Genomic DNA, 53,567 nt, shown 5'->3' on the forward strand with positions numbered 1-53,567 from the left:
TTTACATTTTTAGAATATTTTATTTAATTATTTTGATTTTGTTTATTTAATTACTAGATTGGGCCTTATGTTTATGGGCTTTAGGGTTTTCTTTGTTTTAACCTAATAAGAGGTTATAAATACCTCCTTAGCTATTGTAGTCGTAGTATAGAATATTTTATTTACATTAAATAAAATATTCTAAAAATGTAAACTAAAATATCTTCTAAATAACTCTTGAACTCTTCATATCACGAACATTTGAAGCACGTATCATTCCGTCTGCCCCTCTGTTGAATGTCGCACATGCAACCAGAAAGGGCATATTAGCTACCATTGTTCACATTTGTTCTACCGTTATTGCAAGCTCTCGGGACATTTGATTACTACCTGTCCTACTCGTCCACCACGTCCTGCGCCTGCTTCTGTTGTTGCTGCTACTACTAAACCTACCACCTCTGCACTTTTCAACCCGTCTCCTGTCTCTCTATCTGATATTGCATCTCTTCTACAGCGTCTTCTCTCTGTTTCTGGTAATACCACTGCTGCTTTATCAACTCCTCCAGGTAATTCTAAATGGTACTTTGACTCGGGATGCTTTAATCACATGTCTCCGTTGCGTAATACTTTCTCGTTCATATCTACAACTACAAATGGACCTTCTGTCAATACTGCAAATGGCTCCCTCTTGCACGCAACACACAAGGATTCTATATCCTAGTCATCTCTTACTCTTCCTGATACTTACTACATTCCCAAATTAAACTTCAATCTTATTTCTGTTGGTCAACTTGTTGATTTGGGTTTTGACGTCACCTTTTCTGTTTCTGGTTGTCGTGTACAAGATCCTTGGACGGGACAAATCATCGGGACTGGACGTAAGGTCGGAAGGTTGTTTGAACTCGAAAGTCTTCATATTCCTCCTGTACCAAATCTCTGTGGTGCTTCTTCTCCCTCTACCCTTCACTTATGGCATCAACGTCTTGCCCACACCTCCTTAGAAAAACTGCGTCCTCTTGTGTCTCAAGGTGTTTTAGGGCAGGTTCCAAATGAGTCTTTTGATTGCATTTCTTGCCAAACTGCCAAACAACCTGCTTTATCTTTTCACAATAATTCATCTCTTGCTTGCTCTCCTTTTGATATCATTCACTCTGATGTTTGGGGCCCGGCTCCCACTGCCTCTATGGGCGGAGCTCGATACTTTGTCGTTTTCATTGATGATTATTCCCGTTTTACTTGGGTTTATTTGATGACTAATCGCCATGAGTTACCTCAGATCTATATCAATTTTGCTACTATGATTCAAACTCAGTTTTCCAAGGTCATTAAAGTTTTTCGACGTGATAATGCTATGGAATACCGTGATTCCAAACTCTTAGCTTTTCTTGCAGAACAGGGTACTCTGTCTGAGTTTTCTTGTCCTGGTACGTCTCAACAAAATGGTAGAGCTGAACGCAAACACCGTCACATTCTTGACTCCGTCCATGCAATGCTCCTTTCTTCTTCGTGTCCTGAGCGTACTTGGGGTGAAGCTGTTCTTACTGCTGTTCATGTTATCAATAGACTTCCTTCTTCTGTTCTTGGTAATGTTACTCCCTTTGAGCGTCTTTATCATACCCCCCATATTATAGTTCTCTTCGAGTTTTCGGTTGTGTATGTTTTGTTCTTCTTCAACCTCATGAACATAGTAAACTTGAACCCCGGGCTCGTATGTGTTATTTTCTTGGTTATGGCACTGAACACAAGGGTTATCGTTGTTGGGATCCTCTCTCTAAACGTATTCGTATATCTCGTCATATTGTCTTTTGGGAGCACCACATGTTTTCTCGGTTCTCATCCTTTGAGTCGATCCCTACTACTCAGTCACCTTTGTTTACTAACCCCAATGTTGATCTTTTTCCTAGTGATGATTCTACAGGTTCTATCTCGAGTGACCCTCCACAGCCTCCTGTTCCTCCGCCTTCTCCATCTCCCGATGATTCCAGACCGGACGATGATCCTGCTCCTACCCTTATGCCTCCTCCTCCCGCTCGTTCTTCTAGGGTAAGGAATCCACCTCCTCATCTTCTTGATTACCATTGCTTTTCTACTATTCTTCATCAACATGAACCTAAGACATTCAGAGAAGCCTCCTCAAACCCAAATTGGCAACAAGCAATGCAAGAAGAATTACAGGCACTTGAAAAAGCACACACTTGGGATCTGGTTGATCCTCCTTCTGATCAGGAAGTTGTGGGCAGTAGATGGGTCTACAAGATCAAGACTCGCTCTGATGGCTCTATTGACCGTTATAAGGCCCGCTTGGTTGCTCAAGGTTGTACGCAAGAGTATGGTATTGATTATGAAGAGACTTTTGCCCCTGTCGCTCGTCTTACGTCTGTTAGAGCTCTCCTTGTCATTGCCGCGGTTAAAAAGTGGTCTCTCAGTCAGATGGATGTGAAAAATGCATTTCTTAATGGGGATTTGAAAAAGACAGTCTATATGAAACCACCTCCGAGATATCCTTGTCCTTCTAATAAGGTTTGTCTCCTTCGCAAGGCATTTTATGGACTTAAGCAAGCTCCTCATGAATGGTTTGACAAGTTCAGCACTACCATATGCAGTCTTGGTTTTACTTCTAGCCCTCATGAGAATGCGTTCTTCATTCGTAAAAGCGAACGTGGAGTTGTTCCTCTACTTTTGTATGTTGATGACATGATAATTACTGGGGATGATGTTGATGGTATCTCTGATCTCAAGGCCTCACTTCACCGTACCTTTGAGATGAAGGATCTTGGTTCTCTCAGCTATTTTCTTGGTCTCGAGGTCATCTCCACCGATGATGGCATCTATCTCTCTCAGGCTAAGTATGCTTCAGATCTTCTTGCTCGCGCTGGGATTACAGATAGTCGCACTGAGTCTACTCCTCTTGAGCCTAATGTTCGATTTACCCCTATGGATGGCACTGTTTTGGATAATCCGACTCTCTATCAACAGTTAGTTGGCGGTCTCGTCTACTTGACTGTCACCCGACCAGACATCGCCTATCCGGTTCATGTACTTAGCCAGTTCTTGTCAGCTCCTCGTACTACTCACTATGCGGCAGTTCTACGTATTCTTCGCTACATCAAAGGCACTCTCTTTCATGGCCTTTATTTTTCTGCCCATTCCTCTTTGTCTCTTCAGGCTTACTCCGATGCTGATTGGGCTGGTGATCCCACTGATTGTCGTTCTACTACTGGTTACTGTTTGTTTCTTGGCGACGCTCTCATTTCTTGGCGTGCCAAGAAGCAAACGTTCACTGCTCGCTCAAGCACAGAAGCTGAGTACCGTGCCCTCGCTGACACCACTGCTGAAGTTGTCTCGGTTCGTTGGCTTCTCGAAGATTTGGGTGCTCCTCAGTCGTCCCCTACTGATGTTTTTTGTGATAACCGCCGTGCTATTCAGATCGCCCATAATGATGTATTTCATGAACGCACCAAACACATTGAGCTTGATTGTCACTTTGTTCGGCAACGTATCCTTATTGATGCTATTCGTCTCATTGCTGTTGGAACACTAGATCAGACTGCTGATATCTTCACGAAAGCTCATCACCCAACTCGTTTCCGGACTTTGTTATCCAAACTCAAGTTGGTATCCTTAGCTCCCACTTGAGTTTGAGGGGGGATGTTAGAGAATCATTAGCATCAATTTTAGATCAATTAGTATCGTCTATATTTATATAGTATATCTGTATATTAATTATAGGATTCTATGCCTTTATTACTCTGATTCATTTAGCACCTATAAATACCTTTTGTATATTGTACCTTTTATCACAACTCAATAATACACTTTTCATATTATTCTCTCAGTCTCTTGTTTCTAATATTTAATATTAAATAGGATAAAGTATATTTTTTTATTCTTTAAATTTATGAAAACATTTTAAAATATTTTTAACTTTTATTTTATTTTAATTTTATTTAAAAAAATTATTTGCATCAAATATTAGCTAAATTTTTAAGAAATTTAATATCAATCCATAATAATGTATGATAATTAAGAGACAATGAGAGAACTTATATGTTTAGTGTGTTGGTGTTGAAGGTTGTCCTTGTAAAGTTATTGTTAAATTAATCTTAAATTTTTTAAAAATAAATTTTCAGTGATATATTTAATACAATTTAAAAACTTTTGAGATAAAATTAAAACAAAACAAAATTTAAAATTATTTTTAGAACTTCTAACAATTTTTAAAAACAAAAAAAATATACTTTATCTTGTTAAATATTAGATATCAAATTCATTAAAAAAAATTACCATATTTTAATTTTAACCCTAATGAAGCATATCATATGACTTCAACTTTAAGCCACTGATGATCAAAGGGACAGTTTTATTAAAGAGAACAAACATTGAATTGCTTAACTAAAATATAATTAAGGACTCTATCTAAGGTGTACTAGGCAGCAAAGTGCAACTAACGTTCTTATTAAACTTTATAGTTCTCCTTTTAGAGGTGAAGCAATGAAGAAGTTGTAAAAAAAAATAAAAAATAAATATTGTCATTTTTATTTTAATAATATTTTTTTTTTATAAATTTAGACAAATATATAATAAAAATATGCGTAGAATGATATTATAGAAAATAAATTAGTAATATTATTAAAAATTAAATAACAATCCTTTAAAAATTTATAAATAATAAATTGGTCATACAATTGTGGAACAAAAAGAAAAGAACGTGCTTCATAACAAGAACCACGTGTACGGAGACCTGTCAACGTCGCTTACGATTCAAAAAAGGAACCAGTCAACGTTCAATTTTTTAGTGTAAAAAAATATTAAACAAAAAATCAACGGTGAAAACTCAAGTAAAATCAACTTCACCTAAGTTTTCACTAAAATGAACCGGTATACTAATATTTAGGATAAATTTTTTTATTTTTGTTTTTTTCTACTAAAATAGAAAAATTTAAACCCACAACTTTTAAATAAATATAGAAAAATTAAGTTATTATCTATTTAAGTTATACCTCGTTGACTTTTTTACTTTCGTCTTTAACCTGACCGAACAAATTAAATAAATCAAGAGACTAAGATAAATTAAATTAAAACAAATCTCAGAAAAGATAATATAATTTGTCTTGATTTATGCTACATAGTTAGTTTTATTATGGTCTAACTCTCAAATTTAAAATTTTATTTCTTTTAGAACATATTAATTCAAAAAACAACCGTAATTTAATCATATTCATATAATATTTATATATATCCTATGTAAATTTATCCGAATTTTTGGTAGATTCATTCTCCAAATAATACTACAAATTAAAAGTTTAATACGTATCCAAAGTATGCTATATAATATTTATACCTCTTGGATATGTTAATAATTTTAATCACATTTTATAACGAGTATACAAATTTTAAACCCTAATGTTTAATTCTAAATCAAATTATTGGGAAATCTTTATGATATTCAAAGAGAAAAAAAAAAGCCATGAAACAATCATTAAACAAAAAACTAATAAAAACATCGCTAACTAGCAAAATTCAAAAGTGCTGTAGTGATTAATTGTCACAAATTACCTCCTTTGCATAGGTAATTAACCATATCTCTCTTAAAAAATTATTGCTTATATAGATAATAATTTTTCATATAGTTAATTTGAAATGAAAAATTTACTTAGATGTATATAATATAAAAATCGATCATAGTTTTTTTTTCCTGAACATATATAATAAATAATAAAAATATATCTGTATACATTAAAATTTATTAATAAATTAATTATTATATATTCAAATTATTATATATAACATATAATTTATTTATTTTTAATATATATTTTATACTGATAATTAATTTGACGTACAGTTAACAAATAAAAATATATATTGTGATTAAGTGGAGGAAAATGGAAGGAATTAAAGGGTGTGTCCATGCACTTTGATTGGAAATGACAATTTAGTTTGTCACGTAAAGGGACTTTTTTTGCGTCAAAAGAATAAATTCTTTTCTAAGACACTCATCATTTAGGGGGAATTGAAACACCAATAATAAAAGAATAAGAATAATTAATTAAGAATAAAAGTGTTCTTTTGGCCATATAAATTAATATATTTTTTGTAAGTGGAAGTTGTAGACTTGTAGTTTAGTGAAATAAAGTGCTTCAAAATCACTCCAAATTCATTCACCCACCGAATCGCTTAACGAATTTTAAAAAATATATATCTTAATTAATAATATAATTTAAATATTATTAAATTGTATATATTTAAATAAATTTTATATTAAATGGCCTATAAAATAATTACTTTAGAAAAATAGCTTTTTAGATACGTATAGTAATTTCATACATCACATTTTCTAGTGTTATTATCTTTACTAATGAATTGGGTATCAATAAACTAAAATTTTTAAATATAAAAATAACACAACTTCTTATATAATACCTTCAAAAAATAAATAATAAATAATAATCAATTATTATATGTATGTGGAAGTTTGAAAATAACATGTTCAAAGTAATGAAAATTAGTTAAATTACTTGTTCATTCTTAATTCTTCTTTCCTTCAAACATACGAAGAATGGGAACTACTATATATATTATTTTTTTCCAACCAATCCTACTTAGGAAAATCCCTTTGGCATAGAATAGTTTATTATTTTTGGGTTTATTTGGGTGGCACCTTATAGACCTTCATGATGATACATACCAAGATAGAATAATTGCGTTTTAGTTAAACCCTATTGTAATTAATGAATAACTAAACATGTCGGCAAACTAAAATGGGGAATCAAGTTATCCAACACACAACAATTAGGGTTCCAAAAATTGGGTAATCATTACTTTTTTTTAACATAGTCATAGTTTGATTGGAGATATAGTTCCTAATACCCAAAGAATAATGGTCTTTGTTCAAGTTTAATTTTAGTTATTTACCCTAATGATAAAGACTTGGATTTGGGATTCATGCCATTTTGGTAAATGCCTCTAATCATAGAATTTGAAGTGGAAATAAGCACATGATTGCCAACAAACACCAACCCTACTCTCTCTTACCATAAAAATATAACTATTGGTCCAAAATGTGGGAGTTAGGTGATTTTACAATAAATAAAGTTCATTGTAGGTTGATATTGGACTTGATTGCTTCCCTTCCTATTAGGAATATTAAAAACATTACTTCCAACCTTTTTATTTATTTTAGAGTAAATTATCAAAAATAGTATTCGAAAATTTGCATTGCTGATAAAACGAATTTTAAAAGATACTAACGATAAATAAGTTTCTGAAATATTTAAAAATATAACAAAAAGAATTATATATTAAATATATATTTTAAAAATAAATTTAGAGATCAAATTTTGATATAAATTTTTTAAATTATTATTAAAAAATAATTTATTTTCATTCTTAAAATTTGGTAAATTTTTATCAAGTGATTCCTTTTAAATTTTTTTATTGTGAATAACTATATTTTTTTGAAGAAAAAAAATCTAAAAATCAAATTTTGTTCTGTTTTTTCTTTTACATTTTCTAAATATTTATTCAAATATTACTACAAAAATTTAAATTTAATGTATAAGTTATTTGTTAAATATAAATTTTTTTGTTACTTACAAAAAACATAATATTTATTAATTTTTTTATCATATTTTCAAATCATTCATGGGATGTTTTGTTGATAATATCTTTCAGTAATTTTTTTGGTCAATGACTAAATTTTTCGAATACCAAATTAGTATTTAATCCTTTATTTTAATGTAATAAGTTTAAATTTGATGTAATGATATAATAAAATTCTATACTATATATTATGTAATAAAAAAATATTTTTAGTTTAAATAGTTTCCATTAAAAATAGTTAATTTTATTATAATTAACACGATAATATATGAATTTGATTTGTATTTTCCCCTAAACTTTGCTATATGTCATAATCACAACATGCGTTTTTGCCTCTCACATTGTGGTCCAAATTTTTTTTACCATGGTCTTTGCTTATGATCTCCTCAACTTCATTTGGCCATAATCAAAAGCAAAAAGAAAATGCTTGAGGAGAAGAAAATGCTTAGTTATTTTAAATAAAAGTAGTAATAATGACATTTTAAGAAATGGACAAGGGAACACTCAATGCAAGATAATGCATGTTATTTTAATTTTGTGTTGGTATCCTATATATATATTGAATTCAATTTAATAATAAGCATAAGGAAAATAAAAATGTTGTATGGTAGCAGATGTTATTTCTAATAAAGGTTATAACCTCCACAAGGTACCTACACATCTTCAAATAAGTTATATTGCTTGACCTTTTCCATATTAAATTATTAAGATTTGATTAGATTGATTCATCATATATGTCATGTAGTCCTGCTTAGCGGTAAATATTAATGCTCTCTAAAAAAAATAAAAAATAAAAAGTACACAACATTTATTAAAAATTAACTTGTTATTAAAAATAAAAATAAAACACTGTAAATTTTAAATAATAAATCTAAATTATTTATATAAAATATAATAAATAAAAAAAATTAAAATTTGTTTAATTTAACAAGAGTATAAGAATTAGCTTCTTATGTAGATGAGTTCTGCTTAGCTTATTTTTCTATGTATTATTATCCTATATTACCTCCACAGGTACATTCACATCTTTAAATAATTTATATCGCTTGACCTTAAATTATTAAAATTTGACTAAATAGGTTCATGTATGTCATGTCCTGCTTGGTTTATTATCCTTTATATATATATAATCAACTAATTAATTTTAATAGTTTATTTTAAAATGTATATATACAAATTCTTCTTAGATAGATGTAACATTTACATTTGCTATTAATAAATAACGAGGAAGCTAATAAGTGCGATCCAGTTAGCAAACATATATAACTTCCTAGGTTTAGAATTAGAAGAAATTTTATTATAATATTTCATCTTTCAGTTACATGGTTATTATTTCAACCGAAAAGGAAAAGTCCATCACTACATACATTGTGGTCATCATTATCAATTCATTATTATTTATAACAAATTTTGATTAGTTTTAAATTAAACTCTGTGAAAAGGCATAGAGCCGGCTCAATCAAGTGATTGTCATTGTAGTGAATCCTAAGTTAGAAAAAGGAAAAATCTCATATCACAATTCATAATTTAAGATTAGCGAAACTTCTATTTAATTTCTATCTTTTATTATTTTCATTTTATCGTGAATTTAAAGGGTATAGATAGAAAGTTCTATTTGTACAATTAACCAATTTGTGCAATAAAAAATGTGGGATTATTTATATTTGATATAACCAACTTGAACTTGAGTTGGTCGAGTGATTACATCACTTATTCGCTTAAATAACTGTCGGATATTTAAATAATTTTGTTTTATATATATAACAATTCATTGACCACTAATAAATCTGTAAATAAAATTTAAATTTATGGCCAATTAATTTTTAGCATGTCAAAGTCAAACTATAAGATACCTAAAAAAAAAAAATTTATATTTCATATTTTCAATAATGTCCTTGGTCAGTACTTTCCTTAAAAATAAAATAATATTATGGGACAAACCGTTAACACATACATATGCCATATTTCCAATTATATGATATCTGCTCAAATTAATAAAATTATATGAAAATTCCTAAACATGCACCATACAAAATAATTTAAAAGCTAATGATTGACCATGTCTAAAATAGTGAAAGAGAAAACAAAAGAATAAAACTTAATAGGCATCACTATTATGGTATCTTCACCTAAATCAAATACTATAGGCTCTTATTTTATTCATTAATAATAAGCCAAACTGAAATGACTACGATATGTAACCCACAAAATATGAATAAAAATACATATATTGCTGTATTATTAGAAATATATATACATGTTTAATAATTTACATTTATTAATGCAATATGCATAATGTTGTTGCATTATTAATTAAATTCGTTTGAAATATATATGGTTCTATATTATCCTTATTTTTCTAATATTAATCATTATAACAAAAACTTTAACATATTTACCTACCGTTCATACTTATTATTTTTTATTCTCATCATATAAAGTTATAAACACATGTTAAACAAACTATATATGTGGATTATGTGCTTATTATCATCAAACAAAAAATAAAATATTCGTTGAGGATATAAAGTTTTTCAATTAAGATTTCTTTCCAATAATTGTGTCTAATATATAAATATAAGAGTCCATACTTGTTAAATGAATAATGGATTGGAACGTAAATCTCATAAATTGAATCCTAAAGGTAATGGTGGTAAAATGAACAAAATCAACATCTTTTTCTTTCTTATATATATTTTGTTGTTTATGATATCTCTCAATTCGATAGGTAAAAAATTAATTCGTCATAAATCTGAACTCCACTTAAAAGTTTGTTATGTTATTAGTAAATGAATTGTTGCATTTACAAGGTTGAATTCGAGTTCCGACAAATTCAAATTGATTTTTATAAGATAAGAAGAAAAAAAAAAAGTTGGGCCTAGTGGATCAAATTGATAGAAAACACCTGGTTGGGCCGATGATGTAAGATGAATCGGTCACATCATGAGTCACTTGTAAACCGTGGCGGCATGCCCTTCAAAATCTTCATATTTTCATTCTCACTTTGTCATGACTTGTAAAGGACCATTTGACACTATTGCCATTCCAACTTCCCATTTTTGCATTTTGCCCAAGTCAAACCAAGCAACCCCTTAAAGGCTTAAACCAAGAAAAAAAATTCACAACTTTTAATGACACCACTAAATACGTTCAAGCCATCTTAATGTGCCCCGTACTTTATTCCATTTGTTATGGAAAAGAATTCTCTTAATTTTTAAATTATTTTATTAAATGTAATTTTATTATTTATTTTTTTATATTTTTTATTTCATTTAAAATATACGATGATAAATTACATTTGACTAGTATTTAATTAGTATAAATGTTAGATTATCTTTAATATTAATTTATGTATATAAATTTTAATAAATATAAATATAAATATAAATTATTATTCACCAAATACTAACTAAAAATAATAATATTACTCTTTCAATCAAAAACCAAAATTATTAAAAGGATCCCTTTGACCTCAATATTCTTGCTAATTTCAAAACAACCCCTGAAATTTCAACCCACCACTCTCACCATGCCACCCAACCAAGGACAATCCCGTCATTTCACCTCAAACCTCCCTATTTAAGTTCCAAAACTCACCAACGCGGATCCACACTTCACTATTCTACACCACCCTTCTCCGATCCAAATCACCACCACCACCGCCGGTGACCGAGTACCGAGCGAGTTTCGAACTCGGAACTCAGTCCCCCTTTCCTTCACCTCCTCACACACACCACCATTTCCATTTCTTTCAGAAATTCCAGAACTTTGTTCTTGTTCTTGTTCTTGTTCTTCTTCAAAGCTCCATCGACAACAACAATGGGTGGTACCTCAGAACTAATCTTCAGAGGCCACGAATCGCAACCAATCAACGACGACTACTCCCCAAAACCAAACAAGCGATGGCTCTCATTCACTCTAAACCCCATCAACTACCTCCTCCGCGAGCAGCGCCTCCTCTTCACCCTCCTCGGAGTCTTCATCGCCACCGCCTTCTTCACTCTCCTCCCTTCCCACAACACCAACCTTAACCAATACGACACCGTTCCGATCCCATACTTCACGCAACACGACTCAGTCTTCCCAACGAACCACCAGAGCAACCGCCACGTGGCAGCAGTTCATTCCTTCGGGAAAGTGCCGCTTGGAATAAAGAGGAAAGGCCTGAGAATTGTTGTCACCGGAGGAGCTGGGTTCGTTGGGTCCCACTTAGTGGATCGGTTGATAGCGAGAGGGGACAGTGTTATCGTTGTTGATAATTTCTTCACGGGGAGGAAGGAGAACGTGATGCACCATTTTGGGAACCCTAGATTTGAGCTTATACGACACGACGTCGTTGAACCCTTGTTGCTTGAAGTTGACCAGATCTACCATCTTGCTTGCCCTGCTTCCCCTGTTCACTACAAGTTCAACCCCGTCAAGACTATCATATCCTTTTTCTCTTCTTCTAATTTTCTCTTTTCCTTTCAAAATATTTCACTTTATTCTCACTAATTCATTCATTCACAATAAATAAATTGATACATAATTTGATTTGATCTATTTAGTGGTTTTTATTTTAATTTTTAAGTCAACGTAGCTAATTTTCTGAAAGAAACAATTTTATTTTCTTTCTTTCTTTTTTTAAATTCTAAATTATGAAATTTCTACTATTTGAGCTAGTTTAGCTGGAAATTGATATAATTGTATGGAATTTTGATGTGAATATTTTATTATTCAAAATCTGAAGGTTGGCAAGATTAGGGAATAATTAATTGTTAATTGATGATTGGTTTATGATTGTTTGGAGTCCTTGACGGTGATTGTGTGTCCACAAGACGAATGTGGTGGGAACGTTGAACATGTTAGGGCTTGCAAAGAGAGTTGGAGCCAGATTCTTGCTTACAAGCACCAGTGAGGTTTATGGAGATCCTCTTCAGCACCCTCAGAAGGAGACTTACTGGGGCAACGTTAATCCCATTGGTAATTTTCTTAATTTAATTTAATTTCTTATTTCCATACATGTTTTATTGTTTAAATTTCGCTAAAAAATCTGATTTGTACAAATTAATTAGCATTTATTACATATACTATATACCATATTTGGCGACGACAATACATGAGATTTCTGTCTGCATCGCAATAGCTTTTTTCAAATTTTTGTCTCCAAGAGTCTATATATTTTATATTTATTAAAAAAATTGAAATATAATATATGATAATTTTTATTTTGTTTATTAAAATGGAAAAGACTTATTTTGAATTGGGTGAGATTTCGGACAAGGAGTGATGGCTGGGTCAGGGTGGTCTTTTTACCTTCTTTATTGAGAACGAGGTCTTTTTTGGTGAGGGGTTGTTGAGTTGATGGACACGTGGAGAATTGTGAGAGGACCACGTAATAGACGGGGCCGTGGGGGGAATTTTCAGGGGGAGAACGGGAGAAGAGAAGGGCGTAGTAGCCTCTATCATGGGAACGGGGATCCCGTGATTTTCGGGTCCACAAAATTTCAATGGCTCAGATTTTCTGTTGTTCTCTTCTGATGGACGGTCACATGAGAACCTCAAGGGAAAAACAAAACCCCCCGCCGTAAAAAGAGTGAAAAAATTACAGAGCAAGAGAGTAATGGCTTCTTCAAGATTAGTGGCGTCAATGGTTAGGTAGAATTTGGTTGGATCTGTGATTTGATTTCAGTGTCTGCTGGGGGTTAGGGGGGTAGCACTTGCACAAAATTGACATGGGACATTGTCATTGATAACCTAACTTGTTTTTAAAATACAGGATATTTAATTTTAGTAGTATGGTTGAACTAGTTTATGTCTAAAGCTAAGATATAACTTATTTAATTAATCATGGAAAAAATAAGGATTAGCTGGTTTTAAGCTGGAAACAGTATATAATTAAAAGTTATGTTACTGATCTAGTAAAATATTGGTTCAAAGAATAATTTATTCAATTGCGCTAAGCAGATACTATTTAGACATTAGTATTTTCCAAAACTAGTATTATTATTTATTTATGCAATTTAATTAAATGTGTGGGATGTGGGCGTGACAGGTGTGCGAAGCTGCTACGATGAGGGAAAGCGTACGGCGGAGACGTTGACTATGGACTACCACAGAGGAGCCGGTGTGGAGGTCCTAACAACAACACTATCCAATCCTCGTTCTCATTCAACTTTTTATTTCCATTGCATTCAATTCACTTGGACTTATTCTATTTATAACATTTATTATTTTAATATTTTCCAGGTTAGAATTGCTAGGATCTTTAACACCTACGGTCCCCGAATGTGCTTAGATGATGGACGTGTAGTTAGTAACTTCGTTGCTCAGGTGGGTCCTCCTTTTTATTTCCATTGATTTTTCAAACCAAACTAATTCTTCAAGTATTGTTTAATAAAACTAGACACACGGAATTATATATAATAAAGTGCAAACGTTATGAAAATGATGTGTAAACCAAACCGTGTTTATTAGTTAAGGATTTGATCATTTGAGAGTAATGGGTTGTTGCTGTTGGCCCTATCTGTTTACCTAATTTTAAATTGTCTTTGTGTGTCTAATGCAGGCACTAAGGAAGGAGCCAATGACTGTTTATGGAGATGGCAAGCAAACAAGGAGCTTCCAATATGTATCTGATTTGGTAAGTCAAAATAATTCACATCACTTTTTTTTTTTTATCTACATCCTATGGTTGCTTCCACTTTGCTTCTAATGAAATCAAGTAACTATAACATTTTAGAAATAAATTATGATTAACGTACTTTTGTAGCCAGCATTGAGTTGGTCTTAGTCTTATGTAAACTCATTCCCTCACTGATTTTCGAATTTAGTTTGTTGGGGGGTCTTAATAATTAGAATTAAAAGAAAACTTTCATCTTTGAGTCAGATATATAAATTCATTTAGTTTTTATGATAGAGACATAAACTATTTTTGTTTGGAAGACAAATTCAGACGAAATATATGTTACTTGTATTGGAAGGTTTGTATTGAGAATAGATATTTGCATATTTATATATAGAAAAAATGATACTTGTTTTGGGTGGTTGGCTTGAGAATACATAAATATCTATATATTATATATCCCTATGGTACTTGTTTATGAGAAGGTTGGATCTGGGGATTCCATGTTACTTCTTTCTTCTAGTGAACGGTTTTAAATGAGGTTTGACCCCATGTGATTCCTGCAAAATTATCAGAAATAACTCCTTACTTTCTGCAAAAGGGTCTTTTCTGATTTCTCCCTCATAAGAGTAAGAGTAAATGAATAATAAAGGATGCTGCTTTGCATGTGTGTGCTGGTGTTTTTTAATGACCCAAATGCGATGCTCGTACTCGTGTCACTCAAGAAGCATTGCCATGTGACTCCTAACGAGCGTTGAGGCCCCCCCAACTGGACCAGCCTCTTCTTGTAATGGCAGTTTCCACATTACTATTTTCATAAAATAAATTTCTCTGATTTATTTATAATAAAAATAATCATCCTCGTGAATTGTAAATTAAAGTACCAACATCGTGTGTTAAGGTGAATGCATGAAGTGTATGACTAACATGTATATTATAGTATTCTCTTATCCAAATCATTTTTTTATTTAAAATTTTGTTCAACAATATGGATTGTTTGATTAGTTTAATTTAAAGATGTTTTAGTATGTTTTCCCCTCTACTAATTGCTCAACCAATGCACTAACTATTTAATTAGTTTCAAAATTAAATTAATATATATTTGATACAAATACATTGATCTGAAAAATGTATTTAAAAAAATGATAGTAAGGGAGGTACTAAATAATTCATTGGTGATTATTATATTTGGATACTGTCCTAGATCAGTGAGTGAGATTGCTAATGTACCATCCGAATCTAAGATAAGATGCTGCTGTTTTGATGTATTAATGTGATGTTGGTGGTAACAGGTGGAGGGTCTAATGCGTCTTATGGAAGGAGAACATGTGGGACCTTTCAACCTTGGGAACCCCGGTGAATTCACCATGCTTGAACTTGCCAAGGTAAAAAATTTTTGGCTCTTCTTTTCTTGTGCAATTATAAGTCATGTTAAGAGTAGATATTTCTAAACTAGCTATAAGAAATTGGAGATTGTGAAAATTCTTTTGCTTGTGATATTATCTTTTGGTGAATAACTTTAGTACTTTGATTTTTCTTTTCTTCAGTCGGTGGAATCATTAGGTTCAGTCTCATTCACATAAATGATGAAGCCCCCATTAATTGAATGCATGAATATGTGACATAATTAACCTCTATTGTGGTGATTGTGATATATCTAGGTGGTCCAAGAAACAATAGACCCAGATGCAAGCATAGAATACAGGCCCAACACAGAGGATGATCCCCACAAGAGAAAGCCTGACATTTCCAGAGCTAAGGAGCTTCTTGGCTGGGAGCCCAAGGTCGACCTCCGGAAGGGACTCCCTCTCATGGTTTCCGACTTCCGGCAGCGCATTTTCGGCGACCACAAGGAAGGTTCAACTGTGGCCTAATTTTATTACTGCTTTGGGTTGGTTTGGAACCATCTCATAGGTTACCCCATGGTTTTTGAAAAGGGAAAAGAAAAAAAAGATATAGTAACTAAAGGATTAAAGACACTTAGTGTGTTTTGATCCGCCATATCCCTTCTTCAATGTCCATTAGTCATAGCAGCAAAGTGAGCTCAACTTGAGTGTCCCCTCTTGTCAATTTATTATAATGTCAATCTTTTATAGTTTATATGTTGGGGGGTTACCCCCCTCTTTCAAGATTAGTAGCCAGATATGATTACATTTCTTAAGTTTCAGCTGTCTTATATTCTTTTACTATATAAATTTTTAAGCTTTTTTTTTATGGGATGTAATTGCAATGTTCTGAGGTTTTGAATCTACAATAAGTTGACCTAAACGTAGTTTCGGCATATTGGTAGTTAAATCCCTGAGAGGAAAGTAATCCAAATACTGGGAATCAAATGTACTATGACAAATCAAGATAAATTTGGACCATTATAGTATTACATTTAGTAATTTCAATTAAAATTATCTTGGTACTTTTAAATCGTTACCGTGTTAGAAGTATACTTGCTTAGCTAGTTTCTTGCACTATTATTAATTGCTACGAGCATGTGTCAACAAAGTTAATATCAAGCTTTTCTAATTTTATCATTTTACTAATATTTTTTTAGAAGTGTTTTTTACCCCAAACTTACCAATTGTTTTCTTTTGGGGTCAGACAAACTAACTGATTTTCTTTGGACAGGAAACTAACTGGTTTTGAGCCACAAATGTTTTGCTTTGGTTTTGGAATCAATTTGGACCCATTGTGTTTTTGGTGCAATATTTGGACTCACGTTTTGTTTATGCTCTGAAGGGAAAATAAAAACAATTTCCAAACCAACTTGGGTTGGTCGTCAGCTCACTCGTCCGCTTAAGCAAGTGTCGGGGGTTCGAATCCCGCCTTGTGTATGCAGCAATCCATTGGCCAGCGACAGACCCTTAAATGGAGCTCCGATCCGCGACGGATTAGTCTTTGGCCTGTCGGGTTGAGGGATACCGTGGACCAAAAAAAAAAAAAAACAATTTCCAAATATTTGTAGGTAAATGGACATATGATACAAACTTTTTCCAAAAATAGACACCCAAAAAAAAAACTCTTTCCAAAAATTAAAAGAAAATCTTTTTCTTGGAAGTAATATTTTTCAAAACAATGTTACCTGAATTGCATTACAGATACTCCATTTTTTTTTATTATTATACTTAACTTATTCACTCTTAACCATCAAGTTATCCACGGTAAGAATCAAATCAATTAAAATTTTACATCTCATCTAATAATAAAAATGAATATGTCCATTTAACATACAATAAATTGTAATTACAAACAAAATACTTTTTCTCTTACATTGATGAGTGACGTAAATAGCGACGTCCTTTGACCTCGGCAACAAAGTTATTTTTGTCATTGGTTTGTTCTAAAAAAGCCTCAAACCCTGCCTTGTTAGCATGGTTGTCAAGCCAGCTTATGATGTCTTTGAACACAATGTCGATGTTTTCATCAGGCTCCCCTGATGTTAAGCCATGCCACATTCCAGGGTACAATTTCATGGTCTTGTCTATGCTACTTGCTTTTTCATACAATGTCTTGCTTACTTCTGGATCTGTTACTGTATCTGCATCTCCATGCAATACTAAGAATGGCAATGTTACCTGTTCAAAATTCGGGTAGCTTTTGTTTCAATTATTTCTTTTCTACATCAAACAATTGAACATGGATAATACACATATAGTTGCCAAACATTTTATAAGCTTACACTTCATTTAGTATTCGATTGGATGTAGATGCAATTTCAATATAATTCATATATAATTATTGGTATGTCTTCTATCAGCTTAAATTTTTTAAAAAAGTGATTCCATAATATAATATCTGAATTTCTATAATCTAAATGTATAAAGTTCGAACCTTGTTATCCAAAAAAAAATAGAGCATAAAACAAATAAAAAAATCTATGTAAATATCATGCAAAATCCACAAAAAAGTTCTTACGTAAGGAAACGTGTTAAATATATAATTATTTATACATCTTGTTCGCAAACAATTAGGTTAAATTACACAGTTGGTCCTTACACTTTTAGTGAAATTGCAAATTGGTCCATACACTTCAAAAATTTGTAATTGGGTCCCTAAAAAGAATCAAAATTTGTAATTTAGTCCCCGCTAGTAAAAAAATGTTGATTTAATAGAATATTCTCAGAATATACTGAGAATATTCTGTTAAAATAGAGAATATACTGAGAATATTCTGTTAAATCAAACACTTTTTGAACGATGGGGACTAAATTGCAAATTTTAATTCTCTTTAGGGACCCAATTACAAACTTTTAAAATGTAGGGACCAATTTGCAATTTCACTGAAAATGTAGGGACCAACTGTGTAATTTAACCCGAACAATTATCTCGCATAGTTTAAAAAAAGCTGGAAACTCAGGTGCAGTCGACTTCATATGAAGTTGATATTTGAGAGTCGTTAGATGAAAAATCATTTAACGGCTCTCAGATATCAACTTCACGTGAAGTCGACTTCACCTGAGTTTTTGCCTTAAAAAAATAATTAGAAAATGTCAGAGTTGGACAACGTACTTTAAAAATGGGAAATGCTAGTTGTACAATATTAATCAGCCTTTAATCAGCCTTTAATCAGATTTAAATAATATTTAATTATTTTTTTAGTGTAACATGTTCCTATTTTGTAGATACATATCTATAATTAGATTTTAATTTAAATTTAAATTTTAAAACCTACCCACTTCATTGGTGGTTACGGTGACTTTGCTTTACTTTTGTAACTTCACGTAACAGATACAGTTTTTTAAATTCCTTATTCTACGGGATATTCACACGCATTAGTGAATCCCAAACCAAAAAGGACGCTGCCAGCTGAATTCTCCATCTCGTCTTCATTGGTGAAGACCATCACCACCTTCCAGCTGAAGCACTCTCTCATTTTGCATTGGTGAAAGGTATCATTATTTTCCACACATGTGTTTATGTAATTTGTTAAGAAATATCATGTTCAATATTTTTAATTATATTTTAATTTAAACATAAGAACACTCTGCTGATTTAATTGGAACAAGGTTGATCTTATTTAATTTTATTAATAAAGTTGTTGCAAATAAAGTATATAATCAACAATTAATTTAAAAATTATGAATGGTCGAATATAATTATATACATAAACTAAAATATTTTCAATTGTAGTTTCTTTTTCAATTGTAACATATCTAAAATATTAAGTTATACAAAAAATATTTTTAAAACACATCCAAAATCATAAATCTAAAATTTAAATTTAAACATTAAAAAATAATTGTAACACATCTAAAATTATGAAGTTATACAGAAAATATAAAATCATAAATCTAAAATCTAAATTTAAACATTAAAAAATAATTGTAACACATCTAAAATTATGAAGTTATACAGAAAATATTTTTGAAACACATCCAAAATCATAAATCTAAAATCTAAATTTAAACATTAAAAAATAATTGTAACACATCTAAAATTATGATGTTATACAGAAAATATTTTTAAAACACATCCAAAATCATAAATTTAAAATTTAAATTTAAACATTAAAAAGACAGCGTTGTAAATGAGTGCCGAAAAGGAGGAAGGCAGCGTTGAGGATGAGCGCGGAAGAGGATGAACGACAGCGGATGATGACTTCTCGATGTGCACCTCTGAGTTTTCCATGTGCGCAATTTTCGACATGGCGCAAACGTGACTTCTCTGCTTCTTTGAGTGTTTTGTACGAGTTTAATTAATAATTTGATAGTTTAAGGTTTATTTTATATTTTTAAAATCAAAATTTTGAATTTTGAATAATTTGATTTTTAGATATGTATTTAAATTATAATATATTAATAATTAAATATATTAAATCTGAAACAAAAATTTAAATTTTAAATTTTAAATTTCAGTTTTTTTAGATTGTATTTTGAATGTGTATTTAATTTTAAAAAGACAACAAATCTATTCATAATTTTTAGTTGTGTTTGTTTTAATTTTTTTTAATTATTGTAATAAAAGGCTGAATGTTGTACGATTTTTAAAGGATACCTAGTTGAACCGTTTAAAAATAAGCTTGTTCTAAAAAAGCGTAGTGTAATAATAGTAACTTCAGTAAGTAACCAAATTAGTATGCATTTTTTATGCACTCAAAATTAGTAAAAAAAGTTGTTGAGAAATATGAGATCAAGTTATCCAGCTAGAGAATCAAAAAAAGGTTTCACTACATGATGATGCCAAATTAGTATCCATAATAATAACATTAAATGTGCTAATTAATCACCTGCTCTAACGAGGCTTCAACATATAAGCTTGTTCTCAGCATCTCTAATCCCGTTTTCAACCTGGGCTTGTCTTGGTATATCAACGTGTTTTTCCTTATCTGCAATCATATCATCATAAAATTATAAAAAAAAAAAATTTTTTTGACACAATAATTAACTATTGAAATTTTCCATTAAAATATTAAATTTATGAAGAAATCTCACAAGTTCTCTTTTTGTAGTGTCTTTGAATGCTGAATTGATGACATCCTTTGAGGGAACTATTTTGCACTTTGGTATAATATTTTCCACACTAGTCAACAAGCTTACCACCATTGGATTTGGCTTTACTTTCTCTGAAATCTGCCACATAAATATATTTAAATATTTGCATAATAATACTTTAATTTCTTCATCAATCATATTAAGTATATGCAAAAAATTAATTATTATATAAAATTATAAATTTAGTGTTCATAAAAAATTTTGATTATGCAATTGACCACAAATTAAATTAGGTTTAATTATTCTGTTAGTCTCTATAATTTTACCAAATTTGTAATTAGGTCCTTATACTTTTATTTTCAGTTAAGTTTTTACACTGTTTTTAATTTTATAATTAGGTCATTTCTAGTATAAACAATATTAGAGTTATTAACTGAGTATTTCTTCGCAAATTGAAAATATTCATAATTAAAAATCTAATTAGATCTTTGACCGCATGTATTTTAAAAAAAATATTTCATTAATTTTAACGTTTTCAACATAAAAAAGACCTAATTATAAAATTAAAAATAATGTAGGAACTTAATTATAAAAAAAATAATAATATAGAGACTTAATTGTAAATTTGGTGAAATATATGTACTTTACTAAAAAATATGTAAAGTACATATAAAAAAGTTTAATTATTCAGTAATAACATATTAGATTAATCTATTATAATAAGTTTAATTATTCTATCAACTAATTATTTTATTAAAAAAATATGTAAAACATATAAATATATATTGATACCTTGCACATTGGTGCAACAAGAACAGCACCATCCCAGAATGAAGGATATTTTTTATGAATAAGTAAGGCCACTGCCCCTCCCATTGATTCCCCATATAAAAACTTGGGCTTTTCACTATACTCTTCAAGCACTGAAAATTCCAAATAATTAATTAGCATGTTTAATTTGAATGCTTAATTTCCAAATATAGAAAAATGGAATGATAATAGGGAATTATTACCACAAATGGAGTTGAAAAATTGAGAACAGTCATTGACAATGTTTTGAAAGTTGCTAATGTAACAACGAATACCCTCTGAATGTCCATGTCCTTCATAATCCATTCCGAACGCTGCATATCTTGCACATGCCAACCTCTCTCCACATTCTACATTCAATAATGCAACCATCAAATTCAATAACCAACAATATATATATGTTTTGATGCATTGACAGTGTTACATAGTCGTGTAATCAGAATCATTTTCTTAGATAATTATTTATACGGTTAATGTAAAAATTAGTTATTTTTGTTAATGTGATGTTATATGATTGGATGCACGTGTAAAAAAAATTTATACTAATAGTGTATCAAAATTAAATTATATATATTACACCAATTTTCTGATTCTTAATGTGACAATCAAACAAGGAAATTATTATTTTTTATTTAGAGTTGAGTATATAATTTCTAATCCTATTATGTATATGATCAATCTCTTTTTCTCTATAAAATTAAAATTTATTTTGAATATAAGACACCTGTTTTTTTTTTTTTTTTGATAAATGTTTTTTCGAATGAAAATAAGCTCAACACACTAAGTGGAGCAACAAAAGAAATACATAACCAATTCATAAAAGCCATAAAATCCTGCTATGCCCGGCAACGCCATCAACCACCAAATGAATCACTCTTGGTCCATTCGTCGTAGTTCATAATGGTCTTCTTGATGACAAACTCCACACTTGTTTCTTGATTATTAAAGATTCTATCATTGCGTTCCACCCAAATGTTCCAAATCACTGCAAAGAACCCCGACAACCATTTATTCTGATCTTGTTTCCGCTTATACCTACTGGTCCACCGCTCAAATAACTCCCTTATTGTACCAGGAATAGGCCACACCTCCCCAAACGACCTCAACCAACTGCACCACACTTGCCACGTTAGTTCACATAGGAGAAACAGATGCTCCACCGACTCTATTTCCTTCTTGCAAAGAGCACAGATATTATCACTGGGCCTAATGACTCCTAGTCTACTCAACCTCTCCTTAGTATTCACTCTGCCAATAAGCACAAACCACCCAAAAAGCTCAATTCTCGGCGGTACCACTCCTTTCCATACTGCACTTGTGAAGCTGTAACTCGTAATCTCATCCGACAGAGATTCCAATTGTAGGACGCGCACAACAGACTTGGTCGAAAACACCCCTTTACTATCACACTTCCAAACCAAATTATCATCTCTACCAGCTGACAACTTCACAGGCCTTAACTGCTCATGAAATTGGTTGACCAGTTCCAGCTCCCATTGGAACATCTCTCTTCGCCACTGGAAATTCCATATCCACTCAAGTCCATCCCAAAATCCACAGTCCCCAATCATGGATCCTTGCTGATCCGAAATAGAGAATAATCTTGGAAATAGAGAATAATCCACAGTCCCCAATCATTTATTATTATTATTATTATTTTTTTTTTTTGATAAATGTATCATCAATTTATGTTGAATTAGTCAGGTAAGGGCAAAGTGTGATATGAATATATGATGTGTCACAAAATATATGTTTAATGTATAGTTACTTATTTAATTTAAATGTTTCATTTAATATGAATGGTTATTGTTCTGGTTATTCAGACTGGGCAAAGAATATGTTTTAGCTAGGAGCGTATGAATTTCTATGGAGGAATTTAAATTTTTTACTTGTAACAAGAGAATAAACATTTAATTTGGTCCATATCTATTCACACAAAGAATAATGTAATTTTTAACAATAAAAAAGAGATCAATTAATTTTTGTTATTTTGAGACTATATATATATTATGTTCCGTCTATTAAAATTTCTGTCACATATTAAATAAACATTAATTTAGTAACAGATTTTATTTGTAATCTATGAATTTTTATTTGTACCAAAAAAAGGGGAGAAAAAATGTGCATGCAACAGAAATTGATGATCTCGAAATGCACCTTATCTTTATCCTCATGGGGGTTAAAAGGGTAAAAATGAAAACGAAGAAAAAGGTAAGAGCATGATTTAAAGGGAAGAGAGTTTGCATTTTTTTCAATGAGATAAGATCATATAAGATAATGAAATTATATTATATGATATTATGTCGGTTTCAGCAGAGATCAGAGATAAGATACGATAGCAGATTCATCAATCATACTATGAACTTGTATGCTTCCATTTGCTGCTGAATAAGAAGAGATGGTTGCTTAGCATGCAAACAAATTATTTTTGTATATAATAATATGTTAATATTATAAGTATGATGAGGAGTACCCAAATCTCACATCGAACAAACAAAAAAAATAAAAAATTTATAAGATAAAAAGTTTATTAATTTAGTTTTTTAAAATTTTGAGTTTGATGTAATTTTTTTTTAATTTTTTTTTAAATTTTTTCGATAATAAAAAATTTTTCACGGTGGTTCAACATATTATTATATACTTTTATTTTTTCCGATCGATCGAGCTTGGAGTAGTGTGAATAATGTATAAAACTTACTTTGATTTTGTATGAATTTTTCAGCTCTAATAAAAGTAGTCAAAACAATAAATATAATAATATTCAATTAAATAGAAAAATAAATTATTCTAATAAAAATATTTGTAAATCTTTAGTCAAATCGTTCAAACTAATTAGTTTGCATTAAATAAAATAATATAAATAAACTATGTTAGTTATACGTCAAGAAAAGTTTACTCCTGTTAAATAAAAATACCCTAACAAAATTTTTTTTGTCATTAAATTTTTTTTACCAAAATATTTTTTAATAAATTATTTTTTTATTAATTAAATTATATTTTTATCAAAATATTGTTAAAAAAAATTTAATAATTAAATTATTTTTTTTATTGAATATCTACATGGCATATAGTTACGTACTAATATTGTTTTGCTAAGCGGTGACCCATGATTTGCATAAGACGTAGTGTCACTATTATGTGATCAACAATTGGTGGAAAACCTAAATAAGTAACTACTAGAGATTTGGTTTTCTGAAATTTGACCCAGCTAGGGACCCTACATACACTCAAAATTTTGTTTAGATATAAATTTAATTATGTATAACTTTTAGCCACATTTATTAAAATTAGTAGGATATGTGAATGCAAAATATATTTCAAAATAAAATTAATGACACCTTGTTTATTGAAAATGTGATTTAAGACAATGTATTATTTTTCATTAACAATCAAATACCTAAGTCTTGGCTTAAAAATGAGACTAATCAACTAATTAGTGGGGTCATAAATAATTGTCACTATGTGTTTGTGTTCTAGGCGTGTAAGGAATAATATTATTGTGATTTATTTCCCAACCAATTAGCCCATCATTTTTCCAGAGATCAGAGCTTTATTATTTGAACGATTTTAATCATTAATGGTGGAAAAATTCAAAATACCAAATGAAAAAGGAAAGAAACAAACAAAACAAGATAAATTGAAAAAAATAATTAAAAAAAGAAAAAAGAGAAAAAAAAAAAAAGAAGAAGGAAAATGTGTTAATTACCTCTCATGAAGTTACTGCATTCCATTCCATAACCTGCAATAATGTTGGTAACATAACTCACTAAGAAGAAATGATATTTAAATGTAAATAAAAAAGAGAAAAGTTTGAAGAGAAAAAAATAATGAAAAGAGAAAACATTAACATACTCTATATTTTGAATGCAATTATGCAAACAAATAATGTTGGATTCTTAATAGTCCATTTAAATAAAATTGTTCAAGAAAATTATTTATCTGGATTATTAGAAAATAACATAATGTATATCTTCTTCAAATACATGGATTGGATTTCAAATGTAAATTCTTCATCATCCCAATGAATACTTATTTATAAACAGAGCAACCAATACAATATGCTACAAAATTGTTTTGCTATAAAAAGAAATTAAAAGAGAAATAATGAACCATGGCAAAGAAAAACAAGGGCCTTGGGTGAAGAAACTGGCAACCATCTGCATGTGAATAGCTTCTTTCCCCTTGAGTTCTTCCTATATTCCTGATGAATGAGAATTTAACAAAACTAGATTGTTAAATGTTGAATGAATAAAAGGTATCATAAGATTAGAAGAATAAGAAAATATGCATGAGAATGAGAAAGAAAAGGGATATACATACCTCTTGATATGTGAATTTTGACTCCATCAAAAGACAAAAACCAAAACCAAATAAGCCTATGAGACTTTGATGATGATGTTGTTGTTGGTTGGATTTAATATCTATTCACAGATCTAGTAAGTTTTTCTTAATGCTTATAACATTAATGTTAATGAAGAATGGATAGGCCTTTTTTCATGTATATGGCACCTTGCAAAAGGACCATGAAGAGAAAGAGATAGAAAGTTGATTCCTTTTTTTGAAGGTGTTCTTTCTTTTTCAAAGGGCAAAGGACTTCTTATACGTTGAGTAGTGATTCTATATGGGAGAAGATGGAGGACCAAAGGAGGATTAATCTATTTGCCAAACAGAATGAGATGGCAGATAGAGTTTTTTTTTTTTAATTTTTCAATAAAGGGATTTCTTTTTTGTGCATAATTCATAATTGTGTGTGTTTGTGTCTATCCGTAGAAGAATGAGGTGGTGGAGTTTTCTTTTCTTTATTTAAAAAAAAAAGGCCAAATCTGAATCCCAATTTCCAACAAATAAATTTGTGGATATGACGCAATTGCACCCCAACATTGTCGTCATAGTGTTTGGCATCTCTCTCAACAAGTGTTGAACTTTCTTTATCCAATTAACTGAGAGATTTATTTGATAAAAAAAATTATGTTTAGTAATTAAGATAAAATATAGCCACAAAATATAGAAAGCTGTAAAGATAAATACATATTCCAGAACACAATTTTTTTGTCCTTGTATATCAAAATTTGGAACTATATAAGAACTAACATTTTTGTGGCTATTTATACAATTCATATGCATTTTGGAATAGTACCACTTTCATTGTTAAAAATTTTATTGTTCTTTTCTCTCTTTCGTAACAAATAATTTTCAAATATTGCAAACTAACTTTAATATTTAGTATTAACATTGGCAACTTTCAGTAAATATAATTTCTGTTAAACTTATCTCTCTGCTTAACAAAATAAACAAAAAACTGATAACTTTTTTTCCCTCAACACAAACAACTAAGTAAACAGTAATACAACTATGAAAATCTCTCAAGAATAAGTACATATTTCCCTGTCACAATCCAAAGGGAAAATGTACTCCAAATATAAATGTTCACTCCCGGAAGAAGGGTTTTGTACCAATCCCCAATAAAACTAATCAAACCAAGAAACAGACAAGAAAATATCTTGCAGAATAATCGTAAGAGGAGATCCATTCATCCATTTGAGACCCTTTCATGCTCTGGTAGACTCTCTGCATTACCTTAGAAATGAAGGTTTACTGCATCTAATTTTCTGTCTCCACATCTAACAATTGTATCTTAAGATGATCTAGCATGGTCAGCTGCAGCACAGATAGCTGAGACTAAACTCGCCATACCAATAGCCTGTGTATAGCTTCGTGTCCCGACAGAAACGGCTGCACCAGCCACAGCACCAGCAATCAAGCCATTTACCTGTACAATTCAAAAGAAATTTTCATAAACGCAATGAACTTTATTCATGTGATCTTGTTCAGAGTGCTAAGTGCCTGGGTATGCAACCATGTAAAGTACACACGACCACACCCTATATCGATTCTTCCAACAAACATGTTTGATGCTGTCACAAACAAACACGATTCTAAACATCTTTGATACTAGCACAGCAGACTTTCACATTAAGTAGGTTTGTTTGAATCACTGATCACATGTACTGCATTGTCAGAATATAAAAAGATCACCCAAAAAAAAAAAATCAGAAGAGCATAGAAGGGAGGCATAAAAGCAGTCAACAGAAGTGAACTTACAAATAGATCCATTAAGCAATGCAACTAACACAGATAAATTTGCACAAAAATCAGTATGCAATGGTGTGTCTATTGACACTATACTGAAATTGATACTTAAACATATATGCAACTGGTACAGGAATGGATACTAGATACATGTTAATCTGAATTAATAGTTGGTTCATTATAGAATAGGGAAACCTACTACCCTCCATTCCTTAGTGCATCCAATACATTGATTTATAAATTAAATAAAATAAAAACAACCATCAATATGGGTGGACCTTCCTCTCATCCTACACTTACCCAATCATTCTTCTTCCTGTACCTCTGAACTCCACACCTAGTGATGCTGAATACTCCAGCTATAACTCCTAAAACCCCAAAATCAAGGAACCTTAATCAGTGCTAAAAAACATGAACACACAACTCAAACACATTTACCACGTTTCTTTTTTCTTAGCTCAATAATAACCAATCTCAATTACCACATCGAAACCCATACTTGCCAACTGATTTTATCTGTAAAATAGCACCCCCAATAAAATCAACCCATCAGCACCATAATTCACACATAAAAGGAAAAAAAAAAAACTTTTCTTTTTCCACATTACCACATAAGAAGCTTTGTTAATGCCGCTAAGACCTGCACCAAAAAAAAAGGAAGAAAATTGAATACTACAAGTTGACGATTCCGAATCAGAATTGAAATTAGGGTTTTAGATGTTCACATTACTTTGCTGATTAGCATCGTAGGGACCAATACACATTCCCCAGATTGCACCTGCCTGAACGACAATTCACAATTTCTGATATAAACAACAAAGAAGAAGAAGAAGAAGAAGAAGAAGAAGAGAGGTGGAGTAAAACGAAGGTTACCGTCCCAACGCGAAGGATAGACTCAACGGCGAGTGAAGAGCACGGAACGACGCCGTATATGTCGTCTTCCATGGACTCAGCTATTGACTAAATCGGAGTCAAATAAAAAAAGACAGTAAGAAACTGTAACCATTATTTTTTGGTGTTTAAATGGGCCTCTAATTGGGCTCAGGCCCAAACATAACGAACTAGAGTGGCGAAGTAAAACGGCAACAACTGTCTGCGTTTCGGAACACCAAAACGAAACCCTAGCTGGATACGAAAACAAAAACCCTAGCTTATATTGGGAGAAAGGAAGCCTCTCTTGTCAGCAGCAACACAAGCTACTACCTTGTGCTTCGGAGAGAGAGTGAGAAGAGAGAGAAAATGAGCCGCGGAGCAGGAGCTGGTGGAGCGAAGGGGAAGAAGAAGGGAGCGAGCTTCGTGATCGATTGCGCGAAGCCCGTTGAGGATAAGATCATGGACATCGCATCGCTCGAGAAGTTCCTTCAAGAGAGGATCAAGGTCGGAGGCAAAGCCGGTGCTCTCGGCGATTCCGTCACCGTTACAAGGGACAAGTCCAAGATCACCGTCACCTCCGATTCCAGCTTCTCCAAGCGGTACCTGTTTCCTTTTTTTAATTATTATTTTAGTCGATTGTGCTTATTTTTATTTAGTTATGCTGCGATTTTGATTCATTTCTTTTATGCTAATGAGTTTATTGTAACGATAAATATATTTTTTTCCCTTAAACTATATGTTAACAAACTTGTGGTTCTGTTTGCTGAGATTCACAGAGAATCATAGGCTTAGGTCAGATTTAGGGTGAATGAATTAGGTAATTTACACAGAGTATTGTACTGAAATTATAAATGACATTTTTATCCTTCTGATTTTGTTCTTGGAAGAAAGTTAGAATATGCTTCGAATTTGTATTGGGTTTTTGCTTGTTGGTTTTATGGAAGCTTTGATGAAAGGGGAAAACATAAAACTAAAAAAATAAAGCTTATCGAAACAGACCCTAATTAGCTAAAGCTTCTTGAGTATGCTTTTGGCATTCTACAAAATCATGAGTTTCTTAAGTAGCTTTGGGGTGTCTGATCTCGTAAATGATGTAAAAGTAATGAGGTGATCACATTGGAGTATGCTTCATTTAGCTGTACCCTTAAGTCTTTTAGGACCATAACCGTTGACTATTAGACAGTGTTCTCTGCCCCTTGGTTTAAGTTGCGACCCCGTTATGTTTGTTCCCCAAGTTGTCATGTATTTATATGTAGCTTTTCTGCAAAATGAAGGGATTTTCATCTCATCAAGCTTCAATTGTAATGAGGATGGTATTATTCTCAATGCTTGGCGATAGCATACTTTATTATGATGCTCAGTGCTTTATACATAATTAACAGTTTCATCCTTTCTTTTGTCATAGTTATGATCTGTGTGAATGTTAATCTTTCAATGTTTTATTTCATGAACTATACGATGTTCTGATTGAGAAGTGATAAACTGTTCTAATAGTTCAGTATTCATTCCATTAACATTATCAATGTATTTGCATCTTAATAATTTTCTGTCGGTATAAGTCTTCAATGTCATCTTGCTTTTTAATTTTCCCTGCTTAATTATTTTTTCCTTTGTTGTTAATCTCATTTTGCAGATACCTGAAATACTTGACTAAGAAGTACTTGAAAAAGCACAATGTGAGGGATTGGCTTCGTGTGATCTCCTCCAACAAGGACAGGAATGTGTATGAGTTGAGATACTTCAACATTGCCGAGAATGAGGGTGAAGAGGAAGAGTGAACAATCTAGTTTTCTGTCACAAGACATTATCCATTAGGCGTATTTATTGTGGAGTCTATCTAAATCTATCTGTTGTGTTTTTTGGTTAACTTTGTGACTGGTTGCTTCAGAATTCCTGAATTTATTTTCGAATCAACTTTTTGTCCCAATGAAAGCTTGATAGTAATTTTTTGAGAGGTTATCATGAAAATTTAGTACTCGCATCCTTAACATCACCAATTCACGAGAAATATAATTTTGAACATCCAAATTAATCTGACTTGAGAAAAGTAAGCAAAAAGACAAGTACATATCTGATGTTTGAGAAATTAAGATGATGAGGTCCCTGAACATTTATGCTAAATAAGCTAATTTCAATCTAGTTTTCTAACTAATTTATTGCAGTAGAATCACATCAAAATTTTAGCAGTGTGTTCAAATCACAATGAAGCATACTAAACCAGAGAAGAAATATACTGTATAATCAATGTCTTATATCATGAAGAGAAATTAAGAGAATTATTTATGGGATGAATTAGTTCTCTGCCCCCTAACTAAGCAGCACCACGCACCTATGAGAGGTTTCATAACGAAGAAAGCAACAATATTGATACCATGGACTCACCCAACTCTTAACCTACGCCACCCCACCCTTGAATCCTTCGTGTGGAACAACCTCATCCGCTCAACTACCCTCCAACCACCACTCTCCATCTACCTCCGCATGCGCCGCCATGCCATCGTCCCAGACCTCCACACTTTCCCTTTCCTCCTCCCTTCCCTCACCCACCTCCCCCTTGCGCACTCTCTTCACGCCCACACCTTCCTTTTCGGCCTCCACACTCATCCATTTACCCAAACCTCCCTCATTGCCATGTACTCTTCCTGTGGATGCCTCAACTCTGCACGCCAAGTGTTTGATGAAATTACTCTACCGGATGCCCCCTCTTATACCGCTGTAATTCATGCGTATTGCAAGGGTGGTATGGTAGATATTGCTCGGAGGATGTTTGATCAGATGACTGACAAGAATGTGTTGTCCTATAGCTGCATGATCAATGGCTATGTTAAGTGTGGTGAGCACGCGGCTGCGCTCGGTTTGTTTCGCAATTTGCTTGCGTTGGAAGGTAGTGGAGCAGGTAGTGAAATCAAGCCGAATGAGTTCACTTTCTCTGCGGTGCTGTCTGCTTGTGCAAAACTGGGTGCACTTCAACATGGGAAGTGGGTTCATGCTTATATTGGTAGGTGTGGAATGAGGATCGATGTTGTGTTGGGGACAGCTTTGATTGATATGTATGGGAAGTGTGGGGATGTTGAGAGGGCGAGATGCGTGTTTGATGAGATTGGGCATGATGAGAAGGATGTGATGGCTTGGAGTGCAATGATCTGCGCTTTTGCGATGCATGGGCGAACAGAGGAATGCCTTGAGATGTTTGGGAGGATGGTTGATGATGGGGTGAGTCCTAATGCTGTGACATTTGTGGGTGTTCTTTGTGCTTGTGTGCATGGTGGGTTGGTTAGGGAAGGGGATGAGTTTTTCAAGAGGATGGTGACTGAGTATAGTGTTAGACCATTGATCCAACATTATGGATGCATGGTGGATTTGTACGGAAGAGCAGGGCGCATCGATGATGCTTGGAATGTGGTGAAATCGATGCCTATGGAGCCTGATGTGATGATATGGGGTGCTCTGCTTAGTGGGGCTAGGATGCATGGAGACATTGAAACGTGTGAGGTATCGATAAAGAAGCTTCTTGAGTTGGATCCTTCAAATAGTGGTGCCTATGTGCTTCTTTCTAATGTGTATGCAAAGCTTGGAAGGTGGAGGGAAGTGAGGCATTTGAGAGAGCTTATGGAGGCTAGGGGAATCAAGAAAGTTCCAGGATGTAGTTTGGTGGAGATCGACGGCGTTCTTCATGAGTTTTTCGTGGGAGACGATTCTCATCTAGAAACACAAGATATATATAGGATGCTTGATGAGATTATGAAGAGGCTGAAGAGGCAAGGTTATGTTGGTGACACAAGTGAGGTGTTGCTTGATTTGGATGAGGAAGGAAAAGAGTCTGCGTTATCTCTTCACAGCGAAAAACTTGCAATTGCTTATTGCTTCCTCAAGACAAGGCCAGGCACCACAATAAGGATTGTGAAGAACTTGAGGATTTGTAAGGATTGTCATGTTGCAATCAAGATGATGTCTAGGGAATTTAACAGGGAGATAATTGTTAGAGATTGCAACCGTTTTCACCATTTTAAGAATGGGGCGTGTTCTTGCAAAGACTATTGGTAAGTACAATAGAGAACTCGGCTGTTTTCCACGTTAAAATCTCAAAACAATGAAGAAAAGTTTGGTCAATCATTTCGTTTTTAGTTAGAGTTCTCAAATCAAGTCATGACATGGTAATATTTAGGGTTTAAGTTGAGTGATTAATTGATTGGAAGAGAATTGGAAGGAGTGATGTCCATAATCATCCAATTGGATTACTCAGTGAGTCTCTGATTCTTACATGAGATTTGGACACTATTAAAGTCCCTTAGACCTTAAAGAAGGATATGAGATAGATGTCCAAGTAAAGTAATGAAGTTTCTGCATTTTTCATGAGAAGGAAGGCTTAAGAGGGGTTAAAACTAGAAGCTGGAAGAAGCTACTAACCTTGGCTCAATTAACAACTACAGTGATATTTTTTTTTATCATTAGTGTACATGCATTATCAACTTGCTTATGGTTTTACATGAGACAAAATAAGGGAAGATGGTAATTGTACTGTTGTAACAAATGATTATAATAACATTTCAACGAAAAAAGAGTATATTTATCTTGGATTACAGTTTACTTTCATTGTCCTTATGATTTAATAGAGAAAAGAACTGATTGGATGTACTTTTTATGTCTTTACCCTTCAATGAAATGTTTTCTTATTAGGTTTGGATTTAAAAACTAATTTGTGAGCTTCCTATTGTCTCATTCTAACTTTATCATCTAAACTTGGCTCAATTAACAGTATATATATATATATATATATATAGTGTACATGCATATTGCATTATTAACTTGCTTATGGTTTTACATGAGACAAAATAAGGGAAGATGGTAATTGTACTGTGGAATAATGAAAGTATAGTCCGTGTAACAAATGATTATAATAACATTTCAACATAAAAGGTAGATTTATCTTGGATTACAATTTACTTTCATTGTCCTTATAATTTAATAGAGAAAAGTACTGATTAGACATTTAGACGTACTTTTTATATCTTTACCCTTCAATGAAAATTTTCCTTTTTAGGTTTGGATTTAAAAATTAATTTGTGAGCTTCCCATTTTCTCATTCTAACTTTATCGTCCTTCATCCATGCCAAAACTACCTTTTTGGCAATATACTCAATATCATGAAGCACCCTTTTTGTGCAAGATACTATTTAATTTTGGAAAATTTTTTTAGTTGAATATGTCTCTGTTTCTTCCTTCTTTTTTATTTTATAAACATTTTTATTTTAGAGGAGTCAAATTTTAAAATTTTTTATTTGAAATTAATTTGTATATATTTCCTCTACAAAAAAGTTTTGATATAATAATACAATAATGATATGTAATTTCTCCGTTTATAACAATTAATTTGCTTTTAAAAAAATATATTATTGATCAATATAATGATCTAATGGGGTAATTAAAAAATCAATTGTTGCTTTCAGTTACCACTTACCACTTGTGTGTGTGCCGGCACACCTAATTAAATTATTTACAATGCCCAAAATATCTAAAGGAACGTGTTAAGAGTTACTTAAAACCTTAGATTGTGACTATATTGTGTGATTAAGTGTGTATACAACAGTTGTAAAACATTACAAAATGGTTTAATTAAGATATTTGTTTATTATTGAGCTTCAAGTTGGAAGACACTTGAAATGGCTGAAAACGTCGTTTCCCAACTAGACATGTTGCCCCAAATAAAGTTCATTTATTTTTCTTACTGATAAAATTCGTTCAGAGTTGCAGATTTCTTAGTGAAAAGCAAGCTAAAGAAGAGAAAAATGTATCTTTTGTATTAGTGAAAAATTACTTAATTACAGAGATAAAAGATACAGTTATATATAGTCAAAAAGAAAGAAAAAATAAAAAATAAAAAATAAAAAATAAAATTATATTAACTATCTCTTCATATTCTATTATACAGCTGTGATCAACTAATGTCACATAATACCCAATAAAACCCAATAAAAGAGAGAGTACCTTAGGAGTACCAGTAATATTCATACATTAATAGCCTCCCTTAAGCTAGGAGTGTACAAATTATACATTCCAAATTTACTACATAACTCTTCAAAAAGACCTAATGAAAATGCCTTTGTAAGGACATCAGCAAGTTGTTCTCTTGATGGAGTACGTACAGGATCTAGCTGCTTAGCCGTAGTCCTGTTCCGGAATATTCTGCATTTTGCTAATATCGGCGACAGCCAATTTGTGCTGGGTTACTTAGAGAAGGACGGAACGATTCGTCATACTTCTCTCATAGAGCCTCACAGTGTTACTTCTCCTACCATCAGAAAGCATGTTAAAGATAAACATGGCCTAGGTGATAAAATTTTTTTTAAGAAGGATGATAGTAAAGATTATTTGAAAGACCAAGTCCCGGTATCTAAATTCATAGGATCTTGTAACTTGAAATACAAAGAATTCGTAGACCCTAAAGACACGTTTTCGCAGATTTCTGAAGGAAAGCCGTACTTAACCTCTGAGCCGGATATTGGTTATTTTTCTTGGAAGCAACCTTACCAGTTTGTAATAATAATATTAATGTATGAATATTACTGGTACTCCCAAGGTACTCTCTCTTTTATTGGTTTTATTGGGTATTTTGTGATATTAGTTGATCACAACTGTATAATGGAATATGAAGAGATAGCTAGTATAATTTTTATTTTTTATTTTTTCTTTCTTTTTGGCTATATATAACTGTATCTTTTATCTCTGTAATCATGTAATTTTTCACTAATACAAAAGACACATTTCTCTCTTCTTTAGCTTACTTTTCACTAAGAAATCTGCAGTTCTGAACGAATTTTATCATGGTGCGGTGAGCGTGGAAGAGCTGCAAATATTGTAAAGCAAGGATTGTAAACTTTACCTCTTCCTTCTGCAACATCCATGGCAGATCGAGAAGTTGGAGTAGATAATCCAAAAAATTTGCAACCGCAAACATTTTCAGTGAGTGATTTACAAAATCTCACCAGATTGATGAATCAACTTGCCAGCCTTCAAACGCAAGCAGAAAGATCAACATTGAACCCGATTCAAGACCAAACAAGTCCCTTCTACCTCCATCCAAATGAAAGCCCAGGTTTATCACTAACTCAAACTCCTCTTACAACTCGAAATTATCACTCATAGGCGAGATCGGTTTGGCTATCCATCAAATCGAAGAACAAGTTGGGATTCATTGATGGAAGCATTCTGAAACCTGAAAAAACTAACTCAACCTATGAAGCTTGGGACAGGTGCAACACATTTGTACTATCGTGGTTGCATTCTTCTCTAAGCACAGAGATTCTTCATAGCGTTCTTTGGTGTAACGTGGCCTCGGAACTCTGGAACGATCTCAAGTACAGATTCTATGAAGGTGATTTATTTCGGATAGCTGATCTTCAAGAAGAGATGTTTGCGATGAAGCAGGGAGATCTATCCATCACTGCATATTTCACTAAACTTAAGGGAATTTGGGAAGAACTTGATGAGTTCAAACTAATTCTATCCTGTGCCTGTGGAGCATCATGCTCATGTGGACTGAAAGATCATCAGAGAATATAGAGACTAAGAACATGCTGTTAGAATTTTGAGAAGGTTAAATGAGCAGTATACAACAGTGAAATCACAGATTATGTTGATGGTGCCACTGCCCAGTGTAAATTCCATCTATTCTTTACTTTTGCAACAAGAAAGACAATTAAGCAACTCAGATCAAAGTGAAGAAAGGATACTAGTTAATGTTGTCAATATTGGAGGAACTGGTAATGAAAACAACAGAGGATTTGGTATGATCTCGAATGCAAATTCTGGTATCACAAATTGAGGTGGCCGAGGCAGAGTTAGTAGTGGAAGAGGAATGATGAGAAGTTGTTCTTATTGCGGAAAGGTTGGACACACTATAGAGACTTGCTATCATAAGTATGGATTTCCTCCTCATTTGCAAAAGAAATTTGGAGTAGCAAATGTGAACAATATGATTGTTGCTGAGAAAACATGTGGAGATGGCAACGTAACTGATGTGCGTTCAACTCAAGAGGAGAATAGTAAAAGTCTAGACAACTTGTTTTCCGAAGATAAAAAACAAGCATTGATTTCTCTATTCCAACAACATAAAGGTGATCCTGCTCATAGTTCTCTTCAAACACAAGCCATAAACACAGTGATAGCTCCTTCAGCAGGTATACACTATATTTTATCAGTTTCTCATATTCCTTTGCACATACATGACTGGATAATTGACACTGGTGCCACTGCGCATGTTACTTTTTCTCTTGATGCTTTTCACTCTCATCACACAATAAATCTTGTGTTAATCAAATGTCCAAATGGAACTGAGACCACAGCAACAATTAGTGGAACTATAATTTTAACCCGTGATTTTTACCTTACAAATGTGTTATATGTGCCCTCTTTCAATTTTAATCTCATATCTGTGTCTGAAGCAATTGATTTTTTACCTTGTCAATTTTTATTTAACAATACACACTGTGAGATACAGGACAACCTTTTCTTGAAGATGATTGGTCATGCTAGACAAAGAGGTGGCTTGTATATCTTTAATACAGATGCAACTTATGTCAACTTAGGAGCAAAGAATAGAGAACTAGTCAACACCAGCAATTTAGTTAGTGTTGCTGCTGTCACATACACTATAAATCATGAAACTTGGCATTGTAGGTTAGGACATGTCTCAATTGATACATTACAAGAAATGAAAAAGAGTTATCCTTTTATTGTATGTCTATTAAGGCTGCGTTTGTTTTCAAAGACAGGACAGAACACGACACTGAGACAGAGACAATAGGACGGAGACACTAAAAATTATTGTTTGTGTATTGTGTTTGGATACGATGTACAAGACACTAATGTAATGTCCAGTATTATGTTTGGATACATATGGACAAGACTAAAATATTATATAAAATGACTAAAATAACCATATGATTCCAAATTTTCTACATCAAGTACAAAGTAATATAATAGAGAATGAGAGTACGTAGGAGTACAGACGAAACTTGAAAAAATATTTGAAGAGACAAAAAATTTTAATAAAAAAATATATAATAGTATTTATATTAAAATAAAAATTATAAATATATTTATTTTATTTTTAAATTTATTATTAATATGTAGGAATACATATGGTTAAGATTAATAAAAAAATAGATCTGAGTTTGATTAATAAAAAATTTTGTTTAGGTTAATAAGCCAAATTAATTTTAAATAAAAAATCAGTTTTAAAAAAAATCTATTTTTACATGAAAAAAAAAAGTTTTTGCACATAAAAATTTATTTTTATTTAGAAAACCAATTTTTTTTATCTAAAAACTGATTTTTTTTAAATTATATAAAATCAATTACAACTTATAAATTATTTTTTAGCATTTTAAAAAGATCAATTTTACCTTTAATAATATTTATCTTTCAAAAGTTTCAAGACTAATTATAGGAAAAATAAGAAGGGATAATAGTGGAATAATAAAAAATATCTATGGACAAAAAGGAAAACAAAATTTATAAAAGAGTCCGTGTCCACTCTTCTAAATCTCGTGTCCATCATTGTCCTTCGTAGAAGAGTGGACACAAAAATATAAAAAACTGTCCCGGAGACAATGTGTTCCGTGTCCATGTCTCTGCTTCCAAACACATTCTAAATATGTACTGTCCATGTCTCTGTGTCCTGTCTCCGAAAACAAACGCTACCTAAAAGATGAACCTTGTGAACCATGTCATTATGCAAAACAAAGAAGATTGCCTTTTCATTTGAGTCAAACAAAATCTGTCAATTTATTTGATTTAGTGCACATGGATATTTGGGGACCAATTTCTACTCCATCTTTTGCTGGTCATAAATATTTTTTAACAATAGTAGAAGATAAAACCAGGTTCACTTGGCTATTTTTTATGAAAAATAAAAGTGAAACTTCTTTTTTTATTCAACAATTTGTGCAACTAATTGAAACTCAATTTCAAACAAAAATAAAAAATACCAGAACTGATAATGGAGCTGAATTCATCATGAATTCTTTTTATGAAAAACAGGGAATAGTTCATCAGACTTCATGTGTTGAGACACCTCAACAAAATGAAGTTGTAAAACGAAAGCACCAAGATATTTTAAATATTGCTAGAGCACTCATTTTTAAGGTTCATCTTCCTAAAATTTTTTGGAGACATACTGCATCTCATGCTGTACATATTCTCAATAGAGTGCCTAGTTCATCTATTAATAATAAAAATCCTTATCAAATTTTTTTTGGTAAAATGCCAAACATTCAACACTTCAAAATCTTTGGATGTCTTGCATTTGCTTCAACTTTAGTTGCAAATAGAAAGAAATTGGATAAAAGAGGAAGAAAATGCATTTTTCTTGGCTTTAAAACAGGAACAAAAGGATATCTTTTGATGAACATAAATAACAAACAATTTTTCATATCTAGAAATGTAACTTTTAATGAAAATTTCTTTCCATATAAGGATAATCAAGTTTCTCATCAATTTGAATATGTTTCCAATTCTAATCAAGACACTAAACCTACATTACATAATCATGATCCTATAGATGTCTTTGATAGTAGCACATTATCTTCCCATACCTTAAATTTATATCCCATTCAACATACATTGCCAAATACTCCTTCCAGCACTATTGATGTTCAACCACAGCCAACCTTACCCATGTCTTTGAGTTTACCAGCAGCACCAGCATCATGTACTACACCATCATATGATGAAAATCCATCTAATTCCCAACCCACTCATATTAATCCACCTCCTTCACTAAGAAGATCTCTTAGAGAAAGACACAAGCCAAGATACCTTGATGATTATGAATGTATGCAAATCACTGTCTCTAATAGCATGATCCAATCATCAATCACAAAAAGGTGTCCTCTTTCCAATTATTTGAATTACAATTCCCTGTCACAATCACACAAAATACTTTCCATTACAATTTCCACAAATCTAGAGCCAAGAAACTATGAGCAGGCTATTCTGAGTGATTGTTGGCAGAAAGCAATCAAAGCTGAGCTTCAAGCATTGGAGGAAAGAAAGACCTAAAAACTTACTACTCTACCGAAAGGGAAGCATGCAATCGGATGTAAATGGGTTTTTAAAACCAAGTATAACTCTAATGGTACTATAAAGAGACACAAAGCAAGGCTTGTGGTCAAGGGCTTTACTCAAACACAAGGGTATGACTATTTTGATACTTTTAGTCCTGTAATCAAAATGACTACCCTTCGTGTACTCTTAGCAATTGCAGCCAGTAAGAACTGGTTTATTCATCAATTAGATGTGACCACTGCTTTTCTTCATGGTGATCTACCTGAAGAAGTCTATATGAAGTTGCCCCTTGGTTTAAATGCACAGCCAGGAATGGTTTGTAAGTTGGAACGATCCTTATATGGTCTTAAGCAAGCAAGTCGCCAGTGAAACTCCAAGTTATGCTCTGTCTTGATTGCTTCAGGTTACTCACAATCAAAGGCAGATCATTCTCTTTTCACCAAATCTTCTCCAACATGTTTCACTTCTATTTTTGTTTATGTGGATGATTTAGTTCTAGCGGTAGATGACATAGAAGAGATCCAACATGTGAAGATGAAATTCGACACTTTGTTCAAAATCAAAGATTTAGGCGAACTAAAATTTTTATTGGGCATGGAAGTTGCAAGGAGCAAAAGGGGAATAGCTTTGTATTAAAAGAAGTAAACTCTTGATCTCCTAAACGAGTATGGATTATTAGATTCAAAACCAGCCAGCACACCTATGAATTATTCAATTCATCTCTCAAAGTCATCAGGAACATTGTTGGATGATGCTAAACTATATAGAAGACTCGTTGGAAGGTTGATATACCTCACTAATACCAGACCTGACATAAGCTTTGCTGTTAGCAAGTTAAGTCAATTTTTAGATTGTTCTACAAATGAGCACTTCAAAACAGCTTTACATGTGTTGAAATATTTGAAAGGAGCTCCTGAAAAAGGATTACTTTTTGAGTCTGTTTGTGACTTATCCCTCCGTAATTTTTCAGATTCTGATTGGGAGTACCAGTAATATTCATACATTAATACTTGCCAATATCAATTTAACTTATGCAATAATTGTTTCGTTTTCAAGATGTCAATAACCACTTGATCCATTTCTATTTTTGAGTTTTGGTGGTCGATATATAATATGTTAGAAATGGCCTATGAATATTTTTTAGAGTTACACGATAAGGAGATTTCTTTAAAAAAAAATTATTAAGATTTATAAAGTTTTAAAAGAAAAAAAATATCAAACTAAGTATCATAAAAATTTTGCAATAAACTTACACAATTCTAAAGAAAAAGTTATTAAATATACTTCTGAAGAACAACAACATTAAAATTTCCTATTATTTTTTTTCTTCTATAATTTTTAAATCAATCACAATTTTATTTTCTTTGAAGAACTATCACAAAATGTTTGTAATATTTTTATTTTTCTAGAAATCTATACTATTACAAAATTTGGATATAAATAAGCACATATCTTAACATATTTCAAAAGAATGAAATTTCTTAGAGTGATGACAATGTTAACCATAACTATGAGTGAACGCTTATTTATTTATTTATTTATTTATTTATAAGCAACCTATCATTTCTTGAAATATTAGAGTGATATAAATTAATTCAATATTATTAAAAAATTTAGTTAGTTTAACAAAATAAGTAGCTTATCATTTTTTAAATATATAATTATATTTATTTTAATTGACATAATTATTTTAAGATAAAAACTCACATATAATTATTTTCATATAAAATTAATAATTAAAAAATTAAATAACAATTTAACCAACATATTAAATTATCTAATCATTTTTAACTAACAATCTCGAAAACAATGCCAATGAACTATAGTTTAAATAACATAATCTCCACATATTCACTCAAGAAGTCGTGAGTTTGAGTCACCTATATTTAGTATGAAAAAAAAAAAAACACCTCGAAAATAATTTAACCTAAGTTTTCAACTTTTTATTATAATTTGGATAATGTTAAAGAGACAAAAAAAAAAATAGATAGAACTTGCCTTATTTAACATTCATTAATTGTCGTAATAATTAATAAATACTAAATAAGACAAGTTACGGTTGTTTTTGGCTAATTTTTGGTTACCAAACATTATAATTTATGCTTAGTGGAACTCTTAACGCCACGTGATCCATGTTTATATATATCGTCATGCAAAATCAGATTTTGTGTATCCACTTGTTCGCTTCCAAATCCAATTTCTTCTCTTTTCTTTTTCCCTGTGTTTGTGTTGGGTAGTGTTTAAAATTCAGCTCCATTTTACTTGGACACAATATATAATAGGAAGAATAATAGCATCACCGTTCCATTAACGCCGGGAAAACTCCCCGGTATTCCACTCCGGCGAGTTCTTCCTTCGCCGGTGTTAAAGTCATCGGTATGATCAAAATGCACAGCTTGCGCCTTTTACTGTTTTTTTTTTTTTCAAAATTAGTTTGGTTCTTCAATACCCATTCTGTGAGTAATATTGGAATTTGATTCATTTGATAATACAGGTAACATAGAATTTAATTTTTCTGAATCCAAAATCTATGATGCTGAATTAACTTGAAACTGTTCAAGATTCATGCTTTGCTTGTTGCTTCAGCTCAGAAGGGATCTTGTGTTGTGTGTATAGTGTATTTTGCACGTGTTGTGTTTGTTTAATTGTCTTGATTGGTAATTAGTTGATTTTATAATGAATTGGTTTATTGTTCTATAAGGTTGTGTCAGTGTTGTTTTTCTTGATCTTATATAGATCCCGTTTATGTTGATTTGATGCAGCTGAAAGGAAGGAAGAAAAAAACTTTATCTTAACACTGTTGAAGTGAACTTTGGAGTGATTGAGAAGATCCTGTTTGACATTTAGGCCAAAACAGGGGTCTGAAGAAAGAATGGTTGGGCTCTTCAGTGTAATGGGGCATGAGAAATGTGAAAGCTACTTAATTTTCAGTGGAGAGGCTGCTCTTGGTGACAATTTCAGAACTTTTCTGTATTTTCTTGGTCTTGCATATTGTTTCCTTGGATTATCAGCTATAACAGCTCGTTTCTTCAAGTCCATGGAAAATGTGGTGAAGCACACAAGGAAAGTTGTGGAGATAGATCCTGTTACTCAGACTGAAGTAGTTAGACATGAGAAAGTTTGGAATTACACCATTGCGGATATTAGCCTATTAGCCTTCGGAACTAGCTTTCCTCAGATATCATTAGCCACCATTGATGCTATACGGAATGTCGGGAACTTGTATGCTGGAGGTTTGTGTTTCTGTGCATATGTCTTATACCTTTCCTATGACAGAATACTAGATTCAAGTTAGATGTGTTTCTTGAATTTCCTAGTCAGGTATTGGTAGATTTGAAATGCTGGAGTTATATATCATATGTTAGCTGTTGGTAGTATTGTTAATGCACTGACCTTTGACCCCGTTTTACATCCAAAAAAAAAGTATTGCTAATGCACTAAATAATATTTCTTTGATGAGCTTGTGTAATGGAAGAGTGGCAGCATAGAATTAAATGAAAAGAAGAGAGGCTGAGATGTTATATTTTGAAGTATTACCATTTTTCACTTGTCCTTTAAATTAGTAAACAAGTATTAATAGACTAGGCTATTCACTTTTTGTTATTTTACATGTTCATTTTTTTGTTAGTATAAACTATTTAAAAGCTTGCTGACTCCAGTTCTTTATTGGTAGTTGTTAATAGCCTTAAATTGTCTAAAATTGTTGAATATTGTTACATCGCAATTTATTAATAAAAAAACCACATATTTGCTTGCACAAATTTAAATTGAGATATGCTTTCAAGTTAAATATATTACTATTTTTTTCCACACTGGTATTTCCATCATTGATTTGTGCGACAAATTAGTTGTGCTGATTAATGAGATTATGCGTATTATTTCCTTCATACTGGAAAGTGCAAATAGCTGATGTTATGTAGAGCGAGTTCAGTACATGCAGTTCCATTTGGGATTGTATTTGATCAATATTAGTATTGGTTATATTCTAATCTTAATTTTCTTTCTGATGGGCTTTAAACTGATGTAAAATTGTAATGTTTACAAACATGCTGAAAATTTTCAGGTTTGGGGCCCGGAACACTTGTTGGTTCTGCAGCTTTTGACCTTTTCCCTATCCATGCTGTCTGTGTAGTAGTTCCAAAAGCAGGGGAGCTGAAAAAGATTGCTGACATAGGAGTATGGTTGGTGGAGTTGTTTTGGTCATTTTGGGCTTATATTTGGTTATACATTATTTTGAAGGTAATATTCCAACATTTCTCTTCAAAACATCGTAATTTATGCTGCTTGCTTCCTTCTTCAGTTATTTTTATTGACTTGTTCTAGGAAGTGTAAGAAATATTATTATTTGAGCCTTCATTCCATGCAATAAGACGGTCGACTCTGTGGATGTTTTTAACATATGAAATTTAGTGAATGATAGAATGAGAAAACTTTCCAGACTTCTTCTCTCTTTCAAGCTTCAATAACAATTGATGAGGCTCTATGCTTCATGGAAAATGTCTAAAAATGCATATGTAAATTTTAATTTGGCACTGAAACCTTGTGCTTCAATCAGCAAGTTTGGACAACCATACGTCATGCTTAGGGCTCTATAAGTTCAACACTTAAATGTATTTCAACCTTGTGCTTCAATCAGCAAGTTTGGACAACCATATGTCATGCTTAGGGCTCTATAAGTTCAACACTTAAATGTATTTCAAAGTTGATTATAGTACAGGATCTTTCTTATCTGTGTCATCACTTTGCTTGTTAAATTCTTTATAGTTCTTTTGTTGAGTAATATTCATGATAGAGCTGAATGTAGGTGTGGACTCCAGATGTGGTGACTCTATGGGAGGCCTTGTTGACAGTACTGCAGTATGGATTACTGTTGACCCATGCTTATGCTCAAGACAAGCGATGGCCATATATTTCTCTACCTATGTATGTGCTTCTTTTTGTTAAAATTCACTAAGAAGATTAATTTTTCATCTTCCTCTTGAGTATATTGGTCATAATCAAAGCATTTATTCTGATCATGATCCTCTAGTCTGATATCTCGTTCTATATATGAAGTGAACGAGATGAGAGGCCTGAGGAATGGGTGCCAGAAGAATCTCCTTATTTTATACAAGAAAGCCTCGACAAAATGGACTTTTCTGAGACAAGTCCCATGAGTGAAGAATATGGGGAGACTGTTGATATTTTCTCCATTCATTCAGTAAATCCCACCGGTATTTGTGCTGTCTTAATATAGTGAAATTTTACTTTGTTTGCCTTTTCTAACATATTATTTTCTCCTCTTAAAATTTTCTGCTTAGCATGAGAAACATTCCGAAACGTCAGAATAATCTTGCATAATAAATTTTCAAATCTGCAGACCAAAAATATGAAAGAGTACATCAAATAGATGATAATGTTGCTCAAATTTCTGATAAAGCTAAGGAAATGATGACAGAGGATGTGCATTTGCTTAAAATTTGGAGGCAGCAATTTGTGGATGCACTGACGGTAGTAAATTTTTTGTTGCAAATGCTTATAGCATAGGTTAAAGAAAAAGAATAACAGCCACAACTAAGCCATTTTATGACATTGTATCATAGATTCATGATAGTAATACTGCAACTAACTACGATTAAGTTAATCAGGAAATTGTTATGGTTTTACGGATATGGGCTGTTTCAGATAAAATATGTATTTTCTCTAGTAACACACTTTGTTTCACATTGTTAAGTATAAGCTTTACTCTGTATTTTTACAAAGTTTCAAATATTTTTATGTTTGCTATATATTATATTAATGTTATTATGTTATAAACTGCAGAGTTTTAGGATTTCACTAACTTTGCATTGTTCCAATATTTAGCAATTGGGCTCTTCTTATTTTTTTCCCAATAGATATATTTATCTGGGATTATAAAGAGTAACTGACTGACAGATAATAGTAATTTCTTCAACAGTTGGAGAGCCTGGAGACAAAAAAATTGAAGAATTCCTATCTCCGCATGGGTAGAATATTATGGCAATCACTGCTTATACCATGGAGGTTTCTGTTTGCTTTTGTTCCTCCATGCCATATAGCTCATGGATGGATCTCCTTCATTTGCTCTTTGCTTTTCATCAGTGGAATAGCTTACATTGTTACTAGGATCACAGATCTTATAAGTTGTGTCACAGGTTTGACTTCTCATTTGTAATCATCTCCCATTACATTTAATTGTTGGTCCAAATTTCCTTTCAGGCTATCAGCTATGAATATATATCACTTAATTTCTTCTCTTCTATTCTGTTATAGGAATAAATGCTTATGTCATAGCGTTTACAGCACTGGCCAGCGGAACCTCGTGGCCCGATTTAGTGGCAAGCAAGATTGCTGCAGAACGTCAAATAACTGCAGACTCAGCAATTGCAAACATCACTTGCAGGTCTTGATCTCTATATGCATCTAATTCTAGCTTAGGGACATTGTTACATGTCATCATTACATCATGGTTTAACCTTAACATTATTACATGTCATCATTAACGCCACATGCTTTCGTTGCAATCGTATGATTTCATAATGTCATCAAAATGAAATCAAACTAAATCAATTGTTAATTCTTTCGGCAGTAATTCGGTGAACATATATGTTGGCATTGGTGTTCCATGGCTTATTGATACCTTATACAACTTCATAGCATATAGAGAACCTCTTCGGATCCAAGATGCAGGGGGGCTAAGCTTTTCCTTGCTTGTTTTCTTCTCTACTTCTGTTGGGTGTATATCAGTTTTGGTTTTACGGCGTTTAATTTTTGGCGCGGAGCTAGGAGGACCAAGGATCTGGGCATGGATTACTTGTGTGTACTTCATGTTTCTGTGGATTATTTTTGTTGTACTATCTTCACTCAAAGTTTCTGGGTTCATTTAGAATTATTCTTGTCCACTTTAGCTCATTGTATAGGTAATAGGTTTATAGTAATATAATTTGGTGCATTATATTTCATTTGTATGATTATTCACTTCTATGATTATTCCTAATCTCTCAGACTCAGTATCAATATCTGAAAACAAATACTATCTTCCAGGTTTATCATCAATTATATGTCAATTTAGTGATGAGAATCAGACATATAACAATGGCCTTAAATAGAGACTTCGGAATTGGTTCTATACTTCTATCAGAGTAAAAGATGTCAAAGAAGAGAAAGATATATAATCGTGTTAGTATTTAAAAATTAAACTAGTGCATTTTATTAACAAGGAAAAAAAAGGCTTATATAATTTTATGTTGAGTTTATGCTTTATATAGTACATGTTTGAAAAGACAAAATATAGAAATATTAAAAGAAGAGAAGCAAAGACAGTGTGTGGGTTAAATAAAAAAATTGAAAAAATATATTCTAAAACAAAAAAATTTGATCCATTTTTATATTCATTTGATCAAATCAAAATAAATCAAACAAATCTAAAAATTAAGGTGAAAACTTACATAAAATATTTTAATACAAAGGTAATAACTAAACATTATTAAATTAGTCATTTATATAAAATATATAAAAAAAAGGTCTCTAGATGCATTGTCTAACTTTCTACCATGATGCCACTTAGGATTAAGTAACTATTTCACATCATTTGAGCACAATCTTTTATTTTTATATTAGTCATGGTCTCATGGAATTCTTATTGTATTCGTATCTCTTTATAATAACCTATCTTTATATAATGATATAGGATTCCTTTTTAACCTTAATTTTTCATATTTTCTTATATTTTATTTTTATGTAGGTTATACTATTGCTCTCAATGTTAATGTTAATTCTTTTTAATAGGTATAAGTTTGATTAAAATCTAATTCCTTCTCTTCTCCTTTCATAGTTATCTCTCATTCTTATATTTACTATATAAATCAATATTCACTTCACACATTTTTTTTTATCTCCTCCCATATAATCTCATGGATCAGGCTCCTCTAAAGTTGTATTCTCACTTTAGAGAAAAAAGTACATCATTAATCACCATTAGATTAAGTTAGTGGGGCTCACAGATAATAAATGTTACAAATTCAAAGGTGATTAAAGCATTACTTTACCACTTTACTAACATTGTTACTTTAGAGGATCTTTTTCCTAATCTCATACATCTTTCCATTTCTCCTTTTTCGTGTCCATTCTTATTAATTTTTGCACAATTGAAACTGGAATTTGATTGATGACTATAGTTGTTGATAACCATAGTTTTTATTTTTATTTTTTTAAATTTGTTAAACATATGTATTAGGTTATTATGTGATTGTATTCATTAATTTTATGAGTTATATATTGTCTTTATCGACTATATATCACTTCTTTTTTTTTTCAACAATTTACATTTTTATATATCATTTAATTGTAATAATATCCTTAAAAATATATGTTGTCATGATTGATAAAAAATAAAATTATAAAATTAAATATCATTTTTAATGATCAAAACATTAATAATATTTATACTTGTATTTTATCTAATAATTTTATCGTTATACTATAATATTTAAATATAACTAAAAAAAATAAAAAAATACACAAAATTAACTATGTCCAAATAAAAAATAATTATATAAAATCATATGAATAAACTTTAGTTAAACTTTTTTATTATTTATTATAATTTATTAAAGAGAGCACACAATAGTTTTATAATCATTCTTAGACATCATTTGATTTCACTCTTTGTTGTCACATAAGAATTTTTTTTCTTAAGTAGCATAATCTTCTATCTTTGCATTATGCTATAGAATTCTCATAATACTTTTATTTCCTTAGTTTATAATAACCTATATTTTTATAATATTATAGGATTTTTTTTTTAAATCTTAATTTTTCATATTTTTTTATTTTTTATTTTTGAAAAAATTTCACTCTTCTCCTCTAAGAGATACTAAAATAATATTTTCCTCCTTTCTATTTGTAAAATATACATTCTCTTCCCTTATAATTTTTTAAAACCTCCTCTTTAATCAATTTTAAATTTTTTGTATTAACTAATATTAGTATTAACTTTATCCATTTTTCAAGAAAAAATAAATTGTTTTTACAAAAATACCCTTTAGTAAAAATTTTATATTTCTGTCATTAAATTTTGCTTATCAAAATATCTTTTAATAAATTATTTTTTATTGATTAAATTGTATTTTTACCAAAATACTTTTATAAAAATTTAATAATTAAATTATTTTTCTAAGATACCCTTCAATAATTTTTTAATTATTAAATTGTGATTTTACCAAAATTTTCGTTAACAATTATTTTTATATTTTACTATTAATTTTTCGATATCAATATATATTATTTTAACATCAAATAAAAATTTAATTTTTCATATTCTTTTATCTTTTATTTTTGAGAAAATTTCACTCTCCATAAAACTTTATCTTTAATTTATTTTAAATTTTTTGTATTAATTAGTATTAAATTTATCCATTTTTTAAAAAAAATTATTTTTATAAAAATACCCTTTAATAAAAATTTTATTTTTTTTGTCATAAAATTTTGTCTATCAAAATATTCTTTAATAAATTATTTTTAAGATAGAGATTCTCGATATATACCTGTTCATACCCTGGCCCAATAATAAAGGTCCAGGATCCAAGCAAATAGGCCCAACCCAAAGGGTTGGCCCTCACCCAGTACCAGCCTTCATCCCAAGAAGTCGGTACTGAACACGACCTGCTCCAAAGAAGTCAGATACGAGGGTTAGCTGGCGGATAACACTCATTCGAATGAGTAACTACCCCTAGAAACTCTCTAACCACTTCATGGAGCCATATCTTAACCTCCCTAAGATATGGGAATGGTTATCCACCTAAAAAGGTGGCACTACTTCAGCGGTGGTTATTGGTTCACCACTATAAATACGCTGACACCATTCAGGTATCCCTAAGTTCCAATACTCTCTAACCTGCTCACACTCTTGCTAACTTAGGCATCGGAGTGTCTTTGCAGGTACCACCCCCCATTCTTTCACACATACAAGTCGGACGGAGGAACGCCGAATAACATATCCACTCGAAAGCCACCTCCTTCATACGTTTGGGCCAACCAACGCCATCCAGCCCATTAATCTCCGGTTACCCATCGTAACATTGGCGCCGTTGCCGGGGACCCGAGAGATCAACCAGTGATGGCGGATAGATCCCCTGAAGAGGGTCATGTGGAGACAGATTCTGAACAAGAGAATCTGAACACTGGAAACAATGAGGCAGACCAGACCCTTCACCAGGAAGCCAATGATCAACACAGGGAAGGCACCTCCGGAATCAAAAACCCGAAGGTAAACTCCTCGGAGGGGCGCGAATCAGAAAAAGAAGGATCATCCCACGCAATTGAGCTCATGGGATTAGTCCACAGTCGCCTCGAGCAGCTAGAACAGGAACGGGAACGACAAAAAGAAACCGAAAAGAACCTAAAAGAGGAGATGGAGCGACGAAAAGAGTTAGAAAGAAAACTCTTAAAGTTAGAATCCTCCCTCAAAGGTCAGAACTCCCACGACGGTAGAGAAGATTCTCCCTTAGGAGAGAAAGATCCTTTTAGCGAGGACATAATGAGGGCAAAAGTTCCGAGAAACTTTAGAAGCCCCGATATGGACCTTTACGACGGAACCACTGATCCAAAGCATCATCTGAGAAACTTTAAAAGTCGGATGTATCTGGCTGACACTTCTGATGCTACGCGATGCAAAGCTTTTCCGACAACCTTGTCAAAAGCAGCGATGAAGTGGTTCGACAGCCTCCCTCCGAGGTCAATTACCAGTTTTGAAGACCTCTCAAGAAAGTTCTTGATGAGGTTCTCCATCCAGAAAGACAAAGTAAAACATGCACCAAGTCTCCTGGGAATAAAACAGGAGGTCGGGGAGTCCTTACGGGCATATATGGAAAGGTTCAACAAAGCATGTTTGGAGATTCAAGACCTGCCTACCGAAGCAGTCATCATGGGGCTAGTCAATGGTCTTAGAGAAGGTCCCTTCTCACAGTCCATATCAAAAAGACACCCCGCCTCTTTAAGTGATGTACAGGAAAGAGCTGAAAAGTACATCAATATGGAAGAAAACGCTAGGCTAAGAGACCCGAGTTTGCGACCCGGTCACCCTCCCTCAACGAAAGAGAGGGAGAGGGAAGCTAAGAAGAAGGAAGAACTCGGCCTCGATAGGCCAAGAAAATATCACTCTTATACTCCACTGAAAGTTCCTGTAGTGGATGTATACAGAGAAATTTGCAATACCGAAAGGCTGCCTCCTCCCAGGCCCATTAAAAATAAAAGAGGAGGGAGCCGCGGTGATTACTGTGAGTACCATAAGATATATGGGCACTCCACAAACGACTGTTACGACCTTAAAAATGTGATAGAAAAACTGGCCAGAGAAGGTCGGCTTGACAGATATCTCATAGAAAGGTCGGACAGTCATGGAAAAAGAAAGCGAGATGATATGGATAGAAGAGACCCACCACCACAAACTCCGGAGAGACATATCCATATAATCTCAGGAGGGTTTGCGGGAGGGGGACTCACAAAATCCTCTCGTAAAAGACATCTCAAGAGAGTTTACCAGGTCGGAGAGGGATCCTCTGACCTTCCAACCATTTCATTCACAAAGGAAGATGGGTGAGGAATAATCCCTGGGCACGACGACCCAGTGGTAATTACCATGATCTTGGCAAATGCCCATCTACACAGAACACTAGTAGACCAAGGAAGCTCAGCGGACATCCTCTTTAAGCCAGCTTTCGACAAACTAGGTTTAGATGAGAAAGAGTTAAGAGCCTACCCCGACACCTTGTACGGATTAGGCGACACGCCAATAAAGCCACTAGGATTTTTGCCCCTCCACACCACCTTTGGAAAGGGGGAGAAATCAAAGACTCTGAGTATAGACTTCATAGTCATCGACGTGGGGTCGGCCTATAATGCTTTAATCGGCAGAGCTACCCTTAATCGACTCGGAGCGGTGGTATCGACACCCCACCTCTGCATGAAATTCCCGACCTCAGCGGGGATAGCAACGGTGAGGGGAGATCAGAAGCTGGCAAGGAAATGCTACAATGAAAGCCTAAACCTGAGGGGAAAAGGCAAAGAAGTTCACACAATAGAGCTCGGTGGAGCAAGGATTAAAGAAGAGCTGTGACCACGACCCGGAGGAAAAACCGAGGAGATTCAGGTCGGAGAAGAGGAAGGAAAAAACACTCACATAGGAACCAACCTGGGGGAAACCCTAAGACAAGAATTGATTAAGCTCATAAGAGATAATTCCGATCTCTTCGCCTGGAAGGCCTCCGACATGCCTGGGATAGATCCAGAACTCATGTCCCACAAGCTCTCGGTCTACTCGGGATCTCGACCTGTACAACAACGAAGACGCAAGCTTGGCCCAAAGCGAGCTCTAATAGTAGATGAGCAAGTACAAGCGCTCCTAGAAGCCGGTTTTATCAGAGAAGTTGAATATCCAACATGGCTAGCCAATGTGGTGCTAGTCAAAAAACAAAATGGTAAATGGAGAATGTGCGTCGACTATACCGACTTAAATAAGGCATGTCCCAAGGACCCTTATCCACTACCAAGCATTGACACCCTAGTAGACTCTAGCTCGGGGTATCAATACTTGTCGTTCATGGACGCCTACTCAGGGTATAACCAAATCCCGATGTATAAACCAGACCAGGAAAAAACATCATTCATCACGCCCAGAGCTAACTTTTGCTACGTGGTCATGCCATTTGGATTGAAAAATGCAGGGGCCACATATCAGAGGCTGATGAATAAGGTATTTGCCCCTCACCTAGGGAGCTTAATGGAAGTGTACGTCGACGATATGCTGGTAAAGACCAAGAAAGAAGTCGACCTCTTGTATGACCTTTCACAAGTCTTTGACACCATAAGGTTGCACGGGATGAGACTAAATCCTGCAAAGTGCGCCTTTGCGGTGGAGGCAGGAAAATTTCTAGGATTCATGCTAACACAAAGAGGGATCGAAGCCAATCCCGACAAGTGTAGAGCCATCCTAGAAATGAGAAGCCCGACTTGTTTGAGAGAGGTCCAACAGCTGAATGGCCGACTAGCAGCTCTCTCCAGATTTTTGGCAGGATCAGCACTAAGATCCCTTCCACTGTTCTCCCTATTGAGAAAGGAACACCAATTTGAATGGACTCCCGAATGCGAGGAGGCGTTCCAAGAGTTCAAAAAGTTTTTGAGCCAACCTCCTATTTTGACCCGACCTGTAGCCGGAAAAGACCTCGTCCTATACCTATCCGTGGCAGACAAGGCCGTCTCAGCAGCCTTGATAAGAGAAGACGAGGACGGTCAACACCCAATCTATTTCATCAGTAAAGTTCTACAGGGCCCTGAGCTAAGGTATCACAAATTAGAGAAGTTTGCCTACTCCTTAGTGGTAGCCTCTCGAAGGCTACGGCCTTACTTTCAAGCTCACACAATAAGAGTCCGCACGAACCAACCCATGAAGCAAATCCTCCAAAAGACGGATGTTGCAGGAAGAATGGTTCAATGGGCAATAGAGCTCTCCGAGTTCGACTTGAAGTACGAAACTCGGACGGCGATTAAAGCCCAGTGCCTCGCCGACTTCATTGCAGAATATGCAGGGGATCAAGAGGATAAACCAACTACATGGGAACTCTATGTAGATGGATCCTCCAATAAAACAGGAAGCGGCGCATGCATAATATTGGTAGATGAAAGGGAAACCCAGATAGAGGTTTCCCTCAAGTTTGAATTCCCAGCTTCAAATAATCAGGCAGAATATGAAGCCTTGATTGCAGGATTGAAGCTGGCAGAAGAAGTCGGTGCTACGAAGGTAATGATATACAGTGACTCTCAAGTGGTGACCTCCCAAATAAGTGGAGAATATCAGGCAAAAGACCCAAATATGAAGAGATACTTGGAAAAAACTCTGGAACACCTTGGGCGTTTTGCAGAAACCGAGGTCACGCACATAACTCGGGACCTAAATAGCAGAGCAGACGCCCTATCCAAGTTAGCAAGTACCAAGCCAGGAGGAAATAACAGAAGCCTGATCCAAGAAACCCTCCAGGAACCTTAAGTGGTAAAAGTGGAAGACAAACAAAAAGTCTTTGAAGTGGTCGGATTAAACCTCGAATGGATGAACCCCTTAGTCGAAT

The 53,567-nt window shown here is 32.8% G+C and overlaps 6 protein-coding genes across 7 annotated transcripts; 4 read left to right on the forward strand and 2 right to left on the reverse strand.

Annotated features, from left to right (window-relative positions):
* Positions 1-11,064: 11,064 nt before the first annotated feature.
* LOC112728548 (UDP-glucuronic acid decarboxylase 2) lies at positions 11,065-16,453 on the forward strand. 2 transcript variants are annotated; one of them, XM_025778731.3, is made up of 7 exons: positions 11,065-12,009; positions 12,396-12,543; positions 13,616-13,695; positions 13,810-13,893; positions 14,129-14,203; positions 15,478-15,570; positions 15,847-16,453. In XM_025778731.3, exons 1-7 carry the CDS (start codon positions 11,401-11,403, stop codon positions 16,057-16,059), a joined length of 1,302 nt encoding a protein of 433 aa, XP_025634516.1. In that variant the 5' UTR covers positions 11,065-11,400; the 3' UTR covers positions 16,060-16,453. The 2 variants fall into 2 exon arrangements, with proteins under 2 accessions (XP_025634516.1, XP_072066330.1); XM_072210229.1 differs by having other exon boundaries at positions 11,196-12,014; positions 12,401-12,543.
* An 896-nt stretch (positions 16,454-17,349) lies between these two features.
* Positions 17,350-25,994, reverse strand: LOC112728549 (caffeoylshikimate esterase). The gene is made up of 8 exons (XM_025778732.3): positions 25,738-25,994; positions 25,528-25,618; positions 25,124-25,156; positions 21,621-21,767; positions 21,400-21,530; positions 20,608-20,745; positions 20,403-20,501; positions 17,350-17,751 (listed from the first exon to the last, which is right to left on the reverse strand). The coding sequence occupies exons 1-8, from the start codon at positions 25,762-25,764 to the stop codon at positions 17,443-17,445; spliced, it is 975 nt and encodes a 324-aa protein (XP_025634517.1). The 5' UTR covers positions 25,765-25,994; the 3' UTR covers positions 17,350-17,442.
* Positions 25,995-26,617: 623 nt separating this feature from the next.
* LOC112728550 (outer envelope pore protein 16-4, chloroplastic) lies at positions 26,618-28,634 on the reverse strand. The gene is made up of 6 exons (XM_025778733.3): positions 28,381-28,634; positions 28,238-28,289; positions 28,116-28,147; positions 27,990-28,023; positions 27,808-27,875; positions 26,618-27,187 (listed from the first exon to the last, which is right to left on the reverse strand). The coding sequence occupies exons 1-6, from the start codon at positions 28,450-28,452 to the stop codon at positions 27,053-27,055; spliced, it is 393 nt and encodes a 130-aa protein (XP_025634518.1). The 5' UTR covers positions 28,453-28,634; the 3' UTR covers positions 26,618-27,052.
* LOC112728551 (large ribosomal subunit protein eL22z) lies at positions 27,187-30,348 on the forward strand. Its single transcript, XM_025778734.2, has 2 exons — positions 27,187-28,979; positions 30,014-30,348. The coding sequence occupies exons 1-2, from the start codon at positions 28,747-28,749 to the stop codon at positions 30,156-30,158; spliced, it is 378 nt and encodes a 125-aa protein (XP_025634519.1). The 5' UTR covers positions 27,187-28,746; the 3' UTR covers positions 30,159-30,348.
* Positions 30,349-30,482: 134 nt separating this feature from the next.
* LOC112728546 (pentatricopeptide repeat-containing protein At3g62890-like) lies at positions 30,483-32,967 on the forward strand. Its single transcript, XM_025778729.2, has one exon. It carries the CDS (start codon positions 30,712-30,714, stop codon positions 32,422-32,424), a length of 1,713 nt encoding a protein of 570 aa, XP_025634514.1. The 5' UTR covers positions 30,483-30,711; the 3' UTR covers positions 32,425-32,967.
* Positions 32,968-41,508: 8,541 nt separating this feature from the next.
* On the forward strand, positions 41,509-46,503 carry LOC112728547 (magnesium/proton exchanger). The gene is made up of 9 exons (XM_025778730.3): positions 41,509-41,823; positions 42,210-42,680; positions 43,511-43,686; positions 44,252-44,370; positions 44,503-44,660; positions 44,807-44,937; positions 45,386-45,602; positions 45,721-45,850; positions 46,037-46,503. Exons 2-9 carry the CDS (start codon positions 42,320-42,322, stop codon positions 46,332-46,334), a joined length of 1,590 nt encoding a protein of 529 aa, XP_025634515.1. The 5' UTR covers positions 41,509-41,823; positions 42,210-42,319; the 3' UTR covers positions 46,335-46,503.
* The last annotated feature ends 7,064 nt before the right edge of the window (positions 46,504-53,567 follow it).

This window comes from Arachis hypogaea, chromosome 12 (genome assembly GCF_003086295.3).
Source record: "Arachis hypogaea cultivar Tifrunner chromosome 12, arahy.Tifrunner.gnm2.J5K5, whole genome shotgun sequence".
Classification (NCBI taxonomy): Eukaryota; Viridiplantae; Streptophyta; class Magnoliopsida; order Fabales; family Fabaceae; genus Arachis; species Arachis hypogaea.

Excerpts from the sequence above, each read along its gene's own strand:
- LOC112728550 (XM_025778733.3), bottom strand. The coding sequence starts at position 28,452 with ATGGAAGACGACATATACGGCGTCGTTCCGTGCTCTTCACTCGCCGTT. Across the intron at positions 28,148-28,237 it reads CTACGATGCTAATCAGCAAA|GTCTTAGCGGCATTAACAAA; the intron begins GTAATGTGAACA and ends TTTTTGGTGCAG. Across the intron at positions 28,024-28,115 it reads TTAACAAAGCTTCTTATGTG|ATAAAATCAGTTGGCAAGTA; the intron begins GTAATGTGGAAA and ends GCTATTTTACAG.
- LOC112728548 (XM_025778731.3), top strand. The coding sequence starts at position 11,401 with ATGGGTGGTACCTCAGAACTAATCTTCAGAGGCCACGAATCGCAACCA. Across the intron at positions 13,696-13,809 it reads ACAGAGGAGCCGGTGTGGAG|GTTAGAATTGCTAGGATCTT; the intron begins GTCCTAACAACA and ends AATATTTTCCAG. Across the intron at positions 14,204-15,477 it reads TCCAATATGTATCTGATTTG|GTGGAGGGTCTAATGCGTCT; the intron begins GTAAGTCAAAAT and ends TGGTGGTAACAG.
- LOC112728549 (XM_025778732.3), bottom strand. The coding sequence starts at position 25,764 with ATGGAGTCAAAATTCACATATCAAGAG. Across the intron at positions 21,768-25,123 it reads ATGCAGTAACTTCATGAGAG|AATGTGGAGAGAGGTTGGCA; the intron begins GTAATTAACACA and ends TATTGAATGTAG. Across the intron at positions 20,746-21,399 it reads TTGTTGCACCAATGTGCAAG|ATTTCAGAGAAAGTAAAGCC; the intron begins GTATCAATATAT and ends TTTATGTGGCAG.
- LOC112728546 (XM_025778729.2), top strand. The coding sequence starts at position 30,712 with ATGAGAGGTTTCATAACGAAGAAAGCAACAATATTGATACCATGGACT.
- LOC112728547 (XM_025778730.3), top strand. The coding sequence starts at position 42,320 with ATGGTTGGGCTCTTCAGTGTAATGGGGCATGAGAAATGTGAAAGCTAC. Across the intron at positions 43,687-44,251 it reads GGTTATACATTATTTTGAAG|GTGTGGACTCCAGATGTGGT; the intron begins GTAATATTCCAA and ends AGCTGAATGTAG. Across the intron at positions 44,938-45,385 it reads AATTTGTGGATGCACTGACG|TTGGAGAGCCTGGAGACAAA; the intron begins GTAGTAAATTTT and ends TTTCTTCAACAG.
- LOC112728551 (XM_025778734.2), top strand. The coding sequence starts at position 28,747 with ATGAGCCGCGGAGCAGGAGCTGGTGGAGCGAAGGGGAAGAAGAAGGGA. Across the intron at positions 28,980-30,013 it reads GATTCCAGCTTCTCCAAGCG|ATACCTGAAATACTTGACTA; the intron begins GTACCTGTTTCC and ends CTCATTTTGCAG.